Source organism: Oryza glaberrima, chromosome 11 (assembly GCF_000147395.1).
Source record: "Oryza glaberrima chromosome 11, OglaRS2, whole genome shotgun sequence".
In the NCBI taxonomy this organism is placed as follows: Eukaryota; Viridiplantae; Streptophyta; class Magnoliopsida; order Poales; family Poaceae; genus Oryza; species Oryza glaberrima.
This window is the reverse complement of record NC_068336.1, coordinates 16,246,313-16,317,066: the sequence shown is the minus strand read 5'-3', so window position 1 is coordinate 16,317,066 and position 70,754 is coordinate 16,246,313. Positions and strand designations below refer to the sequence as shown.

General features: G+C 41.4%; 7 protein-coding genes and 1 pseudogene across 10 annotated transcripts; 4 read left to right on the top strand and 4 right to left on the bottom strand.

The window, feature by feature from the left end:
* The first annotated feature begins 2,918 nt into the window (after positions 1-2,918).
* Positions 2,919-7,246, top strand: LOC127755248 (putative disease resistance RPP13-like protein 1). The gene is made up of 2 exons (XM_052280906.1): positions 2,919-3,289; positions 4,333-7,246. The coding sequence occupies exons 1-2, from the start codon at positions 2,933-2,935 to the stop codon at positions 7,027-7,029; spliced, it is 3,054 nt and encodes a 1,017-aa protein (XP_052136866.1). The 5' UTR covers positions 2,919-2,932; the 3' UTR covers positions 7,030-7,246.
* A 4,989-nt stretch (positions 7,247-12,235) lies between these two features.
* On the top strand, positions 12,236-15,632 carry LOC127755717 (putative disease resistance RPP13-like protein 1). The gene is made up of 2 exons (XM_052281390.1): positions 12,236-12,607; positions 12,975-15,632. Exons 1-2 carry the CDS (start codon positions 12,236-12,238, stop codon positions 15,630-15,632), a joined length of 3,030 nt encoding a protein of 1,009 aa, XP_052137350.1.
* Positions 15,633-19,978: 4,346 nt separating this feature from the next.
* Positions 19,979-26,213, top strand: LOC127753657 (putative disease resistance RPP13-like protein 1). Its single transcript, XM_052279072.1, has 3 exons — positions 19,979-20,444; positions 22,330-25,414; positions 25,519-26,213. Exons 1-3 carry the CDS (start codon positions 20,085-20,087, stop codon positions 25,563-25,565), a joined length of 3,492 nt encoding a protein of 1,163 aa, XP_052135032.1. The 5' UTR covers positions 19,979-20,084; the 3' UTR covers positions 25,566-26,213.
* A 6,403-nt stretch (positions 26,214-32,616) lies between these two features.
* Positions 32,617-40,075, top strand: LOC127754855 (putative disease resistance protein RGA1; annotated as a pseudogene).
* Positions 40,076-43,158: 3,083 nt separating this feature from the next.
* On the bottom strand, positions 43,159-44,234 carry LOC127754854 (blue copper protein-like). The gene is made up of 2 exons (XM_052280450.1): positions 43,637-44,234; positions 43,159-43,560 (listed from the first exon to the last, which is right to left on the bottom strand). Exons 1-2 carry the CDS (start codon positions 43,902-43,904, stop codon positions 43,190-43,192), a joined length of 639 nt encoding a protein of 212 aa, XP_052136410.1. The 5' UTR covers positions 43,905-44,234; the 3' UTR covers positions 43,159-43,189.
* A 617-nt stretch (positions 44,235-44,851) lies between these two features.
* LOC127753698 (uncharacterized) lies at positions 44,852-47,932 on the bottom strand. Its single transcript, XM_052279110.1, has 4 exons — positions 47,624-47,932; positions 46,927-47,113; positions 46,181-46,550; positions 44,852-46,070 (listed from the first exon to the last, which is right to left on the bottom strand). The coding sequence occupies exons 2-4, from the start codon at positions 47,108-47,110 to the stop codon at positions 45,341-45,343; spliced, it is 1,284 nt and encodes a 427-aa protein (XP_052135070.1). The 5' UTR covers positions 47,111-47,113; positions 47,624-47,932; the 3' UTR covers positions 44,852-45,340.
* A 7,081-nt stretch (positions 47,933-55,013) lies between these two features.
* LOC127753885 (uncharacterized) lies at positions 55,014-57,802 on the bottom strand. Of its 4 annotated transcripts, XR_008012719.1 has the most exons (5): positions 57,428-57,802; positions 56,849-56,888; positions 55,884-55,931; positions 55,490-55,591; positions 55,014-55,388 (listed from the first exon to the last, which is right to left on the bottom strand). XR_008012719.1 is itself a non-coding variant. In XM_052279333.1 (4 exons), the coding sequence occupies exons 2-4, from the start codon at positions 55,927-55,929 to the stop codon at positions 55,108-55,110; spliced, it is 429 nt and encodes a 142-aa protein (XP_052135293.1). In that variant the 5' UTR covers positions 55,930-55,931; positions 57,428-57,802; the 3' UTR covers positions 55,014-55,107. The 4 variants fall into 4 exon arrangements, 1 of the variants encoding a protein (XP_052135293.1); XR_008012720.1 differs by lacking the exon at positions 55,884-55,931; XM_052279333.1 differs by lacking the exon at positions 56,849-56,888.
* A 5,532-nt stretch (positions 57,803-63,334) lies between these two features.
* On the bottom strand, positions 63,335-67,145 carry LOC127754041 (probable WRKY transcription factor 56). Its single transcript, XM_052279493.1, has 2 exons — positions 66,440-67,145; positions 63,335-64,064 (listed from the first exon to the last, which is right to left on the bottom strand). The coding sequence occupies exons 1-2, from the start codon at positions 66,910-66,912 to the stop codon at positions 63,806-63,808; spliced, it is 732 nt and encodes a 243-aa protein (XP_052135453.1). The 5' UTR covers positions 66,913-67,145; the 3' UTR covers positions 63,335-63,805.
* Positions 67,146-70,754: the final 3,609 nt, after the last annotated feature.

Here is a 70,754-nt window from a genome sequence, read left to right as displayed (position 1 = left end):
ACACAACCCAAAAGACTAGCTTGATACCACTTGTTAGAGTATGCAGCCCAGCCAACCTACCATGGGCCACCCAAATCACATTGGGCCTGCTCCACCACAGGCCTAATCGGAGCCACAACTTTAGGTCCCGGGCCTACACAACCCAAAAGACTAGTCTAATGAGTGAGGACCGCCTCCACCTTTTAAGTCGTGTCCCCCCATCATCAATTACCGATGTGGGACTAAACCTAACAATCTCCCCCGTCACACATCGGGCCCAACAATCTCCCCATCACATAAACTCTATCAACCCATGTGACCCCGAAGACTTGTTACCTGGCCTCCCCATGGAAATTATTTCGGATTCCAAACCTAGGCTCTGATACCACTTGTTAGAGTGTGTAGCCCGGCCCACCAACCGTGGGCCACCCCGGTCACATTGGGCCTACTCCACCACAGGCACAACCGGAGCCACAACTTTAGGTCCTGGGCCTACACAACCCAAATGACTAGTCTAATGGGTGAGGACTGCCCCCACCTTTTAAGTCGTGCTCCCCCATAATCAATTACGGATGTGGGACTAAACCCAACAATCTTGTTATAAAATCAGCCCCGAAATCGACATCGGTAGCTAAGCGCGGAAGAAAACGCTATAGGAGATTCTAACATGATGACGACACCGAGACACGATATTTGGTAACGGAGTTCAGTCGAGGCCTACATCTCCGGGGCATTGATTACGGGTGCTCTTCCCCGATCCAGCATATACAGCGTATCAGAGTTACAACGACTCACGGCTGGACGCCGCCGGCGGCCGCTCCCTCTCGCTATGGTAAGTCGCTATACGATTACAACAGGCACACCCCTCTATTTATGAGACATCCTAGGATAGAGTCCGACTCATACTCTAGTCCTAATACCTATTATAACCCCAAATCCTAAACTGTAACCGATTACCTTTTACACATATTTGACACAAACTCTAACAGATTAATCCCTCGAGCTGGTCTTTACCCGGCTTGATGCTCGATCTTGCGTGGTCCTTAATCATCTTTTGGACGTGAGTAACCATGGCTGAACGATATAGGGGCTTGTTTATCACGCAGGAGGCATGCTGTTCAACGCACCTACTGATCTCGAACTATACCTAAGCCACATCAACGTGCACATCCCTTTGCGCACGGCGCCACCTCCGTGTACCCCACGTCGCCGAACGCCAGGTAAAATCTCTTGCCGGCCTGCCGTGACACACAGGCTAAGCGCCAAGTAAAATCACCTCTCGCTGGCCGTGACACACTACAGGTCCGCCACTGCTTTCGCCGTCAAAAGCGACCAGTTGTATTGGCAGTTTCTTAGGTTCATATGTCAACTGACGTTTGTACTTTGAAAACATGTCAGCAGTCTCGACCATATATAATTCCACCCAGCGCCTACTTTACGGTAACGAAGCTTGACCGATCGATCTAGATTTTGTCTTTGCTGCAAATAATATCCATTCGCTAGAGGTACCGTTGAAGTTTTAGATGTATGTTGAACTTCCATTTTTAAGGGCTTCTTACTTTTATACCACTTGATATTATTATTTCGCTGCGTGTTTTCTTCCGTTATTTTAAAGAATTAACCGACGATCATTCAACCCCTCTGATAGATGACATTCTGGTCCTTAAAAAACCGATTTATTTATGTCTTGTTATTTGGCACTACCTTAATCTGTCAGGTGGTCGTTGTTGCTGGGTTCACAACAAGAATACTGAAATTATTTTTCATCGTCTGCAATATTTTGAGTTTTTAATTATCTGCAGTCCATGTCAAGGCTACTTATCAAAGTTTAAGGCCAAGTGAAATTATTTCGATGACCTTGAAATTTTACTTTATTGGAAAGGATTAAGTCCAGCGATGTAAGTTTTAGTGCGCAGTAAATCGTGTAGCACATGCTCGGGAGAGATCACGTTGTGGCACGTACACGCTGATTTTTCCTAGACTAGGCACAGCAGAGGTATGACGTTGTCTGGTATCGTAGAGACGAGAGACGACCAAGAACATAGAAATACAAGAGTAAATGGGGAAAAGAATAAAACAAAAGATAGAAGTAAAACGATTCTTGGTTCAATGATTTTGGTTGTTTCAATTAAATTGGCCAAAGTCCTTATAAACAGATAGACTCGTGTAAATTAAGGCCATCGATAAGGTGTCCGAAGTAGGTGACCAAATAGGGTCCCTTGAGGGAGCCCAAATTTTTCATATTTTAAGAGTTAGCTTTTATTGATTTGTTTAGAACGGAGTTGTTGTTATTTGTTCTATGTATTCGACGGATTAAATGTCGATATGGTTGGTCACTCTAACCGTCTTAAAAAATGTCAACCCTATATATATTATTTTTGGTAGGTGTTATACGATCAATTATCCATCTAATTGTGTGAAGATTGGACACTACTTTTCACTTATATCTCCTGTTGCTGATGAAGTGACGATAATCTCTCATCGGCCTAACTAGCAGGAAATATTCTTATTTACAGTGATAAGATGAGAATGTGAAACACATCCCTTAATAGCAAGAAGACAATGAGCAGCAGCAGGGAATGATCTAAAACTGCCAACTATAACTATTTGGGAACACATAATTCAATATTTCTTATATATGGTTTGGCAGCAATTTCCTGGAAAACACTCCAAATAGGACTAGGAAGTGGGGTATGTCATGATTCTTTGATACCTATATCTAAAATTGCATATTGATGGCTGTGGAGCTTCCTTGTGCCCTTAGGTTGGAAATAGTGATAAGTACCAAAGTGCCCTTGATCTTGACAGGGTGCACTTTGTAGCCATACCACTTGTTTTCTTTGTCTCTAGTGTACTCCACGAAAAAGCATCTCTCAAGAAAGATAGCATGCCTCCTGGCCACTTGTGATTTTTGACAAGATCGTTGTAGAGGCCATCCAGCAAATTTGATCAAATGGCCACGCCATTTGCGTCCATGGCTGTGAAATGGGCGCTAGACAAACTCTCGTCCTTGATGGTGCCGGAGAGGATAATACCGGTGGCTTTCTCCTCTTCCTCCTCTATCAGCCAGGGCATGAAGGACCTACGGGTTCTGGAGAGGACCATGCAAAGAATCCACGCCACGCTTGTGGATGCTGAGGAGCACTGGAACATCCACGAGGAATCTGCTAAGCTGCGGCTTAGGGAGCTCAAGGAGCTGGCCTACGGTGCACAGGATGTGGTAGAGGAGTATGAGTACGAAGTGAACCGCTGCAGACCGGAGGACCCTGATAGATACGCCTGCAACGGTAGTAAGCGCAAGCGCCATCAGGTAATTAATTAATTAAAGTCACAACAAACTGCATGTTATCCCCAGTTTTCAAAGAACATAATCCCACTCATGCAGTACTTTTGGTATCCGATTGGGGTGGTGACAATTGATAGGATAGTATATATACGTTCTGATCTAAAATCCTGTTGGAGTATGGATATGGTATGTGTCAATTTTGAAATCCGGCTGATACAAATGGTACGGTGTGGATTTGGATTTGGTATTGCAAAATTCCAGCAGATACGTCGATCGGATTTGGTATTGCAAAATTCCAGCTAATAATCCAACATCTTCAATGCACCTTGTCATTAGCCCAGCTGAACGGTCTAATCCATCTATTAATCTAGCTCTGACCTCTAAGGATTGAAATTTTGGTTCGAAATTTCCAAAAATTTATGATTTACGAACTTTATTTTGCCTGAAGTTATTTGAAATCACCTCACCATACCAACTTAATTATCGGTCTCTTATATATGCGCCTCGATCTTGTGCCAGCCACCGTCACCAACACCGGATGGCAGAGAAGATTATGTGCTACTGCTGTATCCCTTTGTGCCAAGCAACAACCAACACGCCGGCTGCCTAACACCTACAACTGGACCACCAGCCCCACACGAATGACTCAGCCCCCCTCCCCCCAACGTGCACACCCACACAAACACACACATATATACGATGACCGACGAGGCCCCACATTACAACATATACACATAACATATGAATTCAACGGTTAGAGAATATGTGGTAGGATTTGATATGACCTCTGAGTCCACTCTATTTTCACTTCTATTGCCTTATCTGCGAAAGTTACGAATACAATCATTAATTCCATTACCTAGATTGGAAAGTGTGGTAATTGACATATTTTTTTATCAGATTAGTGATGCACATTTGAATAGTAAAAATTGATTAATATTATCTGTTATATGACCAGAAATTTTTGTTTTCTATTTTTGGTGAAGACGTTGAAGCATATTTCTAGAAATGAAATATCTGATGTAGATTGAAAAATTAAGCTGTAATTCCTTTTTCTTCCCTGCAAGGTCAATGGTGAGCACCTCTCTGAAGTTGGATTGGTCCCAGTTTCAAATGAGCTGGCTACCAAAGCAAGGGAACTTATTCAGAGATTTGATGAGATGAAAGTCTACTATAAATACTTTAGCATATCTGATAATGATGGGGAGCGCCGGACTGCCCCTGGTATCGAATGCGTGCGTCCCACCAGCTATTTTGTAGTTAAAGAGAGCATTGTTGGAAGGGAGTCAGACAGGGAGAAAGTTATAGAAAAGTTGATGTTTGGAGAAGGTAGCAATGTTGCGAGTCACTTGTCTGTCTTGGCCATTGTTGGTATGGGGGGTTTGGGTAAAACAACTCTAGCACAGCTTGTATACAATGACCAAACTATGTGCCAATCATTTGATGTCCGTGCATGGGTTTATGTGTCCGACCATTTTGAGCCAAAAAGCTTAATGGAAAAAATTTCTGTTTCTATAGAAGAGCTGAGCAATGAATTATCCTCTCCAAAAGAAAATAGCAAGGAATTATCAGAATTGGTCGACCCTCGGAATAAGTTGGTCAAGAAGATAAAAGGGAAGAGAATTTTTCTTGTGTTGGATGATGTATGGAATGAAAGAATGGATTGTTGGGAAGCATTCCAAGACCCAATGTTGGCTGCCCAACAGTGTAAGATTTTAGTAACCACTCGCAATTTGCCAGTAGCAAGATTGGTGCAGACAATGCCACACTATTCCATGAACCACTTAAGCCCCCAGGAGAGCTGGACGTTGTTTAAAAGAACGGTTACAACACCTGAGAATGCCATTCAAGGAAATCTTGTAGACATTGCCAAGAAGATTGTTGAAAAGTGTGACAGGTTACCACTCGCAATCAAAACTCTAGGGAGCATGTTAAGATATGAAACTCATGAAAGTAGATGGATAGATATCCTTGAAAGTGATCTATGGGATTTAGATAAAGCACAGAGCGAGGTTTTACCAGCCTTGAAGCTGAGCTACAAGAACATGCCCGTGCACTTAAAACAATGTTTCCTTGCCCTTTGTCTGTTCCCAAAAGGTCGTTTACGTGGCAAATCTGAGGTTATTTGGCTATGGAAATTGCTTGATATGCTTAAGGATGATGAAAGGAACGATGGGGACAAAAATGGAAACCGATATTTTGATGAACTAGTACAAAGGTCATTTCTTCAATTATTTTCGGGTTCTTGCATCATGCATGATCTAATCCATGATCTCGCATGCCATCTTTCTGGTAATGAGTTCTTTAGACTTGAAGGTGACAAACCGGTTCAAATTCCAGAAAATACTCGATTTATGTCCATACACAATTGTGATACGTCTGTGCAATTTTCAGTTACATCGCACCCTCTGTGGGCCATCATTGTGTTTGGGGTGAAAAACTATTCCAGAGTTAATAATCCAGAACATTTCTTTTTGTACTGCAAAAATTTGCGGGTCCTTAGCTTATCTTATAGCAACATTGGTAAGGCATTACCAAGATACATCAGTGGCCTGAAATTACTTCGCCGTTTGGAACTTCCACTTGATGGAGACTATCTTAAATTAATTTGCAACTTGGGGCCTACAGACAGGGTTGACTATCTTAAAGAGCTAGAGTGTGCACCAAATGGGATTGGTAACCTAATTAACCTACACACTTTGCGTGACATACGTATCAGGAGATGTGGTTGCCGTTTTAATTTGAGTGAGCTGAAGAACCTGAACAAATTAAGGGAGCTGCGTATAAGAGGACTAGGTAATTTATCTCATACAGAAGATGCAAATGAAGTTCAACTTGTGAGTAAGAAGCACCTCCATTTACTAGAATTGAACTTTTCTGATGAGAAGGAGTGCCAAAAGGAGCAATGTCAACAATTGCTGCAACAATATGAAAAAGTATCCCACGAGCAATTGGAATTGGATTTTACATTTGAAGAAGGGTTCAAAAAATTTCGGTACCAGAGCGTGCAGCAACTTGAATATGTTACAGTATCTCATAATGAAATACTTGAGAGCCTGAGACCACATGAAGGCTTAATAAATCTGATAATAGAAGATTACGATTGTCAGAGCTACCCTAATTGGCTCGGTAATGCTTCATTTTCAAGGTTAACCGTATTAGTAATATCGGCGCGTAGAAAGTGGGTAAGGCAACAACGTGTTCCAACACTTGGCGAGCTACCTGCCCTCAAGTCTCTCAAGATTAGTAGCATGTATTATCTGGAACACATTGGCCGGGAGTTTTGCAGCCATGCTCCTGGAATCAAAGGCTTCCCATCATTAACAAGCTTGGAATTTTCATATATACCATGGTGGAATGAGTGGACCGGTGTAGATTATGGAGATTTCCCCTTCATGGAAACACTGTCACTCAGAACGGTCTATAAACTGCGAGCTCTTCCATTGGATCGATTTCCTTCTTTGGGCACACTGACATTGGATGAATGTGATGGTATCGATACCATTCCTGCAGGTGGAACCATTAAGAAGCTATGCATTGGAGGGTGCTATGGCCTATATACTCTCCCTACCCAATCCTCACTCCTAAAGCTGCAGCTAAAGGATTGCCCGAGACTGAGTGTAGTCAGTTCCATGCCTGAACTGGACACATTAGAGATATTTAAATGTCCAAAGCTGACTGCAGTGGGTTTCATGCCTAAACTTCAAACTTCTAAGATACAACATTGTCGAAACCTGATTACAATAGATTCCATGCATGACTGAACTCTTCAGATTGAATGTAGAAGAATGTCCAAACCTGCAGCTGCAGCGGGATTCATTGCCTAAACTCGACACCTTTGAAATACAGAGTTGTCTAAACCTGACTGTAGTGTACATTCCTATTCATCAGCAACGCCTGTCATCGCTCTCTAGCTAGGATTTTGTTACGGCACTGTGAAAAATCAGGAGTCTTTATATTTGGGGATGCACCCTTTGTAACCAGGCCTGTATACAGTCTGTGCAAAATGATGATTAACCAAATGCATTTTGAGTTTTATTTTTGTGTTCAAATTTGATAATTTTATTCAAGGATTTGGAAAGAACACGTACAAGGAAGTGTTTAAAGCCTTTTTTTAGGGGGAGCTTATAACCACTTTATTCAACAAAATCCGGCAGGTTGCAATGCACCGCTAAATAAGGAACATCGGTGGTACTGATAACCAGATCGTAAAGCACTCACTAGAACAGCAATCCTTTTCTAGAGTGTTTAAAGCTGAGTTTTGTTTTTTTGGACAGTATTTGTGCTCAAATTCTAAGTTTAGACTCTTTTGTTCTGCGTTTTCATTCAGCTATTCCATCGAGCATTTCTTTTAGGTCATTAAACAATTCTCTACTATCTATAGCAATGGACTGTGTTTGCACTGTACATATCATTGTAACCAAGCTCTGAATATGTGTGCCATTTTCTTTTACAATAGTGAAACTAGATACGGTTTCTCTGACTAAGCAGGAAAAAATTCAATTTCTTTCGCACGTTTGCTAAAAATATGGCTTCTCTTTTTTCGCTTAATTTCATTCATTTTCTCCTATGTGATTGCTTTCTCTCCTATGTGTAAGTATGCTTCAATCTCTCCTAACTACTCTTCCAAGTAGGAAATAAATTACTATTAGTCCTAATTCTCTTATACACTGTATTAGGAAACTTACAATACAAATAATAAATGTAGTAAGTTTTAAAATTCACAGTGCTACTAATTTTTAGCAACATGGATTGCATCCAGAATCCCCAACGACAGACGGGCAGAATTCCAATTATGGCCGTTGCCGTTGAGTTCACCAGGAGCAGCAGATTTAGAGTTCGCAGGTGAAAGCTTGTATTATTAGGGAAGGGATTCTGGCTGTTTATGTAAAATCAAAGTGTGTTTGATTATTATTCTATGATGAACAATTGGCGTATGAGATTATTGGTTTTGATATTTAGAGATTATCAGCGCAGTGGTTTTGGAGGTTTGTGATTTTCAGATGATGAACCAGAGGATGCTGTTAGTTTTGGACCAGTCAGAACAGGAAGGTGCTGCCAGTCAGACCGGTGTGTGTTGCGTGGTCAGACCGGTCAGCCCGACGGTCTGACTGACCGACTTTGTATCGGTGTCGGGTTGTTTCTTTAGATATCTGTGATTAATTCATGTTTATGGCTTCCAGATAGATACTATACGTATGTAATATTGTTGCGTGCTAATGTTGAGTTAAGTTGGAGAGAACTTGTACTCGGATATGGTTTATTTGTTGGTTCATGTGTAGGTGAGTCTTTGATGCCTTAGGAGAGTGTTGACGGTGATCGATTGGGAGTAAACTTGGGAGAAGATGACGTCTAGATGATCAGGATATCATGCAGGATGTTTAGACAAAGATTAATGCACGTGGTTGGCGAAGATTCCATATGGCATATAATAGAGATATTGTGTGCGTATGGGATGTGGAGCCGATTTTGGAAGGACTCCAAATTTGATATGAGTGAAGTTTGTAAAGTTTGTTTCTTCGAGAGAGTTGAGTTTAGAGAAAAGTTAGAGTTTCGAGTTTTGTCGAGATTTTATAAGGAGTGTTGTTGTTGTACTTTGTAAACACAAATAGAAGTAAATAAAGTTTCAATCTATTTTGGGAGATCTTCGGTTTGTGTTTGCTCTGGTTTCAGCGGTTACACCGGTGAGTGCACGGCGGTCAGACTGGTGGCACTACCTTGGTTGGACCGGCAATAGGAGACGACATGATTTGGTTGGACCAACCGATCTACACTGGTCAGACTGACCGCACAGGCGCGGTCAGACGGGCTCAGGACCTATGGTCAAACAAATCTCTATTGGTCCGCTAAAAGTTTTGGTTTTTGGTTTTTGGGTACTCTAACCATTCATTCTCTCTGGTTGGCTTAGTTCTTACCGTGTAATCCTACACGATCAACTCCGATCAACAAAGAACATGTATTGGACACCGGACGAAAAGTTTTGGCGCTGCCACAGCATTTTCTCATCTATATGTTGCTGAAACTTAAACAGAATTACAACTACCCAATCATGACATTTTAGTGGGGTGTGCCAGCCCAAACTACCCAATCATGGCGCATGACTCCACTTGATGCGCTTGCGGCTCGCTTTGACCCGGCCTGCTCCAACATGATGCAGATCCTCAGAGGGACGTCCCTGTTGCATCGAACTGTTCTTTCACTTCGACAGATGTCTTCAGCCCATTCGCAGCCTGCTCGGTTCAGCCCATTTGCAGCCATCCACGACATCAAGGAGCCCTGACCACCAGAGCCGTCGCTTGACCTGCTTGAGCTCCTCTCTGGATCTCTCGTTAGTGAAACGTAAGGTGTTTCTTGCCATGTAGCATACCGTCTCTCTTGCTCCCAGCAAGAGGAGAAGCTGGGTGCTGACGGAAGCTATTTGCCTGGACAGGGAAGGAGATGAGTGAGACAACATGGGGGATGTCGCGATGACGCCCCGAAGCTGGGTCCCAACGAAGACGACCCAGACCAAGATGACCTCAACCGCCTCCGAGCTCGCTCAGTTGGCTTCGAGTCGCCAGCGCATCCCCGCGCATCGATCTGAGCCGTCTCCGTCGCTGTTGAATTTGAGGCCGGCGGGGCGGAACAATAACGTTGCAGGGGGTTGGAGCTCTGGGAAAGAGAAGAGGCGTGGTGGCCAGGTTCAGCTTTTGTATCAGGGGTGCCGATATACTGAAATTTTTGAAATTTTGGTCTAAAATTATTAAAAAGATTTCAAAAATCACGGCTGAAATAATATCATATCAAGGAGGGGGTTATACAATAGAGCCAAAATTTGGACCCTGGTGGTGGCTGGCTGTCTAGCCAGAGTTGCCCTCGCTGGCGGCAGCACCACGTACCCCAACACGCAGGTAACATTGATGGCGCACGCGCTTCACAAGCGAGGGAGAAGCTCGAGAAGATCCAGCGGTGCCTCCATTGGCCAGAGCTCCTCGATGCCGTGGATGGCTGCGAACGGGCCAAACCTGTTGGAATTAATTGATGGGTCTTAGCCCACTCGAAGATTAATTCTTTGGAAAATCACAAAAGCCCATCTCATAGGATAGCATGTATGGAGAGTTTAGTACCACCTTACTTATTTTAGGAGAGGGGGACCTCCTTAAAAGGGAGGATGCCCTCCTAGCCACTTGAAGCATGTGAGGTGGAGAGAAGAGGGGGAACACGCGTGCACGCTCACCTCACCTAGCGGTGCACATGGATGACGTACGCGTCGAATTGTCCGCCAAAATTGGGGTGCGTGTAGCCTCCTTTTGCAGTTTTGTTTTACTGCGGGAAATTCAAATTGGGGCGCGTGCATGACGTACGTGTCCAAATTGTCCGCCAAAATTGGTTCCTCAGCCTCCTTTTGCAGTTTTGTTTTGCTGCGGGAAATTCGGATTTGTTTGTTTTGGAAACATTCCGAAAAATACAGAAAAATATAGTGCGTGAAAACAGCGTGGAGTCCGGATAGGTTACGCGCGGTTTATTCGGTTCGGTTACGCGGAGTGGAGATTGTGCAGGCGCCCTGATCAAGCGACCTTTCTCTATATAAATCGAGTCGCCGCCTCCACGCAACACACATGAAATCAATTTAGGGTTTGCCTCCTCCTATGTACTACGCCGTCGCTCGTAGTCTACTCCATCCCGCTCATCGGTGTGCGCCGGCGATCGAGAGAGCAGGTCTCCGGAACCTCTGCCTTCGATGTCCTGCACCAGGAGAAGGTGGGCAATAAGGTTTTTGGGAAGCGTTTCGTGCGACTGCTCCCCGTTCTTCCATGACGGCTCGTCTTCCTGTTCACTCGCGTGCTGCGCCCCTTCGTCAACGCCTGCAACCACGTGTAATTCCTGCTGAATAATCGGTCTTCCGGAACCCTCGGTACGTGTTCAACATATTGCGCATATTTGATTTGTTCATTTTTTACTGCTTAGTTTACATGTGTAGATCTAGTGATGCGTTCGTGCTAGTTTACATCTGCAATGTCATGTTTTATTTATGGAATAAATGAAATCATTATGTGCTTATAAATTCAACAAAACCAAGAAGTCTGCAAATGGGCCGAAGACATCTGACGGAGTGAATCAAATGCAATCGTTCGATGTGGAAGGGACGACGATCTGAATCAGGATATCCCTCTGACCTAGAATCCTCTAGGTCGGAGGATCTCATTCCCAAGACGTTAATAATTAACATCCAATGACCCAAATGAAACCATCCGCGCGGTATCTTCGTCCGAGCTCCGATTACAACAAATATATAGTCTATCTTGCTCAATCGATGAGATCTACTCTTATCCGTGGTCCCTGATCGTCCATCCAAGCAATGGTTCAAAACTCGTAATCTCTCTCTGTCTCTCTCTCACACACACACAGAAAATGTTGAAAAATGAGGATCTAGTGAGGGGTGATGTATCTTTCTTTTGGGATTGCTGTTCTTAGTGGATCCCAGCATGCGCATGGCAATGTATTCCAATACCTTATACATTTTGTATTTTACTCCCTCCCATAATATAAGAGATTTTAATTTTTTAATTGCAATATTTAACTACTCGTCTTATTCGAAAGAATTGTGCAAATATAAAAAACGAAAAGTTGTGCTTAAAGTAAGTCACAAATAAAATAAATAATAATTTCAAACTTTTTTGAATAAGACGAGTGGTCAAACAGTGCAAGCAAAAAGTCAAAATTCATTATATTATAGGACGGAGGGAATACTTAACTATAGTTGCAGTGCACAGATCTTGATGACACATTGTGTGTACTGCACGCCATCAACAATATCAGGTCCCCACGTCTTGAGAGAGATGACCTGATAGATTGAATTAGGGCAGCAATATATCTCTCCATTGCCCCTCTCTCCTTCTCATATAGCCTCAGTTCCTTCCTTGCTTGGTTTCTCTCCTACCCATCCATCGCTGTCGAGCATCGACATATCCTGTGCTTGACTAGATCACCATGGCTGCACTGTTTGCATCTCTGGCTGTCAGGAAAGCACTAGACACACTGTCCTCCTTGCTGCCAGCGAGCTTGGCAGCGTCCTCCTCATCCTCGGCTGCTAATAGGGCAAGACAGGAGCAGGATCTTGAGGATATGAGGATGCTTGAGCGGACAATGCGCAGGATCCACGCGACGCTGCATGACGCGGAGCAGCACTGGGACATCCACGAGGAGTCCACCAAGCTGCGGCTCAAGGAGCTCAAGGAATTAGCGTACGATGCAGAAGACGTTGTGGAGGAGTATGAGTACGAGGTGAACCGCTGCAAGGTGGAGGCTCTCGAGCTGTCTGCAAGTACAGCAGATCACAAGCGCAAGCGACAACAAAATCTGGTTGGCACCCCTAATTTTCTAACGATTTTTGTTTATACTTCCTTGGTGGAAAAAAAAACTACTCCCTCCGTTTCATATTTTATAAATCGTTTGATTTTTAAGTTTATAGAAAAATATAGTAGCATCCTTTACACAAAATAAACATATATATATATATATATATATATTATAAAAACATATTCAATGTTAGATTTAATGAAACTAACTTGACATTTTAGATATTGTCAAATTTTACTATAAATTAGGCTAAACTTAATCATGTTTGACTAGAAAAAAAGCCAAACGACTTATAATATGAAACATAGGAGGTTGGAAATTTAATGGATATTTGTGTAGTGACATATTCTTTTTTGTTTTCTTCAAAAAGGAAAACGAGGACTTGTTCAACTCTGGTATGGTAGCAGTTCCAGATGAATTGGCTGTCAAAACAAGAAAGCTTATTGAGAGATTTCATGAGATCAAATATTATTCTGACAACTTTACTTTGTCGGATAATGATGGAGAGAGAAGGATTATTCCTCATATTAGTATGTTACGGAAGACTAGCTCTCTTGTATTTGCGAAGAGTATTCTAGGAAGAGAGGGAGATAAGAACACCATAATGGAAAAACTGCTTCCCAGAGATGGTGACAGTGTAGCTAATCCAATTTCTGTTCTAGCTATTGTCGGCATGGGTGGTGTAGGAAAGACAGCTCTAGCACAACTTGTATATAATGACTCAAGGATGCGCGGATCTTTTGATAAGCATGCATGGGTTTGTGTCTCAGAACAATTTGATGTTATTAACATAACAAAGGGCATCATTCAGTCACTAAAGAAGGAGGAGTGTGGTTTACCTGAACACAGTCTTGATATTCTTCAACAGATTCTGGTAGCTGAAATTAAGGGTAAGAAGGTTTTACTTGTGTTGGATGATGTATGGAGTGAGCGAAGGGATTGTTGGGAACTGTTGTGCTTGCCGATGAACACCACAGAAATTTGCAACATTGTAGTAACCACCCGCAGTGAGAGAGTTGCAAGGTTAGTGCAGACTATGCCTGATTTCTACAACCTAAATTGCCTGAGTCCTGATGACAGCTGGACATTGTTCAAGCAAGAAGCTTATGCTAACCAAGGGAGTGGCATCCCTTCTAACCTGGTAGAGATCGGCAGGAGGATTGCCGAGAAGTGCAAAGGGTTACCATTGGCAATCAAGACTCTAGGGAGCATATTGCGCTTCGAAACCAATGAAAAGAAATGGAGAGATGTCTTAGACAGTGAGCTATGGAACTTGGAGCAGTCACATAAGGAGGTTTTGCCAGCTCTAGAGTTGAGCTACAAGCACATGCCAATATACTTGAAACATTGCTTTGTTTCCCTTTCTCTATATCCAAAAGACTCTCCCTTTAATGTATTTATGGTATCATTGCTTCAAAACTATATGCATGGACACACATTTGTCATGCATGATCTTGTCCATGATCTTGCATGTTTTCTTGCTGGGGATGAGTTTTTTAGGCTCGAGGGAGATAAATCAACCGAAATTCCATTGGGTACTCGGTATATGTCCATAGTGCCTCATACCAAGAGTATCAAAATATCAAATTCCTCAGAGTCTCTCAGAGCCGTTGTGACACTAGGGAATATTGACATTGAAAATCCAGAAGCATTGTTTTTGAACTGTAAGAAGTTTCGGGTCATTCAAGTCACCGAGGACGGTTTTGCAAAGGTGTTGCTTGACTGCATAGGTGAAATGAAACTGCTACGCCACTTGGAATTTCTAGGACATAGCAATGCTGTAGAATTAGTAATTTCCAACTCTGTGTCCAAGCTATTCAATTTGCAAACGCTGGATTTTATAGCTTGTAGTCTACATGGAATTGGGCGCCTAGTTAACTTGCAGGCTTTGCCTGTAATACATCTTTGCAATTGTGGTTGCTTCTTTAACATAAGGGAGCTAAGGAATATGAACAAGATAAGAAAGTTGCGCATAGATGGACTTTGTAATGTATCTAGTATCATAGATGCAAACGAAGCCCTGTTACATTGCAAAAAGGATCTCCAGGAACTAGAATTGAACTTTACGGCGAGCATAAATGATGCACACACACAGAATGCTGGTTCTAATCAAGCTATTATTGCAGTATCTGTTGACTTGCTACTTGAGAGTCTACGGCCTCATCATCGAAGCCTTAGAGAATTGACACTACAAAACTTTAACTGCAAGATATATCCCAGTTGGTTGGGCAGTACATCATTTTCCAAGCTAATACGATTAGTGCTACGCCTATGTCAATCAAAGCACCTCCCAACGCTCGGTGAGCTACCTTCCCTCAAATACCTTGATATCCGCCAAATGGAGAATGTGGAACGCATCGGCCGGGAGTTTTGCACCCTTGATCCAAGAGTGAAAGCATTTCACTCATTGTCAAGTTTGTTTTTCGAAGACATGTACCGATTCTCAGAGTGGTCTGGAGTGCAGGAGGGTGACTTTTCTTGCTTGGAAACCATGTTTATTGGGAGTGCCTTTGAATTGATGTCTCTTCCACCAGTGCCCTTCGTCTCTTTACGCAACTTTACCTTATATAATTGTAGAAATGTTGTTACACTTCCTGCCTCAACTACTCTGCAAGAACTATTGATTTCGAAATGTGCGAATCTTAGTGAGTTGCCTGCTTTGTCATCACTCCAGTCACTGAAGCTTCTGAATTGTCCAAGTCTGGCTACAGTTAGTCAGTTCCCCTCACTCACTGTCTTGCATGTCTGTGATCCATTCAAAGAAGAGATACTCCAGAGGTTGGTGAATTCACACATGATGCTGGAAGAATTACATATTGAGTCTGATACAATAAATTCCATCTGTCTTGACCCTCTCAAACTACCTTCACTCAAAAATCTCGATGTAAGATGCCCTAATTTGAAGAGTTGCAATGCTTTTGCCGGCCTCACTTCCCTGAAGATACTATGGATACGCTGTTCTCCACGACTTCACATACCTGATTCACTCCGAAGCCAGCTGGAGGAATTGCGTATTCTGGATTTCTGATACCGTAGAATCAAGGTATATATCATTGTTATGTACCATTCTCATTTTTTATGTACATTTTCATTTTTATGTACAGTTTCAGTTTGTGCATAACGTTCGGCATTTACAGGGCAACGTATCTAGTTTCTTGTAACACTACCAGAATCTATGAATGAAACCAACCCTCAGTGTCTTACTTACGCATTCTTAAGACTCCAGGATCTGTTCGAAGACTGCAATTTTTGTCAGAAGAGATTTTGGAGATTGCAAAACGCTTCAGGTGTGCTGTTCCACGACGACACCCGGATGCTGGGGGGATCAAGTACATGTTATGAGATTTGCTTTTGCCTGTCTTCAAGGTGCAAAAGCAACGAAATTAACTGCAAGGCAACATGTCAATAGATGTTCATTTTTGTGACATGGGAGATATATGCATGGTGTGAGACAGCGAGAGGAGCTGGAGGATCTTCAGACAGGCGGACAAAAATGCGGCCGCTCTGGGATTGCTACCTTTTTTTAAAATAACTAGGAAGATAGCCCGCGCATTCGCGCGGGCATGTGTCGTAGACTATGTTTTAACATCTACAATATATGATTTCTCCATAAATTGTTTTCATTAGCAATGGTTTTATAATTTTCTAACCTAGCTATTAGTTGTCTTTATAACATATCATATTTAATTAATCCCTACAAGCAATTATTTATAATATTCTTCATCATCTAAAAAGTAGGTAGACATATTTTGTGTTAGAAAACATGTATAGCAAATAAGTGTAAATTCAAAAGTAAGATGTTTTTTTAATTGGATGTAGGTTGTCATTGTTTATTGACGGATAAATTGGGTGGGATATGAGGCTCCACTAAATGTATGGGTTTATATAGCCTAATATTATCGTTTAGTTTGACAGAGAATCCATATGTGAACGTTCCATGTAGAATGTGCGTGAGACTCCATGCAACCTAGAGTGAATAATATTGGATGAAGAAATATAGTTGTGCAATATATTATTTTGGAAGATGATGTATTATGAATACACGCTTGTCTTTTAATATGATATAGATATAGTGGCTGGAAATAATGGGTTCATCGGTTTAAAAAGGCCTAGGAGGATTTATGGGGTAACATGTGGAGACTTTATATCAAAAAGAAACCATTATCTAAAATTGATTAGATGAAATATAAAATAAAATTATAAGTGTAGCTTAAAATTATGGTCTTTTTAATATTTGTTTCTCTCTTTAGTTTAGTAGCTGAAAATAGGGAGGAGACTGAAGAGAAACGAATAGCATAGAACTCGAATAAGATATGAGAAAGGGTTCGCAGTGCAATAGTGTTATGTGCATGTGGACGGTACATTATTTTTTTTCAATCTATGTAAACAATCTAAGTGAGAACCTATGATTTGTTGTTTTCTCATTCTAAGAATCTTTAAAACATGACATGTGGTGGCTTAAGTTTTTTTATAAAGAGAAAGGTGATCTAATAGTTAAAAATAATAGGGCATCTAATTAAGTGGAAACCGATGGATAGATATATACTTTAATTTTTCTTTGAATTTCAGTTTTTTCAAAGTTTTAAAATATCATACGTGGTGGCTTAAGAGTGCTATAGAGCACATTTAATCGATCTTTACTATATAAAACGATTCAAGAATATATAATATGTGTTGTCATGTTTTTCAATATTTCGTTGTTATTTGGTAAGGAGATGTTGTTTTTATTGAGGTAGATTTAATGCGTTCATCTGTTTGAATTATTTATGTCTTTAAATCCAATTGTTAAAATTATAGCTCCACTGATTTAAATGAAAATTGATGAAATTATAAGTCCACCAATTTAATTAAAAACTGATGGTTAGATTTGTTTTCTTCATAATATTTTTTATAATTAGAATTTTTATTTATAAAATAAGAAGGTATGAGAAAGAATTATTGAAGATGGAGAAAGTGTATGTATGGATACTTACGTGCGTGGGGTGGTGGGAAGGGTGGGCTAGTGGGGAGAGAAGAGTTGTGCCGGTGGGAGACAAGCGATGGATGTGGATTGTGGTTTCTTTTAAGAAAAAAAAAGATAAATCTAATAGTTGAAAATAGATGGTTTACCGATTTATTATAATTCCACGTGGTGGTTTAGTAGTGTTTATAGGCGTACCACGTGGCAGTATAGGAGTGTTTGTATACTTTTAGCATATAATTTTTTTTATTTTTAAATGGTAATTAGGATGACATGGCATGCCCTAGAAATTATTCTTTTCCGTAGAAGTTTACCACGGTTGAATCATTAAGTTTTTTAAAGACACCATGGATCTAAATTTAGATGTGTTCGCAAATTTGATGATTATTTAGGGTGCTTGTTTTTTAGCCAGTAAAAGATAAATCTCATAGAGCTTTGCAGGATGAAAACACGTGCACACCCTCATTTGTAGCAGACCTAATGCTAATTGCATTGATAATCCCTAGCAAGAATAGGTTAGCCTATTTGGATAACCAAATTAAAGCAAGAAGCACGCACGTTGAAAACCTATTCAATGTTTTGATTTCTCTGCATCGTTGTGGTTATATTATATAACTTAGTAACTTAAGTTTTTATATGGGGTTGCTAGCTATAAAATACGAAATTCACGTACGTACCACAGAGGGAGGAGTACATATATGTAGAGAGAGGAGATTTCTTTTATTGGAAATAGATCCTTGAGATATATCTAATGGTTAGAAATAATAGATTCACCGGCTTATAAGTTATAACGGATGGTCAGATTTTTTTTAATTTTTTTCTCATAATTTTTAAGACTTTTTGTAATTTATTAGAGTGCCACATAATGGCTTAGGAGAGTATGTAGGATGTTACATGACGACTTGAGTACGTTCGTATGAAGTTTATGGACTTGTGCGTAGAATACAACTCGAATTAGCATATATTTTTTACAACTAATGGCTGAAATTATTAATTTAGTTTTTATCTCATGAGAGTGAAAAAAAAAATAAAAAAGAAAAGAAGGGAAGGGGGGACACGTACGTACGAAGTATGTACGTACATGCACGTACACGTACGGGATGGATCGACATATAACGTGGCGCTTTCTAAATATAAATTTATTTGGTATTTTTTTTAAGATCTAACGGTTAAAAAAATGGTTAAAAAAATGGTTCCACCAGATTAAATAAAAATTAATGGTTAGATATTATATTTTTTTTAGAATTTTTCTAATTTATTAGAGCGCCACTTGACGGCCTAAGAGCATTTGTGGGGATGACATGTGACGGCTTAGGAGTGTTTGTAGGTAGTTTAATGGACTTAATAATTGTAGAAAATCTTATTTTGTCGTTGATTTTTTTTTCATTGGTGTTAGAGGTACATATCACATATGTATTTCCGCTGCCACCATTGACGGACGAGGGGAGGGGAAGGAGGAGGGGAAGGTGGGGAGGAGTGGCTGAGAATAGAGATAAGGTAGAGAGGGAGGGGAGTGGTTGAGGGAAAAAGGATGTGAAAAAGGGAAAAAGAAAGAGAGAGGATGTGAAAAATTTAAAGTGGGTAGGAGGGAAAGGAGGGTGGTATTTTCCTGTGTGATCTACTTAAAAAGCCCGCACGTGAAAATAAATTTTTCCGTGCGGTCCACTTAAGTCGACCGCACGGGATAATGAGGATTTTCCCATACGGTCCTCTTAAGACGTCCGCACGGGAAAATATATTTTCCCGTGCGGATGACAGCCCGACGCTGGTCCCCTATTTTTTCGTGCGGTCCCCCTATTTTTCCATGCGGTTCCACTTACAGAACTAGTGGAATTCCACCTGGAAACACATAAATTTTGATGTTTTCCCGAGAAATTTCTCCGAAGAACACTCTGGATGGGGATTATGATGTTGAGTCTTTGACTCCTGCTGCTTCCAGTCTGAACTTGCCTACGAGGATTCCTTGTCACTTAATTTTGACTTGGTCAGTCCACACAACAGACAACTTATACTTCTTCCGTCCCAACATATAAGCTTTTTTATAATAATGACAAATCAAACATTATAAATAGAAAACAAAAGATCAATCATGTAAAATGATGTAAAATTGATGTTATTAGATTTATCGTTAAACAAACTATCATAATATACTACTCTTTTTATTTAAAACATCTTATTTTTATAGAAATTGTTGGCCAAAGCAGCATTTTAGAGACTATGTCGGAGTCTGAAAATACTTATATTTTAGGACAGAGAACGAGCAATCACATTTTTAGCGCACACAGTAGACACAGGAATAAAGACAGGAGCTTATCCAGCAGATCGAGTGATCACGGCAGAGGTTATTGCCCCGAAAAATCTGCCTTCTTTGATTTGACATGCCTCCTTTCTATTCCCATATACTACACTGCAATAATTGCTTTGAGTTACTGCAGCGTTAAGAGGAGAGAGAGACTGAGTTGAGAGAGAGAGTGTGTGTGTGTGTTGCAGAGCAGTAAAACCCATCCAGATTCTACCGAAATGGCCGGGTTGTTTGCATCCATGGCTGTGAAATGGGCAATTGACAAGCTCTCGTCCTTGCTGACACCGGTGAGGCAAACACCGGTGGCTTCGTCGTCATCCTCTCCCAGTTCCAGCCAGGGACTGGACGACTTGAGGATGCTGGAGAGGACTATGCGCAGGATCCACGCCACGCTTATGGATGCCGAGGAGCACTGGAATTTCAGGGAGGAATCTGCTAAGCTGCGGCTTAGGGAGCTCAAGGAGCTGGCCTACGGCGCAGAGGATGTGGTGGAGGAGTACGAGTACGAGGTGAACCGCTGCAGATTGGAGGCTGCCGATAGATGTGCAAGCAACTGTTCTAAGCGCAAGCGCCATGAGGTAGAGTTTAATTCTATCTATTTACTATGCCTGACTTTTGTCATATTATATTATGACTCGAGGGACTGCAAAAAAATCCATTAGTTACCAGATACAAAGAGACAAAAAAAGGGAAATCAAGCACAACTAGATCCACGCGTGCCCATACAACGCAGGACGGGTCTTTGATATGTTAGCAACTTAATTAGGTTGACCTGCTATGTCTTAGACCGAGAGATTTGATAATTTAACGACCTAACGGTACCAGAATTGGATGGGATAGGCACGCATTCGAATTGTCATGGTTCCTTTCGAGGCACGATAATGAAAATACAGAAAATAGAAAAAACACAGAAAAGTTCAGAAACTACTGTTGTTTGGATGACACACAGGAAAAGCACATGCGTGAACTTTATGCCATATAATAAAAAACATGATATAGAATCCCATGCTAGTTTTCATATAAAATTCCTATATATGTAATGGCCTATTTCATAAGAATTTCAATTGAATTTGGTAGAGCCATTCATTTATTTATTCCAAAGGACCATATACAACTTCTTTTTTTCATAGGAATCCAGTTCTCCGATTTTTCTCTAGTTTTTATTCGTTCCAAAAGAGCTCTAACTAGCGTTGCCACCAAACACTACTCAGGCAACTGTCAGGGTTTGCTACCAGGTCAGGCATATGTGTGCAGGTGTTGCAACCAAACAGGGGCCCTACTATGGCGCCTGCGTTTGGTTATCAGAACAAGACGGTATCTATATAATCTATACAATCGATTCCCACTTAGTGTAGTTTCTAGTATTTTACTCTCATGTGGTGCTTTCACATCACCTTAATTATTTATGTCCATTAGATTCACACTTAACATCTGAGATCACCTCAAAGTCTCTCTTTACTATTGACCATTGTATTTATTTTGGTTGGCTCAGATTTCTCTCAGCGATACATGTTTTATCCCATGCATTTACTTCTCCCCATCATGCACAACCATGCAACCCTCAATTAACGAAGCAAACAATGGGCTATCAATGCTATGCATGAATCTAAACGGTCCATTACCAAATCATGTATCTTCTTTTTAATTTTGTGTGTAACATAATGAAAATATCACATATATTGGATAGCCTATACATTTATGCATGGTTGTCTCTAAATTATATTTAAGAATATGACATGTTCTGTTTTGATCACAAGGCAGTTCAATAATCGATCATTCACGGTATCAACCTACTATCATAATATCATTTTTTTCTATATGTTAAGTTTTTTATAAATTATAATGGTTTGTATTTCTATTTTGACTTAAGTATAGCAAGAATTTTTATATATACCCAATGCCTTCGAAATTTCTTATCATCAAATTTGCAAACATAAGTTATATACCAATTCTTGCAGCAGCGTGCGGGAAATCATCTAGTTATATATAATTGTCTTTGTTTCCATTAGTTTTTCTCTTTGGTTAATGTTTTCATGAAAGTTGGCAATAGTTTTTTTTTACTTGGGAAAATAAAATATTAAATAATCAATAGTTTTGAGTTAAGATTTGGTGTTTAATAATTATATTAATCGCAGGGAAACACAAAAACTAAATAATACTCACTCTGTTTCAGGTTATAAGACATTTTGACTTTGGTCAAAATAAAACTGTTTCAAGTTTGACTAAGTTAGACAAATATATTAATATTTACAATACTAAATTAGTTTCTTTAAATCAATAATTGAATATATTTTTATAATAAATTTGTCTTGGGTTGAAAATATTACTATTTTTTTCTACAAACTTGGTCAAACTTAAAGCAGTTTAACTTTGACCAAAATTAAAACGTCTTATGACCTGAAACGAGGGGAGTACTAGGTTCAGAGAAAAAAAAAGCCTCATTTTTTTTCTCCTGATATATAGGTCAACGACGAGCAGTTTGCTCAATTTGGATTGGTCCCGGTTCCACATGAGCTGGTTGTTCGAGCAAGGGAACTTATACAGAGATTTGATGAGATGAAAGTATACTATAAACATTTTAGCATGTCTGATAATGATGGGGAACAGCGGATTGTCCCTGATATCCATAGCGTGCGTCCCACTAGCTATTTGGTAGATAAAGAGAGCATCATAGGAAGGGAACTGGATAAGAAAACAATTATAGAAAAGCTAATGTCTGGACATGGTAATAATGCTGTGAGTGATTACTTGTCTGTCTTGGCCATTGTGGGTATGGGGGGTTTGGGCAAAACAACTCTAGCACAGCTTGTATACAATGACCAAACAGTGCACAGATCATATGATGTTTGTGTATGGGTTTACGTGTCTGATCATTTTGACTCAACGAACTTGACAAAAAAAATAATAGTTTCTATTACCAAGGAGAGCAATAACTTGTCAGAACTGGTTGATCTTCAGGACAAGTTAGGCCAAGAGATACGAGGGAAGAGATTTTTACTTGTATTAGATGATGTCTGGAACGAAAGAAAGGATTGCTGGGAAACATTTTGCAAGCCTTTGTCAGCTGCCCGACAATGTAATATTTTAGTAACCACTCGCAATGTAGCAGTAGCAAGATTGGTGCAGACAATGCCACACTTCACCATTGACCACTTAAGCCCCCACGAGAGCTGGACATTGTTTGAAAGAACAGTTGCAGTGCACGACAATATCATTCAAGGAAATCTTGTAGACATTGCCAAGAAGATTGTTCAAAAGTGTGACAGGCTACCACTAGCAATCAAGACTCTTGGGAGCATGTTGAGATATGAATCTGATGAAAGCAGATGGATAGATGTCCTTGAAAGTGAATTATGGGATTTGGATAAAGCACATAACGAGATTTTACCGGCCTTGGAGTTGAGCTACAAGAATATGCCCATGCACTTAAAACTATGTTTTGTTTCCCTTTGTCTATTCCCAAAAGATTATTCACTCAAGAAATCTGAGGTTATTAGCCTGTGGGGATTACTTGATATTCTACAATGTGATGAGTGGAACAATGAGGACGAATCTGGGAGTCAATATTTTCTCTTTGGTAGAACTGGGAGTCGATATTATGATGAACTAGTACAGAGGTCATTTCTTCAAATATCTTTCAATTCTGGCATCATGCATGATCTAATTCATGATCTCGCATGCCATCTTTCCGGGAACGAGTTCTTTAGGCTTGAAGGTGACAAACCAGTTGAAATTCCACAAAACGCTCGGTTTATGTCCATAATTGATTATCATACATCTGTTCAGTTCTCAGCTTCCTCACACCCTTTGTGGGCCATCATTGGGTTGGAGAGGAATGAAGTTACTAACCTAGAGCTACTTTTTTCGATATGCAAAAATCTGCGGGTCCTTGCATTATCTGATAGAAACCTTCATGAGGCATTACCAAGGTACATCAGTAGCATGAAACTACTACGCCATCTTGAAGGGCCATGGAATGCACCCAGCGGAATTTATCCCCTAATCAACCTACACACCTTTCCTCACGTATATATCTGTAGATGTGGTGGCAGTTTTAACTTACGAGAGCTGAAGAACCTGAACAAAAAAAAGGGTAAACTGCGTATAAGCGGATTGGGTAATTTATCTCATGTCCAAGATGCAATCCAAGCTCAATTAATGAATAAAAAGCACCTCCAGTTTCTACAATTAGACTTTAGTGAAGTGGAGTGCCTACACATGCCGCTGCAATTGGGCCTGAACTTCACTCCTAAAGAGGTGCGGTATGAAAATTTGCAGTACCAATACATGCAGCAACCTAAATATCCTATAGTACCACACAATCAAATACTGGAGAGCTTGAGACCACATGAAGGACTAAGAAGACTGGCAATATATGGTTACAATTGTCAGAGCTATCCCAGCTGGCTGGGTGATGCTTCATTTTCAAAGCTGACTAACATAGTACTTTACGGTACAGATAAGGTAACCCAACAATGTGTTCCAACACTTGGTGAGCTACCTTTCCTCAAGTATGTCAGCATTGGGAGGATGTATTACATGGAACACATTGGAAGGGAGTTTTGCACCCGTATTCCTGGCAATAAAGGCTTCCCATCATTGAAAACATTGGAATTTAGCAATATGTTGCACTGGTCCAAGTGGTCTGGGGTGGATGATGGAGATTTCCCATGCTTGTCTAGTCTGATAATCAGTGATTGCAATCGGCTAAGTTCTCTTCCATCGGATCGATTTTCTTCTTTGCACTACCTGAAATTGAGTAACTGTAATGTTATTGGTGTCATTCCTGCAGGGGGGACTTTAAGGGATCTAGAAATTCGGGTATGCAATGGTTTACATACGATCTGTACTCAACCCGCCCTCTTGATAATGTGGCTATATGATTGCCCAAAACTAGGAGCAGTCGGTACTATGCCCAAACTCAATAAATTGGATATACAAAAATGTCCAAACCTCACATCTGTAGGTTCCCTGCCCGAACTAACCACCTTGAATACAGAAGGTAACCTGGCAGATGTGATGTTCGGTCAGCTCGATCACCTCCCACTTCTGCATTACTTGTCTATTTGGTATAATACACTGATGGACAACCCTACCATTCCTGTTTTACATAACCTAAAGGAGTTAGACATTCATAGCTGCCCTGGCATAACAAAACTTCCGTTCCTCCCATCACTTTTGAAATTACGGATATGCAGATGTCCAGACTTAGATGTAATTGGCTCACTCCCCTCACTTAACACCTTGCATCTCTGGGATCCACTTCTTAAAGATAAGGTATTGTGCAGGCTGTTGAATGGCATTGACCACCCCTGGCTCAACTGCATATCAATTCTCTGTGAAACAATGACGAACTTATGTCTTGAGCCAAAAAGACTGTCTTCCCTGAGGAAGATCCGATTAAGTTGTGCTAATCTCCAATACTGTGATGGCCTTTCTGGCCTCACTTTCCTTGAAGAGATAAAGATCTGGGGATGCCCAAAGCTCCCTATACATAGTTTGCTCCCACGGCAGCTGCAGTCTGCTCTGGATCTTCGTGACGCTCCAGGTATGTGTGATTACCATGTATCTTTCCTAGGTCATCATACGAAGCACAAAGACTAGATCATCATGTATTCTTTCTCATGTCATCTGTTTCTTTTTTCTATGCAGCTTCGTTTATCGATGATTTTGATGGAGATATGTGGGACTTTGAGTAGCAGTATGCGTTGGTTCCACAGCTTGGTAATGCCTGCCTTAAATTTCATTGCTGAGACTAGAAACATCAATGGTCTGTCCTTCGAGGCACACCAACTCTGTCCCTGTCGGTCTGCTGGCAAGCAGAAGGTGGAGTGGCACAAAAGGCGGGCTACTCCCCATCATCAAATCCTTGTCATTGCAGTTGGTGCTGGCCTTTGCAAGGCAAACATGGAAACTATAATGTCATTATCTGAGAGATACAACAATGAATAAATCTCGCCCCAATATTGCAATTTCAACACTTCGGCAGTGACCCAGCATCGTTCCAGTATTTATATGTATTCTATCGACTTTATCAGTCATAATGTAGGTTTGTCAGAACAAACTTTTTCCAATCCAGGAAAAACCATTGCATTGTTGCAAGCAATATGCATGCCACTTGGTAGATGTTAAGTTGTACTGCATTTCTATTCTGCAGTTTTCGGTCAGCGATTCAATGTCATTCATTTGTTCCAGGCTATTTAAACAAATCTCCTCTGTTGTGTGGATTTCATTTCCACGGTGGGATTCCATTACCATGATTTTATAGTAATCGTATTCTGAATATGTATGCAGTTTGATTAGTTTGTTCATAACATGTGCTTTTGTACATCTGCTTTTTTGTTGTTGCAATCTCAATAGTCCCAGTGGATTGTGGAATGAGGAAAATCATATCTGCTTCAGATATTAGATCGATATCAAAGTGATTTTTTGTCCACATAGTGCTAAGTAATTACATTGGAATCATTAGTACCAGATCTAGACAAAACCAAGGAATATATTCTTCTTCTATGTAATTGGTTGCAAAAACAATAAGCCAGACAGCTACTTCAATTTGTCTGTATTTTATTTTTTGGGTTGGTCTGATAGCCTTACGCAAATGAACATCCTGTGAGAAATTTGTCAATATATCTGACATATCAATTTGTTTTTCTTGTGGTTGTAATAGTTGCTAATGTATGGACAACATTGTATACTGTATCCCTAATGACAGAGTTCCAATGACGGCTATTGAGTTCACCAGGAGCAGCGGATTCAGAGATAGCAGGTGAATGCTTGTATTATTAGGGAAAGAGTTTTCGGCTGTTTCAGCTTATTCCATCCTAGTTTAGGAACTGATGGAAATCAGGGACCAAGCTAATGAATGATTACACCTATAAAAAATATATTTGTATGTTTGGGCCTGCTTCGGAGATAGGATATATTTTTCACATGCAATGATAAAAACACCTGTATTTTTCTGTTGCCACAATTTCCCAGTGAAATCAAATCCACCGTATGCTAGTCACTTTGGGAGGAGATATTGAACTTGCGTCCTCTCAACGCAAATAAACACGATGGCAAACATTTCTTCTCGTATCAGTAGTCATTGTCTCCATAGAAATTTTCAGATTCAGATATCAAAACTGAAAATTTTCAGATGCACTATGCCAAAACGAGAATGAAGTGATCAGCACATCTCTTCTCAGATCACTAGAAATGCTGTGTGCCAGTGTCGATTAAAAAAATTGAGATCAAATATCAAACCTGTTAATTTTCAGATGCTCAATCCCAATACAGAAAAGAAGCGATCACCTGAAGAAATCAATTTATTTGGGGAAATGAACTCCAATCCCAAATCCACAAAATCATACTATCCTGTACTCAGGCTAGCTCGTTAATGCCCGCTATATATATATATATGGCAGCAGTCACCAACGCCACTAAATTTAAGGTTACAGTCCATTCAAGCAGACTTTTGAGCCAAAGTCGGAAAAATCTTACATGCCCATTATTTATACTGGTTTTGGGCCAAAAATTGGTTTTCCAAGCAGGCCCAAATTTTGAAAAAAAAAAAGGGAGAAAATCTGGCTTGTTTAACTCCTAGGCATTAGGGCTGAAAATCTGGAATTGTAATCTGCAGATTCCAGGTGGGCTGGCTGCCTGGCTTGTTTGGCAGTTGGTTGATTTGGATGATTCGGAAACAATAAAATCAAACTAGATTTCAACTTGGATTTGGAAAGCTTCTTCGTGCAACTGTTTCAGGATCAAAGATTTGACTGCTTTAGCCAGGACGAAAAAAAAACCACATGCTACAAAGTATTCAGGAATATACTCATGAAAAGTGTGTAACAGGTGAACAGAAAATATTTGCTTAACAGGATGATCTGGGAAAAAAGCAACACTAGGTACCTTAATCTGTGTTCGATTGTATGTGTATGAGACATGTACAAGCCCATCCATGGTCTGGATTATTGTGAGCATAACTCCATGTCACTCCTCCATCGGTGGAATCAGCGACGCATACCCATCCAATTGTTTGGGAAGACCTCAGTAATACTCGTATAGTGCCACGAGTGCTCTGGTAGGGGACCGGCTGAATCACTCCAAGTGTTACATTTTTGACGAGTATAGGACCGTACTTCTTCCATGTCCGACCAGCATCTTCTGTGACCTATTTCTCGGAGGAAGTGTTAGAACAGAAATGATTGGTGTCATCCTTTTTATGGCCTCAAATAAACTACTACATCCATCCTAAAATATACAAACTTTCATCTGTGTATCTAGGCATACCATAGTCCAAATACATAGATAGAAGTAGTTATATTTTGGGACGGAGGAGCTAGAAAATATGCGGCATGACTACCTCAAGCCATGCACCCCATGATTTCCAGCTTTCAACAGATGATCCACATAGCAAGCGCCCATTTCCAAGCAAAAATGGCTGCATCCATTGACATTAGGACATTTTTCTTACTATACTCCGTACAAACGTAGAATCTTAACTATGTAAGCACTTTCAAACTATTTGTGACTGCTAAATATCGGTGGAACTTTTAGCCTTTATCAGCTCAACAGCTTAGCTAGAGAAATGAAGCACTTACTCGTATTTATTCTTCTGCCTAGTCCCAGCATTTGTGCTTGCTGTTTTTTTTTTTTTAAGAATTGCTATACTACACGAGCAAGGGGTAATGAAATCAGGACATGCCTTATTCTTAATAGGACCAAAGATACCAGATGGTAGCAGTTTTCTCTCTGACCAGGTTCTTCCACCATCTAGCGATCTTTTCATGGCACCGCTCCACCTGGCAAGTGATATTTAGCATTAGAATACCATATTATCACATATAACCAATTAACCGCATACACACACATATAATATTTGTTTTTTCATCTATCTTGTTGCAGTTGTCTTGTTGGTAAATATATATTACATTACTAAAACAAGGCCATAAAAAAAATGTCACCATGCTTGTGCTGAAGGAATAGAAATCACCACAATAATCGGAGAAAGCCAATGTTGCAAGTGCCTGAACAACTAGCCTATAAATTTGTCTACCTCTCCTAAAGGGTTAATTAGATCTATGCTACTGTAACTTTGTCAAATAAAAAAATGCCACTACTATTCGTCATATCAGCTACATGCCACTAAAAATTTCACCGTCACTTTTTCCGTCCTCCTTTCTCACGCTGTCCTTATCCCGTCCTTATCCTTCTTCCTCCCTCGTTCCATCATCCATCCATCCATGATCCGCAGCCACCCGTTCCACCTGGCTGAACCTCAACGCCGCCGACAACGCGGGGAGGCTCGTGCTCCTCCACGAGCTCCCGCCAACGACACCTGACGACGGCGACCTCAGGGTCTGCGACACATGCCGCGACGACGTGCGCCGGTTCCCGCGACCTCGACTCCCACCCCTGCTGCACGCACCTGCCGGGCTGCGTCGCTCTCGGCGGGGCCGCGTTCGAGCTCTCCTCCACCGCCGGCGGCCGCTCGGCTCCCCGTCAGTACCTCCTCTACACGGAAACTCTTCCTCTAGCGGCAACATTGGTGGATGGTTGCATTGGGGCTCGTCGGCGACGACGTCCGCAAGCATGGCTGGCTTCCCGACGGCGTAGCGGCGAGATCGGAGCAGGTTGGCGAGGAACAGCAGCAGTAGCCCTCGAGCATCGAGCTGCAGCAGTGGCAGCCCCAACGGCAAGCAGCAGCATCCAGATTGGATGAGCAGCAACAACAAGATCGGGGCGGCGAGCAGTTGCAGGGCCCTGGCGTGGTCGCTCGTTTCGGCAGCGGCGTCGAGCCTCAGCGTCGATCCCTTCACCACCTCACTGTCGCGGAGCTAGAGGGAATCGGGTCGTGTTCCTCGCGCAATACTGTCGCCGCTAGCTTCCCGATGGAGCGGCGGCGAAATCGGGGCAGCGAGGAGCCGAGGAGCAGTAGGAGGCAGCAGCCTCGGTGGCGGCAATCACTCCTCATCTGGTTGTTGCCGACGAGCCCCAACGCGACCCCTCCACACTACCGCACTGTCGGTGCTGACGCCGCCGCCCTCGCTTGCTTCACCGAAGGTCTCTCAACTTGTCATCGAGTTACAAAATCGTACCCCAACCGCAAAATCAGATACCGAGCGTCTCTCAACTTACAAAACCGTTCGCTTTAGGTACTTCAGTTGTTTTGATCCTGGTTTTACCGACGTGGCGGCTGAGTCAGCGTGAGACCCACGTGGGCCCCACATGTCAGCATGGCCACGCCTCCTCTCTCTCCCCCTCTTCTCTCCCTTCCTCATCTCTATCACTCTTCTTCTCCTCTCTGATTGGGCAGGCCGGCCGACGGTCACTCCACGCACAACGGCGTCGAGCCCAGGTGCAGTCCATGGCGAGGCGACAAGCTCGACCTCAGCGACGGCCACGCGGTCGACCCTGGCCAGGAAGGACTCCGGCATCACCAGCGCCGCGGTGTCGAGCTCCACTCTGCGCGTGACGACGCGGGAGCATTGCCGGCCCAACTCCACCCTCAGCTCCCGTGGTTCCGCCGCCAGCCACGGCTACAGCGCCGCCTCCGCGAGCACCATCCGCGGCGGGGCTAGAGGCTCGTGCTCCTCTCTCTAGTGTCGAATTAACTCGAACCAGGGCGAGATCGAAGATGATGTGCTACCGTTCCGCCGCGTCAGAGTTGTTCCACGACAAAAGCGACGTGTCCAGCGACAGCATCCCCGGCGCTAGCTTCAGCGTCTCCTGCCATTCCGGCCATCCTGCACATGCTTTGCTTGTGACGTACCAGGAATCAAAGTTGGCAATTTCAATTCACGTCTACATATCAGTCCTAATTGTTGATTGTTGCTCTGATTATCCATTGCCAGATTGAGTGGCGGTGGGCGAGCTCCTACTTGCCGAGGCAACGCTCACCCTCATCCCAGGTCATCAGTGTGCGCCTCACCGGCCGGCCACCGTGCCCCACCGCGATGCGCCGGTACAGGCTGCTCCACCGGCGTAGCGCGGCTCTCCGCTCGTAGTCTAGCGTCAGTATAACAACGCGGATGACGCCGAGTCGGGGTTCATCGACCCGTGCTGCCGTCGCCGTGACCACGGACGACGTCGCCCTCAGCACGCGTGGGCGGCGGTGCCATCACGGCCGTGGACGCCGGACGCCAGCCGGTGAGCTACCTGATGTAGTTCATCCCACCGCCGAGGATGCCGAGGTCGACGTCGACGTCGTCTGCGGCCACGGTGGCGGCGGCGCGGGTCGACGAACCCTGACTCGGCATCGTCCGCCGCCGCCCGCACGCCACTCCTCCGCAGTCGGCAGTCGCTCCTCCGCCGCCCACGCACTTCGCCTCCCCCGCCGCCCGCAGCTCCTCCCCCCATCGGCGCCTCGTGGGGCTCGTCCCCTCCCTCCTCGTAGCGCACCCGTCCATCTCGCGCGACGCTAGCGTCACCGTCGTGCTGGTGTGACCCATCAGCCGGCCTGCCCAAGTCGCAGAGAGGGAGAAGTGTGATAGAGATGAGGAAGGGAGAGAAGACGGGGAGAGAGAGAGGAGGCTGACGTGGCCACACTGACATGTGGGTTCCACGTTGACTCAGCCACCACGTTGGACAAAACCGGGATCAAAACCACCGAAGGACCAAAAGCGGACGGTTTTGTTAGTTGAGGGATGTTCGGTATTTGGTTTTGTGGTTGAGGGATGATTTTGTAACTCGATGACAAGTTGAGGGACCTTCGGTGTACTTTTTCCTAAAGCAAATACTTTAAAATATTTATTTTGCTAATTCTGCGCATTGTGTAGAATGGCTAGTATGTTATATATTATTAAAAGAGAGTAAAAAGGAGGGGAGTAGCTATATTTATGGTGCTATATTTTTTACCAAAAAATAGTCGGCGTGTATTTACATTGTAAGTTACTCCCTCCGTCCCAAAAAAAGACAAACCCTGGTTTCCGTGTCCAACGTTTGACCGTCCGTCTTATTTAAAAAAATTATGAAAAAAATTAAAAAAATAAGTCACGCATAAAGTATTAATCATGTTTTATCATCTAACAACAATAAAAGTACTAATTATAAAAATTTTCATATAAGACGGACAGTCAAACGTTGGCATGCAAACCCACGGTTTGCCTTTTTTTGGATGGAGGGAGTACTAAATTACATATGTAATTAGTATGTGTTGACACAACTTTTTTTTTAAAAAAAAAACTCCAAGCAACATATGATTTTGTCAAATGTGTACTGCAAAGTGCAAACCACTTTAGTTGAGTTGTTGCCTTCAGCTCCAGGTCTGGACGTATATTCAGGCCTGGTTTAGTTGCCCAAAATTTTTCCCAAAAACATCGCATCAAATTTTTAGATATATGTTTGAAGCATTAAATATAAATTAAAAAAATTAATTGCACAGTTATGGAGAAATCACGAGACGAATCTTTTGAGCCTAATTAGTACATGATTAGCCATAGTGCTACAGTAATCCATATGTGCTAATGATAGATTAATTAGGCTCAAAAGATTCGTCTCGCGGTTTCCAGGCGAGTTATGCAATTAGTTTTTCATTCGTATATGAAAACCCCTTTTAACATCCAGTCAAACATCCGATGTGACAATCAAAAATTTTCTTTTCGTGAACTAAAACAGGCCCTCAATGGTTTAGTTGGTGCACCGATAGTCCGATCTTGATGACACATGTGCACGGCACGCATTGAGAATTTCAGATCCACATCTCAAGAGAGAGAGAGAGAGAGAGTTGACGAGCTAGATACCACTCCTTTTATTCAGCCTTGTCTTTTTCAGTGCCTCAATTCCTTCCATCTTTCTTCACCTTTCCCCACCTCTCTACTATTGACTATTCACTAGATCACAATCAATGGCCGGACTGTTTGCCACTCTTGCCATCAGGAAGGCACTGGACAAGCTCTCCTCCATCCTGCCAGCAATAAGCCTATTGGCATCCTCCTCGTCGGCAGCTGCTATGGTGAGGCAAGGGCATGAGCAAGATCTAGAGGACCTCCGGATGCTGGAGCGGACGATGCACAGGATCCACGCGACTCTGAAGGACGCGGAGCAGCACTGGGACATCCGTGATGAAAGCGCCAAGCTGCGGCTCAAAGGAGCTCAAGGAGCTAGCGTATGACGCGGAGGACGTGGTGGACGAGTACGAGTACGAGCTCGAGGTGAACCGTTGCAAGGCTGAGGCTCTCCAGCCATCTGCAAGCGTGGCCAGCCACAAGCGTAAGTGGCAACAGGAACAGGTAACACTGTTTTTTCCAACAACTTCGATCTGTTTCTGCCTTTACTATACTTCCTCGGTGAGGAAAAAACAGCGAAAACTGATGAATATATATATACCGGAAATCTTAGTATGCATGCGTTTTGAGAACAAACGCACACAGCAGTTTCAGTTAGACCAGTGTCCATTTTATTCAACTAGGAGGTGGCCTGCGCGCATGCGCGGACACTTATATTATTGAAAGGTTTGATTTTTACCGTTTGTTCAAAAATTTTGTCTCATAGATTAAGGAAAAACTAAAATTCGGATACTGTTATTTTGTAATAATTTAAGGATTCTATTTTTCTTAAAGTATCTTAAAAATTCATTCACAAACTTTTGATTAGGAGATGGATTAAGTACTTACAACTTTTGAATCATGTTTTTTTCTCGAGTAAATAATAAACTATTGCTTGTAGTATGGCTACAAATGAAAAATGCGATAGCAAGATACTCAAAATTATGATTAAATCATTTCGTGAAGACGCATGATATAATAAGAAAGGGAGGGAAGCGTATACATGGAGAAAAAGAAGAAAGGGAAAATAAAAATGTGGAGGGGAAGCATAGGTACCCACGTACGTAGGTGCGTACCGAAGGTGGAGAGGTGGAACCTCATAGTATTTAGTTTGTGCTAAGAACAATTTAATTTAATAGTTTATAATATTGGACCCATCGATTTAAGTGAAAATCAAGTAATAGATACTTTGCTATCTTTTTTTTAGAATTTCTAATATTTTCTCTAATTTATTAGAGCACCACGTGGCAGGTTGGGAGCATTTTAAGAAATTTTAATGGACTTACCACATGTGACTAGAATATTAACCATGTAATACAATATATATGTATGGGATATATGTTAATATTCGTTCCAGCTTCATCCATATTTATATACATGTATAGAGAAATTAAATATGTTGCTAGCAAGCCATTAGAAGTCTAATTAATAGCAATTAATTTTGACACCTATTTACAATTGTTCATAGTAGCTTTTACAGATTCATCTTACGATCTTGATTATGCGTTGATCATTAATTTACTGATCACCATAACTCGTATGAAAAAAAATATGTACTACTTAGGACAACTAAAATTGATAAATTATCTAATTTATGTGATAGCTATTTGAGATTAATTATAAACGAATGAATTAACTTCTAAAAAGTTGTTTTATAAAGGCACTATTTAGGAACTTGGAAAGTGTTAGAGCATGCAAACAAAAATCCAAAAGATGGAATCAGGAAAATAAATTAGGGCCTTAAACTCTCGTATAACACTTTTGTCCTAGTAAGAGTTGTATTTATATTCATTAATATTGTGCTCATATTCAGAGCATTAGCAATGCGTCAGCCCTCAACAAGGAGCCAAAGCCTCCACTTATGCAAAAAGCAAAACGAGGCTTTCATCTCCACAATGCGCGTGTAGCTTTGTAGCTTTGGATGAGCCCATATCAATTTTTCTTTCCCAGGCCGGGCCCACCACGAATAACTTTCCCCACTCATCTCTTTCTTCCCGCACGGCTGCACCAACCCGCATCGGCATCGCTCCATCTCCAATCTACGCGCCACCGCTAGCTCCTTCCCCAGCTTTCCGCTTCTTCCGGGCTCCGGCCGGCGCCCCTCATCTCCTCCTCCGACCAGCGCCCCTCCCGTGGCCGGCGAGCGGACAAGCTCTGTGGTGTGGACCGCGGAGACTACGCAAGAAAGGCGGCGGAAGCCTGGCGGAGAGGCGACGGCGCCCGGGCGGAGAGGCGACCGAAACGGCGACAGCGCCGGCCGGAGCGGAGGCCCAGCCCGGGGCTCGCCAGATCTAGCCTCGGGCCCTCTCCGGCGCGGATGTGGCTTCTCCGGCGACCTCAGGGGTGGATATGGCTCGAACTGGGAGCCCCTCCTGTCCCGTCTTCGGCACAGATGCGGCTCCCTATCCCCCCCTCTCTCTCTCCGGTTTTCTCCAACGGGCGGATGCGATTTTTCTGGCAAAAAGTTAATTTCTCTTACGAGGTCCTCGGAGCCAATGTTGGTCACACGAACCTGGGGAAGGAGCGGTCCCCCACTCCCCTCTCTCCTCCACGCATACACTTTATCTAGGTGGATAAACATTGCCACACGCCACGTGTGTTCACTGTGAATGGCCTTATAACATAATGATTTCTTTCAATTGTAATTATTATGTATTCAACTCTTGGTTTCAGCTTAAATAGAGCTAAGTGTTGGAAAAACTCAATCCACGGTGCTTAATTCTTCTCTCGCTGTATCACACCTTTAATTTTCTTTTCAAGTTATTAACAAAATTAATCATCTTCATATATGATTTGATATGTGGCAAAGTGGTAGCGCTGCAGTAGTCGTGAACACCTTAGCTGCCTCAGACACGATGCTTTGTCACACGTGCTAAAGGCGAAGGTGCAAACGTGCATTATGCAGTGGACCCAAAAAAGTGAACTTTGGACACTTTATTTATTAACAATAGATCCGGTGATTTAAATAATGGGTCCACTGGTTCTAGAGTAAATGTAAATTAGTTAATATAGATTTTAAATTGTTAATTTATTGGGTACACAATATAATGGTGTAGACTTTATTTTAAAACAATGCATTATTTGAGAATAATAGTGCAAAGTAATAAAACATAGATCGGATGATTTAAATAATGGGTCCATCTGTTTAAGTGCATGTATAAATTAGTTAATATGGATTTTAAATTGTTTATTTGATAGATACACAATATAATTGTGTAAACTTTATTTTAAAATAGTGTATTATTTGAAAATAATAGTACAAAGTAACTACAACACCGATTGAAGTGGAAATTATCTTACATTATTGATTTAATGGATAAACGTATAATGGTGTAAATTTTATTTTCAAAGATAGTAGCGTTAATTTAGTTACCTATGTTTATAAAGAGTTATATGATGGTATATTTTTTGTTTTTAAAATTTTAGAAAATATATATCAATTATATAAATGGAAAAAAGAAGAAAAAAGGAAAAAAATGGAGGGAGCCGTACGTACTACATGTACGTACGTGATCACCTATGCACCGGAGAAAGAGGAGAGGTTGGACCCATAGCATTTTGTTTGTTTTATGATCAATTTTATCTAACAGTGTATAATATTGGACCCACCAATTTAAGTGAAAATTAAGGGGTAGATGTTTTACTTTTTTTCTTAGAATTTCTAGGATTTTTTCTAATTTATTAGAGCGCCACGTGGCAACTTGAGAGCGCTTATAGAAAGTTTAATGGACTTTTAGTATATAATAGATATAGAAAGCTTGAATATAAAAGGTTTGAGCATATAGAGAGTTATTTTTTCTCCACAGGAATTTTGTAGATTGAAGTTTCAATGGATAATGTGAAATTTTCGATTTGTGTGTCTGTGTTCTAATCCTTATGGATTTTTTTTTCCATTTTAACAGTCTTTTGAATGGTAGTTTGTGGGTCCAAAAAGTCTACATTTTCAGTCTAAAAATTGTATGGTTTGAGTTTTACTAGTACAATAATATGAAAAGAGTTGTCCCTTGTTTATGGGTCGAAAAAAAAACATTTTTCAGTCTAATTTTAATTCGGTAGTATTGAAGCAAAGGATATTGTATCTTGTTACAATTGCAATTTATATAACTGAATTTAAATGGCAATAAATTACCCTTAACACACATGAAGTTGGAGTATTATTAGCCCTTGGATCTATATATGTACAATAAACAAGTCATAGTAATTTGGTGCACCTTAAAAACACTCCTATATACTATATGCAAGTATAGGGACGCAATCCTTTTCATTTTATATCTTGAAAAAGGAAAATGAGGTCTTGTACCATAATACTGGTATGGCACATGTTCCAGAAGAGCTGGCTCTTAAAGCAAGGAAACTTATTAAGAGATTCCATGAAATCCAATATTATTCTGATAATTTTACTTTATCGGAGAATGATGGAGAGAGACGGTTTGCTCCTAATATTGGTACTCTACCCAAGACTAGCTCTGTTATATATGCACCGAAAATTATTGGAAGAGAGCAAGACAAGGACAACATTGTAGAAAAGTTGTTGTCCATGACGAGTGACAGTGTAGCTACTCCAGTTTCTATCTTGGCTATTGTCGGTATGGGTGGATTAGGCAAGACAACATTGGCACAGCTTGTATATAACGACTCAAGGATACAAGGGTTTTTTGACATGCATGCATGGGTTTATGTGTCAGAGCAATTTGATCCTACTTACATAACAAAGAGCATCATAAGTTCATTAGAGAAGGATAATTGTGGTCTATCGGAAGTTTGTAGTCCTCATGAGACATTAGCAAAACAAATAAAGCAAAAGATGGTATTACTTGTGTTGGATGATGTATGGAATGAACGAAGAGATTGCTGGGATCTGTTGTGCGAACCGATGAACACAGCAAAGTTATGTATGATTATAGTAACAACCCGTAGTGAGAGAGTGGCAAAGCTTGTGCAGACAATGCCTAATTTCTACAGCCTAAACTGCCTAAGTTGTGAAGAGAGCTGGTCATTGTTTAAGCAAGTTGCTTTTACTGTTGACAATGGAAACACTCCAAACCTTCAAGAGATCGGAATGTCTATTGTTAAAAAGTGTAAGGGCTTACCTTTAGCAATTAAGACACTAGCCAGCATGTTGCGCTATGAAACATGTGAACAGAGGTGGAAAGATGTCATAGAAAGCGAGTTGTGGGACTTGGAGCAACCAAGGAATGAGGTTTTGCCATCCTTGGAGTTGAGCTACAAGAACATGCCTATATACCTAAAACGATGTTTTGTTGCCATCTCTCTATATCCAAAAGACTATATATTCGATAGAAACCAGGTGCTTCAATTGTGGAAAGTACTAGACCTCCTTCAAAGTGACAGACATAATAATGAGACTGAAATTGGAAATAGATATCTCGATGAATTGGTTGAGCGGTCATTTCTTCTATTTCTTCTAACAAAGGTTGATGGACATTACTACAAGAAATACTTAATGCATGATCTTATTCACGATCTTGCATGCTTTCTTTCTGCAGATCAGTTCTTTAGACTTGATGATAGCAGTACATCCATTGAAATTCCACAAAATGCTCGGTACATATCTATCCAAAATTTGGCATCCAGTGAGATTTCAATCACACCACTTGCTTTGAGGGCCATCATAGTGTTGCCTAGAGCAGAAGTGAACATTAATAATTCAGAAGCATTATTTTCTAACTGTGAAAAGTTACGAGCCCTCGTGTTAGGTGAAGGCTGTCTGGATCAAAACTTACCTGCCTTAATGGGAAGGTTGAAATTACTACGCCATTTGAAACTTGTCACAAGCTTCTTTAGTCACTCTGATCCATGCTGGGACCACGTTGATGGGCTACGTGGAATTGGGCACCTAAATAACCTGCTTACTTTGCCTCCAATTCATCTGAGAAATGATCGAATAATAGAGCTAAGGAGCTTGAACAAGATAAGGGAGTTGAGAATAGGTGGGTTGGGACTGCACTTGACTATCGATGGAGCAAAGGATGCTAGGCTACAGAGCAAAAGGCACCTACAATTACTAAGCTTGGATTTTGGAGATTGCTGTCCAGATCACAACCAACAAGTGCAGCTACTTGAGAGCCTGCGACCACATCGCAACCTCAGAGAATTGATAATAATGAACTACGAGGGTCTGAAGTATCCCTATTGGTTGGGCGATGCTTCCTTTTCCAACTTGACTCAAATAGAACTCGGTTATTCTCACATTCAGTACCTTCCAACGCTCGGTGATCTTCCGTCCCTCGTGTCCCTCCATATCCATGACATGATGATTGTCGAGCGAATTGGCTGGGAGTTTTGCAGCCATTTTCATGGTGTTAAGGGATTCCCATCATTGACACAGTTGAGATTCAATTGGATGCCTAAGTGGTCAGAATGGTCTGGAATTGTTGACGGTGGATTTCCACGCCTGCGCACTCTTTCGATCTGCCATGCCCACAGTCTAAGGCTTGATAACATTGAATCATTTCCGTTCAGATCCTTGATAACTCTCGAACTGGACAAATGCTGCTGCATCACAACCATTCCTGCATCGACTTCACTACGCACGCTGCGCATTGATCGGCGGAGCTTTGACTTGCGCAGAAGCTCAACTGATGGTCCGCGGCTGAATCGCCTCCCGTCCTTGGAGTGTTTAACAGTCATCTGCCATGACACCACAAGCATCCTTCTTCAGCCGCAGCACCTGCCTTCACTCAAGAAGCTCAACTTGAGCTGCGAAAAACTGCAGTACTGCGATGGACTTTCAGTCCTCACTTCCCTCTCGGTGCTCAAGCCTTGGGGATGCCCAAAGCTCCCAATTCATAGTTTGATCCCACAGCTGCAGCTACAGACTCTGGATGTTCGTTGCTCACCAGGTATATATATCTTTACTACTACAAAAGACAATAGTGGTGGTGAGTTGGCAGCATACATTTGCATATTTTACAAATAAGTGCCTAATATTTTCTGATATTATGTAATAGTTCAATATTTTTTAATCAAGTTAATGACATATATTTAAATATGTATGGAATTTTACCCATAGCAAAGCTTGGGTATTTTACTAGTATGTGTGCAAATGCCATGTGCTCTTTCTGTTTCTCCCTCAATGGCTAGCTGACCCCACATTTGTTCTCACGTTTGTCTGCATTTGCATGTCTCCACAGCTTACAATTTCAGGCACTTTGATTGTTAAGAATATTTGATGGCCAGGATATGTTATCGGACAGCTAGCTCATACGGTGAGCATTTCACAGGATTTGTTACATATCAATGTAATTGTCTCCTGATTATCTCTGCACTCTGATTGAATTACTCATAATCTCAATGTCACAGGAATGGAAGCACTACGAGACTTCAGTGAAACCTCAACTTTGCAGTGTTCATTTTCTGACCTCAGGGAAGGCATTGGGTTTTGGGCTCTTCCCTATCCTGATCTCTGATCGGTGTGCTTGAAGCCTAACACTGCAATTCAGGCTTGGTTTCAGAGTTTTCGACCAACACGCCATGTTTTGAGGTTGTTTTATTTTCCTTGTATTAATTCCAAATGGTGCAATGCATTAGTAGTTGGGTCGATCTCATTTTATCGAGTATTCAGCCGTATGTCTGATACAGATCGTACAGCATGAGTTGCATTTTCGTAAAATTTTCAGCAGCGAGTTGTCACCGACTCCTTACCTTAAATATTCAGAAGATTCGAGATTGTAATGTAATTTTCATTGTGGGAGAAGCGTTTTGTTAGGAATCTGAGTGGGCTGCCAATGGGCCTGTACAACCATTCATTCAAGCTGGCCCAAGCAAACCCAAGGTAAAGAACAAAAGCAACAGCATCGGTTCTTTCAGGGGAGGAAAAACACAGAAAGGGGCAGGACGGCGACCAGCCTGAGCGGCTTGGCGATCGGCGGCAGCGGCGGCGGCTTGGATCCGGGCTAGATCCTCGTCGAGTATCTATTCCCTCCTCCACCTCCCATTTCCCTAGCTTCTAGAACCTTCCAGAACCCCTGTATTTCCTCGTCTTCCACCTCCAAAAACAGCACTGTTGACTGGATAGTTGTTCGTGGTGAAATTCTTGTTGTTTGGTGATTTGGTTGCTAACAATATGGTATCAGAGCCGCTGATCCATGGATTTCAAGCATGGAGGCAATGGGGAAGTACCGCTGCGGCGTCCCGTGCAGTTGGTCATTGGATTTGGGCAAGGCTACTGCTCATGGCACCAACGCCCACAACCTGTTCGGTGAAATGTCAAGCCAAGGAGAGGTGTCCCAAGAAGATCTCAAGATATCTGAGGCCGTCCCATCAATTCCCCCATGAACAAAGAGGAGAAAATGATGGATGAAGTTCTGGATCAGATATTGGAGAAGCTTGAACAAATGAAGACCAAGCGTAGGTGCAATGAGAAGATTGATCAGATTTTGGAGAAGTTGGACGAGATAGAAGCTAATAGGCGCAAATCATTCGAGGAGACAACTAACATCATCAAGGCGACAACCTCCATCTTCAATTCTGCATCATCTTCAACACCCCCGACCTCGCCTACTCCAGTGCTCGCCAAGTGTTCGTGGGCGTGTTCCAACAGTGCCAGTGCGTACACGGCAACAAGTGCAAGCCACAACATCGATGTTCCTACTCCGACAGTCGCCATGGGCTTGCAGGTGAGTTTGAACCATGGCATTGGTACTACAACAGTGACGCCCACCAAGTGCTTGGTAAATTGCTTCGACAATGACACCGGTGTGAATCATGCCATTCTTGAGGAGTCGTTTGCTAGTACCACTGCTGCAGCCACCATGGAGACAGTGGTTAGCGAGGACAAGGCCTGCTCTATTTTCATCAATACTACTGACCTCACCAAGGTTATGCATTCAAGGTGTACGACAATCAGCCTCAAAGACAACATCGGCACTATTCAGGCCGAGGTTGCATTCCCCTTTCCGTTTCACACACTGAACATGATTGCAGCACCAAAGGAGCCCATGCTAGTCATGGCAGAAAAGCTGGATTCCATTTTCTTCATAAAATTGGTGATGCCCAACGGGTGTTTGATGAAATGCCTCAAAAGTGACAAGAGGCTGCTGGCGGGCTTCCCAAGAGAAAACCTTGGCCACTTCCTTGGTCAGGTGGTGTGGTTAGAGGAGGGAATGTGTGGCATGTTCCATGGTCTGCATTTGATTCCGTTTGGACAAGTGTATGTCTAATACCACCATGGCCACCGCCAATTAGACTTAAGCAATGCAGGTCCTGGAAAATTGGAGTGGCAATTAGTCTGTTTGCTTGGAAGGCACAGTGGGATTTCGTTAGTTACAGGAGCTGCACCGTTGTTGAAATTTCTAGAATGCATGAGCTTGCCTTGTTGGTGCTATTAACTCAAGACCCAAGTGATGATAAAAGAGATGACTTGCTACCGGCATCCAAAAATCCATTCACCTCCTATATGATGGCACAATATTTTGAGGTTATTGAAAGCAGGCTTATTAGTGATACAAGCCACTTGGATGGCAACAATGTTCAGGATACTTGGGACTGCAAGGGAATTCTAGTTATACTAGAAGATGGTACCAGCAAATGGAGAATGCAAGGGATCAAGCCAAGTGCAAGCAAGAATATAATTTCAGCATGGAAGAATGTTTTTATTCCAACCATCAAATCAGTCTTGGAAGGTGACAAGCAATTCTGCATTTACAAGCCAAATATTAGCACTTATTTGCTATGTCATGTTGCTATGCCAACTATTCTTGGAAGGCTGAAAACAAGAGGCACAATTGTTAAGCTTGTGGTAAAATATGAGCACTGTGAAGAAGGCATACTAAGCTGGAGTGGAATATTGTCATTACTCATTACAAGGAAGGGCAATAGTGATGGGAATGACCTGATCATTTTGATTATCCAAGAGCTACAAGTGCCATGGGATCCGGGTGGTTTGCATTTTCAGAATTTTAATTGCCATCGACTTGCGGACAAGTCGAATTTTAAGAAGAGGGGATTGTTAGGAATCGAGTGGGCTGCCAATGGGCCTGTACAACCATTCATTCAAGCTGGCCCAAGCAAACCCAAGGTAAAGAACAAAAGCAACAGCATCGGTTCTTTCAGGGGAGGAAAAACACAGAAAGGGGCAGGACGGCGACCAACCTAAGCGGCTTGGCGATCGGCGGCGGCGGCGGCTTGGATCCAGGCTAGATCCTCGTCGAGTATCTATTCCCTCCTCCACCTCCCATTTCCCTAGCTTCTAGAACCTTCTAGAACCCCTGTATTTCGTCATCTTCCACCTCCAAAAACAGCACTGTTGACTGGATAGTTGTTCGTGGTGAAATTCTTGTTGTTTGTTGATTTGGCTGCTAACACGTTTCCCCAAATTCAGAAATGAAGCCATCAGAAGTTAAGCTCGCGTTTCTAAGTTTACCTCTGATGCTCCTTCCCTTCACTAGTCAGGAAATTATTCTGTACGATTCAAGGAACATAATTTTACAGAACTATCATTATCTTAGCGGTAACAATCTTGACGAATTCTGTGAATGCATTTCACATTTTTTATTCTTGTAAACTTTGGCTACAATCTACTTATGCACGAAAATCTGTACCTGTAAATTCAGACTTTAGAGTACAAGTATTGCAGCAATGGCAACACCGGCAGCAAGCGCCACCACCATGGACGACGAACAGCCGGCTGCCGGCGGCGCGGCGGAGAGCGGCTCGTAGTACGACGCCGGCACCGGCGGGAGGCCGCGGCCGCGCGCGACGGCGAGCTCGAACCGCATCCCCTTCCGGCAATGCTCGCCTCCCCCGGCATCGGAGAAGAAGTAGTTGGCGCCCTCCGCCGTCAGCATCACCGTCAAGAACGCCTCCTCCGTCTTCCACCCGCCGCCGCTGCATCCGGCCGCCGCCGCCGCGCCGCCATCGCCGCAGAGCTTGTAGACGGTGGCGTTGGTGGTGTGCACCACCGTGTTGTCCGTGTTGGTGCTGAAACCTGCAACGAGAACACACAGATTTCGCGTGAATTTCAAGCGAATCAGCCAAAACTTTCTGAAAATTTTTGAACTTACTGAGGTAGTCGCCGAGGTAGAAGGTGCGGTTGGCAGCCCAAGCGGAGTAGTTGGCGACCGAAGCATTCGCATTGCCGTCAAAGAACCACCCGGCGCCCTCGCCGACGGTGTGGTTGGCACCGAACGGCGGCGGCGGCGCCGTCGTGTTCCGGCCATGGCTGGTCGTCGCCGTCGCATTGCTCGGAGCCGGAGTCGCCGAAGCCATGCTGAAAACGGCAGCAAATTGTACTACTACTACTATGGACATTGTGATCACAATGTAGCTCATGGTTAACTAGCATTCTGGATGATAAGCTGCTTGATCTTGATACATTTGATGATACTTATGTTGATAGAAACTGAGCATTCTGTGCTAATTAATCATGTAGTAATGTGCATTTGTATATTGGCAGTGTCAACGGTGAATGAGGCATCCAGGTGAGAGTCGGTGCTGGCTCTTGGGTGGATGCAGGCATGCAATACATTTAGTACTGGGAATGTGTACTAAATGTATGGTCGGTGACCAGATCTACATATGGCGAATTAGTTTAGTACAGACCATATGTTTTTTTACTGAAATGAATTGCCTAGATTGCTGGTACAAATCATTGATAATCATGTTCAGGTTTCTCAGATCACCTTCAGATTAACTGCTGCGTGAGTAATGAGATTGATCATACATAAAACTTGGACACTGAATATTTCTATTGCAGAGACTGCAGACTTCAGAGAACATGACAGAAACATCTGCATTTGCCATTGCAGTCTCAGCACTCCTGGTGGGTTGTGAAATGGAGGAAAATTATGTTTCCTATATTGGAGCAATATAAAAGCGACTTTTGTCCACATGCTGTTATACAATTGCATTGTAATCATTAGTACCAGATCTATACACACCTAAGAATATATTCTATACACACCAGATCTATGACGTATAGTGAACTACAGATCATGTTGCTTGACTAAACTGACTAGATAGCAGGTAAAAAGCATTGATAATCATGTTCAGGCTTTCAGATTAACTTGTGGTGAAGACTTCGGAGAAAATTCAGATCACCTTCAGATTAACCTGTGGTGCAGACTTCAGATAAATGACAGAAACATGTCTCAGTAGATTGTGAAATGGAGGAAAATTCTTATCTGCTTCTGACACTGAAGCATACCAAAGCGATTTCTATTCATACATTGTATTATTGTTACATAATTATTACATTTGAATCATTAGTACCGGATATATACACAAAATAATATAATATATTCTGCTACAAGCAGCAGATACTGTATTACTGCTACATAATCATTACCACTGGAACCATTAGTATACCAGATTTATATACATTAAAGAATATATTGTTCTAATATAAGCCTATGGCACTATCATGTGACTAATACATCTATACTATGTCACCTAGATTATCATTTGGATCTGTTGAAATGTCTGGAATGTCGATATGGGCCACACTGTCAGTCTCCGTGCCTGTGATGTGAATATAGCGAAGTTTCGGTATACTTCAGATGAAAAATTCATATCCGAGTTGAAACCTTAAAGAAGTGCTCATGATTTATGAAGAGGATTTGTGATCTGCAGCTGTGCTTGTGAGCTAGAGATAAGGCTCATCTTCCCTCTGGAAACTTGACCCAGGCACTTCGATAATTAACATTCAGATTGTGATACTGTATAGCAGCTATAAAAATGTTAGTATGTTCAAGGAAGCCTGACTACGTTCAGTCTCCAGATCGGTCTTCAGTCTTCAAATTACTCTGCAAGGGTTTGAATGCCGCGAGAAGAATGGCAACCTTGTTTGCCAGGAACCCTGCAGTGCCAACAAAGAGCTCGACTGGCGTCAGTTCGAGTTTGTCACCACCCGCGCCATATTTCAATGCAACAGCTCCAGCGACCATTAACAGTGACAATATTAACCATGGCCTCCTTATGCCACTGAAACCTTTAACAGAGGGCTGGGCACTGCCAGCTTCTGATGGTGAATTAAGCGCCGGCAACCCATCTACAGATTTTTGGAGCAGCAACAAATAGAGAAATCCTCCAATGCCTCCAACAAGGAACGAGAGGGCAGCACTGTCATTTGAAGCCAAGGTGAAGGCAGAGAAACCTGTTATCACAATAGCAAGATCGTAGAGCAGCAGCGACTGCTTGAGGTCAGCATACTCTTTCAAGCCATCCTCTTTCATTTCAAGGTTGCTTGAAGCTGTGCTTGCTGAGGATAATTGCCCCTCTTGGAGATCAGAAACGCTAATTCCTGTGAGATCAGTGACAGCCACAGGTCTTGCTTCCACAACTGAAGCTCCATCCTCTCCAAGCAGCATGCTGAGTTTGTCAAATGTGTACTGCAGACCATTGAACTTGAGTTCAGGTGTTTCCTCCAGATCTGGAGGTGTATTCAACAGTCCATGGATAACTTTCAAGCTTAAATTATCTATTCTCCATGAGCCTGACCTTCAAGAATAAAATAATAATGGTGAAAAGTTCTCGTCAGGTGAGCGTATTTCAGTTAATTTATACACATGAAACATCAATACAGGAACTGGGTGCAAAGTTTACCTGACTCAAGACCAACCCAGATTTCTTTAATTCTTTGCAGCTTAGAACCTTTAAAGGTGACAACATCAACTGAACCGCTTTGGAAGGGAAGCAATTTCTCGGCCTCTCTGCCTTGTGCAGAATGATTCCAATAGGTCGCTGGTACTCTTTGTAACAGGGAATCACCATCGGCATCAATTATACAGATTAAGATGGCAGCATTCTTATCTAGCAAAGACGAGCTAAATTCTCTGCTTGTGCTAAGTTCTAGCATATAGAATGCATCAGATTCTTCCAATCTGACTGTTGAAATTATCTCTTCAGGTACACTGTTGTGAAATATACGTAGTTCATCTGTTTGCAGAAGGCGTGAAGGCTTCACAGAGGAAACAGGATCTGCACAATTGAATTAATAGTAGTCACATCACATGGTCTGAAAAAGTAAATTCAGATTGTATCACAGCTGCCATAATAATGGTTACCAAAGATTCCATATTGTTAACTCATGAGAAAAAGGGAATGTTGCTTGCACAACCCATCCCAATAGGACACAGGGGGGCATCTTTAAATAATAGGGCCTAATGAATTTAATAGGAACAAATTTTGCTGGGGAGGTAAATGGAGTCTGCAAATTCTCATTGAGGGCATAGCAAAACAAGAAGGAAGGACCACAATGTCAAATAAGTGTATGAACAAATAAAATGCGACTTCCAATTTCAGATTTTTTATTTTGTAAATACAAAAAGAAATTTACTAATGTCCACATGCCTACCTTGTAATGCAGAACTTTTAGACAACGCGATCACCCGCTGACGTCTGTTTTGCTTTCTGAGTTTCCTTCTATTTACAGGGATATGATAACACATTCTGAGACAGCTATTCTGCGACAACCATGCTGACGAGAATTGGGAATGGGCAGTACTGATGCCAACGTGGCTAGCACAGAGGATTGCCATTTTCTGTAATACGGATGGCAATGGACAAAGTGTTAAACATACCGTAAAAACATCCATGAATTTGGGCACCAAATTGAAACATTAAAAAGAAGTTCATTCGAAGAAGCAAATAGCAGAGTACGGTACAATGTTGCAACCATACTGAAAATCTTTTCTACGGTACTGAATTTGAGGACAGAACAATATGAAATAGCAATTGGATGAACTATTAGGAAATAAATCAGGCAGTTGAATTTTCTAATACTACAAATCTACAAGCATACAAAAAAGAAAAAGGTAGAGAGGACGATCTACATATAAAGAAAATCATAAAAAGAAAAGAATCATTTTTTCTCTCCTACAGTTTGTTCCAAAAAGTAACTGTACTTGAGAAATTTGGGATTATCCCATCAATGATTCACGAAGTACTTTCAAGGTGGAAAAGGGAAGAGCATTCTTTGATGCCCCTGTACTGTACACGGAGAATTATGTTGAGATAATCTAGAGATGTGTGAGGAAGAGGAACACGAATACCTTTGAGCTCGTTCCCGACGGAGATGGAGGCGAGCCGCGCGTCAAACCCTCCCAAACTCAGGTCGCCGGCCGGCCGGCAGCCCTGCAGATCGGGAGACGGGGAGGGGGGAGAGGAGAGAAAAGGTTGCGCGCGCCCACCGGCGACGCAGAGCCCCCCCTGCCGCGCGGATTTAATGGCGGATTCGCAGGTCGGAGACGGCGCGCGGCGCTGCTTCCGTGCGGGGGAAGGGGATTGTTGCGTGGAGGAACTCGGCGACGGCGACGTCGGCGGCGGCGGCGAGGTGCCCCGTGGTGGCGAGAAGAGACGTGTGCCATTTATTTTTCTTGTTTCCAGTATATACACCCTCCATCCCATTATAATTACAACTATCAGATTCCGCGTCTAACTTTAATCGTCCGTCATATTTAAATCTTTTTTATAATTATTATTTTTGTTGTTACAAGATGATAAGATATGAATAAACTTATGTTTTTAAAATTTTTTAAAAAAAATTTAAAATAAGACGAACGAAAAGTTAAACGTGGAAAACTATGGCTGCACTTAAAATGGGACGGAGGAAGTACCTTCTAAATTTCTAATTTTAAAAATAAATCATTTCAAAACTCTTTTCTAAATAACCTTTTGACCATGACTTGAAACAATACTACCACACCCCAGACTGACGTGGCAAAAATGTTGGGATTCAGAAATCAGTATGGAGATGGTCTGTTTGTAAAATTAAAAATTTTAAAAGTTCAGAAAATAATAAAAATTCGGGTGTAGCATGGAGTATTTCAGTGTTCTTTTTTGCCTTTTTTTCCCTTCCAGATTGTTATCACGGATATTTGTTCCACACTTATAAAAATGTATGATTTCTCAATAATCTTTTCTACTAATGAAGTTTATTTCTCAAAAAATTTATTTATCATGTTATTCAAGTAAATAATCCGCCTCAATAATCCATGCAAATATTTGTTTCGTATGACTAGCTCAGTCACAAATATTGAACATATAGGAGAAAATTCAATTAAAATTTTAAAGTTCTATTTATTTGTTTTGTATTAAAGTAAGTTTATGAAATCTAATAATCATGATATTATGTCAGTGTCATTCGTATATACTCTCTCTATCTACTTTTGATCTACTTTTGATAGTCATATTTCATCTTGGCACACAGACAAGGATAAGTAATTCTACTTATCATCTATTTAAACATGCTACTAGTCATTCCTCGTAAACAAGCGATTCACTAAGGGTCTGTTTGGTTGGGGACTAATATTACCACACATTTTTTACTAAGGTAGCTAAGCTTAGTCTTGCCACACTTTTATGGCAAACAAAACGACAAACTAAGTTTAGGTAATGTTTGGCAAGAAAATAGAGTGTATGACATGTGGGCCAAGTGGCTAAGAGTTAGGCAAAATAGACTTGTTGCAAGAACCAAACACTGTCTATTAAAACTGTGGCTTGCCTAAGGTTAGGTGCGGCAAATTTAGTTACCAACCAAACAGGCCCTAATATTTACATTTCTTGATAACCATGTAGCCAATCTTGTGTGAAAGAATAGAGAGTCGCGCATTCAATCCAATAAAGTCATTAAGATGATAGGTTGTTGGATTGAAATATGCCTATCAAAAATAGATTTTTCAGATTTGAAATATAGCTATCTACTTGGAGGGAGTATTACTCAACAACCCTTTCTCAAGAGTCGTGCTGTTGGGTCCCTTCAGCACCACGTGCGATGCTGCGCCACTCTTGAGCTCTGGCTAAGTCAGCTAGCAGTGCCACCTCAGATCTGCATAGCATAGCAATGGCTGCCACATTCGATGCAATGGAAACGCATAGAGGAGAGGAAGACATAGGCGGCGATGCTGGCGATGGTATGAGTGGAAATCCAAGGGGGATGCACCGACAGTGGTTTGAGAGAAAGTTCGAAGGGGATGTGTTTGCGTAGAGTGGCTACGTCACTAATAGTACTCGCGAAGCTCAAGCTCCTCGGCGCCCATGCCTCCTCTGCTCATGGCTTGCTCGTCTGCCACCACCTATGCACTGTCAGAGTCCTCGTGCTCACCTCCAAGGAAGAGAAGGGAAGACAGGATCCGCACGCATCCCATGAGCTCATCTCTCCGTCAGCTTCTATCGATCTTCTTGCTATTGGTGTGGAGAGACAGGGTAGGAGTGGTTCCGATGCTAGTTACCACCACTGTTGACGCAGCCACCGGCTATGGAGGGTGCTCACCAACACATTGCCTCCTCGCTCCATGGTCATATTGGGGATGCCAGATGGAGACTCAGAGTTAGGGGAGGATAGTGAGGAAAAGAGAAGAGGGTGACATGCGGGACCACCATTATTTTATTAAATATTGTTGACTAGCTATATTGTTGATTGTACCTTTTACATGTTTTTTACCACGTCACTACTAGAAAAAAACATTTTCGCAGACGTGAGTTTTTTTCCTAAGCAGACATGACTCTCGGAGCCAAATGGCCACCTACGAAAATGTAGACCGGGGTGGAGCTCGCCATCTGCTTGCGAAAATCAATTTTTCTAGGCAGACCACGTGCAAAAATACCTTTATTTTCGTTGGCGGAACCTTACGTGGTCCGCCTACAAAAATCATGCCACCAAAAAACATCTAAGTCTCATCCTTATCCTCTCCTCCACCATCCTTATCTTCTCCACCACTAATTTCCCTCCCCCTCCTCTATCTCTCTCTCTCCCTCAACTACTCACCATCCTTATCCTCTCTGCCGCCGGCTCCCCTCCTCCCCGCCTCCACCACCAGCTCCCTCCTCGCTGTCAGCTCCCCTCCTCGACGCGCGACGATGATAGCGCCGATGGCCGCGACAACGACGATGACCGCGACGCCCCGGACGCGTGGATCCACCGCCGGCTCCCTCCTCGATGACGACGACGACGACCGCGAAGTTGTGAATCCGATGGCGGCTCCCGTCCTCGACGCGCGACGATGAGGGCGCTGAGCCGACGACGACGGCGATCGCGACGCCCCGGGTGCGCAGATCTGCCGCTGGCTCCCCCCGGGCGTGCTCCACCGCCTGCCAGTCTCGGGGAGGGGAGGAGAGGCGGCGGCAACGAGAAGAAGAGGCGGTGGCTCGACTCCTCCCTCTCCCAGCGGCGCGCGAAGAACAACGGCACCGACTGCCACGACGATGACGACTGTCGCGACCATGACAAGCCGGCGACGACAACTACTGCGACGACAACCGACGGCGCCGACACATGTGGGAGCGGCGGTGGACGGAGGAGGGAAGCCGTCGGCTAGAGGGGGAGGCCGGCGGCGGCTGTGCGTCTTTTTTTTTTATTTGCTGAAATTTTTTTTTTGCCATCGAGTGAATCTACCGCCTGCGAAGATGGAGATGTCGCCTGCGAAGATGATTTTCGCAGGACTTTGCGTACAGGCCGTTGTTGACGGTCGTTAGTGATCAGTTTCGACTGTCAATACTACCAAAATAAAGGAGAACTAGCTATGCTTGCAATGCATATTTGTGTTAGACTAATAATATTCCACTAGTATTAGGTTTACTAAATTTTTACAGAGAATAACCATAAATTGGAGGAGAATCGAATTAATCGGACGATGTCAAGAATCATACTTATGCATGAATGGGCCAAGAACTCAGAAATGACACAACGAATCGGGCCAAAATTCACAAGTCTACGGAAAAGAGCAATAGTGGGAGCCACCTGCCAGAGCTTGGGCCGGTTGGGCCAGCCCAGGGTTCGGCCGAACCACCGTGGATGCTGTTGGATCCAGGTTTTGGATGGACGGCGTGGAGGGCAATTTCGACCATTCCAACTACCACAACCATCATTGGCAGCTTATTTAAGGAACTCCTCTTCTCACTTCCTCCACACACTTCAAGCAAAGTTCTCTCATATTCTCTCAAGCTTAGTTTAGTATTTCAAGCTAGTGGAGTAGGAATAGAATAGAAATCAGAGTCTAGAAGTCTTCGGAAGAGTTCGGGTATGGCTCTAGTAGCTCTCCTTTCTTCTTTTGTAAGACTTGTACTTTATTTAGAATATTCTTCTTTATACAATTCTGGTATTGAAATATTTTCCGAGTATATGAATGCTAACTTTACTTTATATTTAAGTTATATTGATTATACTGCTAGCTTATCTGGGAGATGCATAGGTACGGGTATAGTGTTTGCTTATGCAATTACTCTATGTCATGACGATGATATTAGAGTAGTATCTGGTAGTTTAGGTGTGGTGTCTAGATTATTGGGTATCATTATTTGGGGTTATATGCTGTGGAAGAGAGGTGGGCCGCTGATGGTGACAGTTCAGTACGGGTATTCCTCGCACGTGTTATAGTCCTAAGTTAATTTCCTGGGGAGGGTACTCCTCTGTATTTAGCCCCGATAGTATGGTCATGACAGGCTGTCGTAAGTAATTTGGCAGTCAGGGATGGCTTCTCGAAGTACCAGGAGGGCATCGGAAAGAGGGTATTAGCTAGTTAATCTTATAACTAGAATGTATGTATAATTTGTATACTAGAAGTATAGGAATAGATTCTTTTCTATTTTCTTTCCACTTAGCTTAGATAGTTTAATATGAGAATGAGTAGACTTATGCTTGTGTGTCATCCTACCCTGTGGATTATATTAACCCCTGCTTAGACTATGATTATTACAAGTAACATATAAATTATTAGTACAGTTTTCTCTACTATAATCTTCCTACGGGATTAAACAAATACGATACTCTTGGAATACTCTCGGGTGAAATGCTACAATGGTATATCCGTGCGATTGCGGATGAATTCTGTAACCATAATATACCAGGAGTATTTCTACGCCAAATATCGTTAAGAAATACCAACAACGGTCCTTTCCCCGCCTACGAAAACTGTTTTTGCCGCCTAGAGAAACAATATTTCTAGTAGTGCGTTGCAATGTTACGTCAGCCAGCCCAGCCAAAACCGTCTGAAATTGTGATCGGGAGGTTATTTGTCCGGTGTAAAAGGTTGAGAGTGTTGAATGTCTTGTTTTTTTTTTAATTGAGTGGAGTAATTAATTCAGTTGACCGTAATAGTTCAAGAGTAATTAGAATTTTTTTCCTAAGTAATAATACATATAGTTTCTTTAAGAAGGACTAAATAATACTTTTTCTTCCCTCTCTCCTCATCTCATTTGTTAATTTGCCATTAGTTTGGTTCCACATACTCCCTCCCGTCCCAAAATAGGATGGAATATATCCTAGGACAACAAATCTGGATAGGAATCTACTGTACTGCCAACCTAGATTGAGTTATTTTAGGATGGAGAGAGTAGATACTACTCACTTTGCGAACAAATTATAAGCATTCCACAGTCACGCTACACAGCGCAACACACAGGCTTAGCGCGCTAGGAAACACCGTAGCTCTACTCACAGTGAGCGATCTCCGATCTACTCCTATTTTTCCGTTTCTCTTTCCTCTTCCTTTCTGTTTCTGGATTTTCTGCCGCTCCTCCATGCTCTTTCGCATGCACACGTGCTTAGAGCAAGGTTAATAGAGAAAGCTTATCGTCGGCACCAAAGAAGTCCAGCTCTGCTTTATAGCTAACCATATACATGTAGTGCGTATAGTAGTAATATCCTCATATTATCTCTAAAAGCTATTTTATCTTTTACCGGACCCACAATTCTAATTTGATAGGCTCATACACAGAAATTATCTTTTGGCAGGCACGTGTTAACTAGCCATTTGCTTTCTTCACCTAGGAGCTTGTGCTCAGCCGGCGCTTGTGCAATCGCTCGCTTGTCTCTCTCTCATCTCATCTCCCTCATCCACGTAGGACTTATTTGACGTGGCTTGGCTATTAGCCAGCAGAGCTGGACTTATTATACCTGCTCTTATGAGATCAGGTACTCCGTTCCGTTCGTGTGTATCCAGTAAAATAATTACTTTCTGGTTAGAGAATGTAAAAAAACACGGTCATAAAAAAAATATTATCCATGAGTTAAAATATTACTCTTATTCCCAATCAGACCTGAGTAAAAATTACCACCTACCGTAACTTCCCATCTCTCATTTCCTGTAGTTTCCACTTTATTTGTGTCTTCAGTAGATTTGTTAAGTGAAGAAATTACTCCATGTTTTATGTCCACTCTATCAGAGTCTCCATCCAACATCCAACATGTTTGTCAAGTATTGTACCGATTATTTCGACATGGTTAGGGTCTCCCCTAAACTTATCGAGTAAAAAAAAATACTGAGACATTTTCACTTTATCGTTCCCATTGGGCATAGTAAGATTTTTATTGACATAAAAAAAAGACATGGCATAATAATTTTTTAACTCCGCTGGGATGAATCAGGTGAATGTAGTGATCCTGATACAGTAATACATGGATTCAGATTGGGTGACATAGGTTAGGTATGTCACAAGGGTGACAGGGTAAATCTCGGCCCTCCAAAACAAATCCAACGGCTGAGATTCGTCCATGTCATCACGAGTAAAAATTTTACTCCCAGTAAAACGTTTACTCCTGAAATTTTACTCCCTGTAAAACGTTTACTCCTAAAATTTTACTCCTAGTAAATTTTTTACTCCTGAGTAAATCTGCGAGTAAAATTTTTACTAGTGATGATGTGGACGAAACTCAGCTGTTGGATTTATTTTGGAGGGCCTAGATTCACCCTATGTCACCTTGTGACATGTCTACCCGATGTCACCCAATCCCAGTCCCTCGATGATCTATATATGCCAACATGATCTATATATACCAATTGAAAGTATGACCTTGCAATCTGGTAGTGAAGGTAGTAATTTATTTACTGACAAAAATATCTGTCAGTAAATAAATTACTACCTCCATTTTACTGAGACAATGTTCAGGGTTAAATTTTTACTCTGAATAATAAACAAACAGTAACCTTTCTACAAAATATATTATATCGAATCATATGACATTGCCAAAAATATAAGAAACTAGTAGGGTGCCCGTGCGTTCCTATGGGGAATTTTGTTGATCACGGGGGATAAAATCTGGCATCGAAAAGACAAATATGGCATCGTAATGAAACAATCTCATGGCGTTTACTAAATTATAAAAAGCAACATAGATAGAAGACATCTATAAAAATTTGATGATGTCATATAAATAAAGCACAAACAAGAAATATAGAACATCCAGCAGATACGATATTTCTAATGGATGATCACCTCAAATTAAATCACTCCATATTATAGTTAAATAAATACCCTAATGTTGTTCCATATAGTTAAATAACTACCCTAATGTTGTGCATTTTTTATAAACTTTAGAAAATCTTGTACGCCGTTAGGGATGTTGCTTTCACACTCATTTTGTTGGTACATCAGTAGATTTAGCAAAAAAAGTTTCCTTAGCTCGTCACCATCCTGCACATGTATTTAATAAGTGGCACTTCATTATATCAATAGCACTTATATTTGAAATATCACCAAGTGGGGCTATTCACATGGCGAGAAAATATAAGATTGTTTCGCATAATTTTTAGGACATATTTTAATTTTTACAGATACATATTACAGATGTACATAAAGCTTGAGTTTCCTCCTTCTTTAGTTTCCTTCTTTCACGTGCCTTCTTGTTCCTATCATCCTTTTGCTGTAGGGTCAATGCTGCGTAGCGGTCTCTAGCACGCTTTCTTTTTAGTTCAGCCACAGTAAGGTCACTAACATCTTCATGCGAACCTGTGCACATATGCACATTGTTGGGTGTATTGAAGGATGCACCGCGGTTTTCCGCATATGGATGACTATTAGGCGTCACCATAGGATGCACAACTTCATGGCCAGCATCACAAGTATATAATCATCACATTGGTGTTGGTGGATACAGATTGAGATTTAATTAAAATAGGAAACAAGCAATATGGTAAACATACCATTTGAAGAAGTTGGACTGGCACTTAACGACTTGTTTCCACCCCTGCCCCGTCTATTTGTCAAACCGGAACCGCTTATATTTGTTATATCAGCAAGAGGGCCTAAGAAAGGAACACACGAGTGAAATTAGCATGCAAAGAATTAATATGCACAGCACATTTTCCCGGTTTGAACATGAATGTATTTGTGTTAGGTTGCTGCTAAGAAAAACACTACATACAAACCAATTAATTTATAAAAGAATGGATCAAATGAGGATATTTTTATGTAACATAAGGGACGAGAGGTTCTCTTCCTTTTTTATTTATTTCTTTTTTTGTGAAGCTGAGAGAGGCCCCCGGCCCCAGCTCCCTCGAGTTCATCATTCGAGTCAATAACATGCACAAAACTAACCTGTTTTTGTACATGATTGTGTGGAGCCCCCAAGAATGTTATCCATTTCTAAAAAAAAATAGAGATGATAGATCAAAAATTATGAAGGAACCGGCATATCAAACAGGTAGATATTGGGAATTTTGATTAGGCTATTTGTCTATAGCTCCAAATAATTTAATTGATCAAGTGAAGGTAAGCGGCTGACACAAAAATTATTTTGTAGTAAATACAAAGTTATCCCACAGAAATCATGTGTCTTTTATTTAAGCAAACATTATATGTATCGGCAGCAAACTACCTGCGATACATAGATTCTTTTTTTTGTCCATTAGTTGTGTTGTCGAGGAACTTGGCTGCAACTACTGATGTTCAGAGCATCATAGAAGATCAAACAGTGTTAGAGTGCGACTGTCTGTTGGCTGTTTCCCCTGTTTTTAGTTTGTTATTGTTAGTACTGATTTTAGCCATGTTTATAGAATTCAAGGAGTGAACTTTTTAGACAATGTCAACACGAATTTTGTATACAATCATAATCTTGGTCCCCTCAACTAATTGAACTATTGTTTACCCAAGTTTTCTTGCATCTCCACTATTGTTTGCTGTACTAAATTAATCTGCAGAGTTTCATCCAATTATTACATGTCCATCATGCAAATGATTGCCTCTTGAAGCATATTTAAGTAATTCAACACCTAATATTATTTTGATGCAAAGAAAAAACATGGAGGATTCATATTTCAGAATGATGTTTAACCCAGTGTACCCAATTGATCAAGATTTTAAATATAACAGTAGCTGATTTTGTGAAGATGTGACTATAATATTAAACCAGATTTACCAAAACTACCTTACTCCAATTTATGCATATATTATCAGGACTGTCAAAATACTAAGAAATTCTAGCAACTTTTAACTAAATAACCATATCCAGCAAAATGAAGTTTTTATCCCTAAAGGGTGCCATAAAGCATAAATGTCAGTACCTCAATAACAACAATGATATCACCAACCTCCGGCTTATACCTGAAAAGGTCAGAGAGAAAATGGAGTAAGAATTGATACGCTCATTCAGATGAAGCTCCCATCGCTTCCTCTCCACCAACAGAAATCACACGAGCAATTCTTACATTCAGATGGTCCAGACAATAAAAACCAGAAACCAAATAGTTTTAAATAAAAGTAGCTAGGACATTGTATTTTGGTAGCATAACTCATTACGAACTTGTAAATAATTCAAAGTATGTCTCTTGCATGGTAGCAAACTTTTAATGAATTCATAAAGAAGTTGTAATGGTCTGTACCAATCATTTCGACAGCCAAAATAGATGAAATCTATGGTTTGATTTGGTGCAAATTACAGGCTCAGAACAAATCCAGCTGCAGCATAGTATATCACAAGTTGTTAGCACTTAGCACTGCCTGAGTGCTTGGAATTTGAGTCCATAATCCCCATTCTACATATACTCCCTCAGTCCATCAACATCCACCCCACAAAATCTACCACTGGACTCGTTACAATAACATAAACCCCGCTCTCTTCTTGAGATAAACCTAACTTTTACCTTTGTGGAGCGCGATGCGTGGGGGCACGGCGAAGAGGAGGACGGCGAAGAGGAGGGGGCGCGGCTAAGAGGACGGCGCGGTGATGGGGGCGCCGGCGGTGGAGGCGCGGCGGGGCGCGGTGAAGATGGGGGCGCCGGCGGTAGAGGCGAGTCGGTGTGCGGCGAAGAGGCGATGGGGGCGACGGCGGTGGAGGCGCGTCGGCGGTGCGCGGCGAAGAGGCGATGGGTGCGACGGCGATGGAGGTGCGGCGGCGAAGAGGACGGCGCGGCGGGTCGCGGCGAAGATGGGGGCGACGGCGGTGGAGGTGGGAGGCGCGGCGGAGGAAGATGCGCGAGGCGTCGGCGGAGCGTGAGCGTTTTTGGGAAGGAAATCGTTTCGCGGTGGAGGAAAGCCAGAAAAAGCGGATCGCACGCGTGCGAAGTGATATATCATAACCGTCCGATGTTCCGATCCAACGGGTTATAGGGCGCGTGTCTGCCAGGTTTAGCTTCACCACCACCACTACAGAATTTTAAAGTAGTAAAGATAGTACATATGGAACAAGCTGTAGGGCCGCTTGTCTTTGTTGACGGCATGGACTAGAACGGCAATCCAAATCGACACCATTCTCACACTCAGGAGGACAAAGCAAGGTAACGTATACACAACAAAGAACACATGTCGCTGCCAGCAACACAACAAGAACACACAAACCACCATAAAAATAACATGAGAAAAATTACGCATGGCACTGCAGGATTGATGTAGATATCTATCACTATCTGAAATGCACTATTAGTTACTATCAGAAGCTACACATTCAGATCACCTGCTGACAATGTTTGTCAGATGACCTGTATGGTATGGCTAGTCGTCAAAACAGAATTACAGGATCCGGCGGTCAGAGGCGCAGAGCAAGAGAGCTGCAGAGGCCATGGTGGTCCTGGATCCTGGAGGAGACGTCGTCCTCTTTTCTTCTCCGGATCAACTATTTGCAGCTAGCGACGAGCTCGATGCATCCTCATCCCTGCCCGCCCAGATCAAATCCAATTTTTCTGCTCCCCAACGTGAGGCCCAAAGATCTGCTTCCCCACCATCTTGACAAGCACAAAGGATGCAGAGACGGAGCAGCCTCAACCGACGGCATCCATGGAGAAAGAAACAACAACCAACGAAGAGGACCACAACAAGTCAATCCGGGGCCGGCAACGGGAGCACCGCCGACGGCGTGGAGGATGTGTCAGGCAGCACGAGGTGTGCGGGAAGGATAAGGGGGGCGTCGTTGCCCTTCATCCTCCTGAACGACATGGTCCCTCCCAAGCTTCTAGGGTGCATCATCCAATGGCGGTCGGAGGCAGGGCAGATCGATTGTCGATGGCCCCGCCGGACGGTCACTACCCAAAAAACAAAGCCGCACGCGGAGCCGCCTACTCACAATCGACGCCAGCACCCGCTGCGGCGCTTCCCGACGCCGGAATACATGGCCCCAACATCCTTGAACCTAGTTCGCACCGACGGGCGCGTGGATCCAGGATGTAGATCGAGGCAAAACCGTCCTCTTGACGCCGCCGCTCGTCGCCGGGAACGGCCTCCTGGGGCCGCCTCCACCCCTGTGTCCACCGTCGAGGTGATGCGCTTGGGGGAATATTTCCACCGGTGCCAGGGAAGGAAGAACCCGTAGCCCTCTCCCAGTCTCGTTGCCCAGCCCGATTGACCAGTGCCGCTGGGGAGGAGGGCATCCGTGACCCGTCACCGCTTCCACGCCAGCCGGCTGGGAGATCAATGGCGACATCATCTTCCTCCCGGCATGTCGCCGTTGAGGGAGTGAACAACCGCCGAGCCGCACGAAACGAGCCAGATCCGGCTGTGCACTGCCGCCAGGGTGCTGCCTCCACCCACGAGTCGCCGCCACCACCACCCTCATCGTGCCCTACACTCTACACCCGTCATCCCCAGATCAGAAATGTAGGAAGAATTGAAGGAGCGGGTGTTATATCAACTATGTCCCCACAGTAAAAAAATTATTATGAGTGAAAAATTAACTGAACGTGTCAATTTGTAACGGGGTGAGGTGGGATCGAGATTGGTCATCGGTGAGTTAAATTTTAACTGCGTAGACCTAGTGAGGAGTGAGCGTGGGTGTATCAGGTGCTATTTAGTACGTAGCACCTTAGGGTGCTATATAGTAGTTCTATATATATATATATATATATATATATATATATATATATATATATATATATATATATTAGTTAATTTACCTATATATGTTTGCTACTATCTCGTTTCCACGCGCACGCTTCCCAAACTGCTAAACAGTACATTTTTATGAAAAAAATTATATAGGTAAAATATTTTAAGAAATTCATACTAATCAATTTTTCAAATTGTATAGCTAATATTTAATGAATCATGCGCTACTAAACTGCTCTGTTTTCCGTTCTGTAGGGGGAAGGTTCCCAATCTTCACATGATCACATCCTAAGACAGCAAGGGAGTACTTTAATTTCTTCATTAACTAGATGAAACCCCGCGCGATGCTGCAGAACATTTGCGTGTTAAATAGTTATTATCCTTTTAAGGATGTGCATTCTAATAACATGTTAGAAAAGAAGGTTAACACCATTTGGAATTTAAGTTGTAATGTATATATTAATTGAGAAATCTCAATACATGTATATCAAATAATACGGCTATACATTTAGGTTCAATATATGAGTGTGTTGCAAAGGAAGAGATTAGTCACTCAAATTTTCTAGAAAAAAGAATCTTCAATGCAGAGGGAAAATGGTGAAGCAGTGAACCATGCTTCCTATCTTCTGCCGTTCTGTTGGACTATACTCAGGTAGTACTTCCATATTAGCGATTGTTCATCAATAAATGTTAAGATAAAAGATTTAGTAGTTAGCACTTGTACAAATAGTATTTTAATAACTAAGCTGATAAGCAAGCTTAAAAAACAGAGGATGATATAATGTTAATATTTTCATGCACCATTAGATACCTAAACAAAGCTATGGAGATGAAAAACAAAATACCTGTCTCATGATGGAAATATTAGATAACACCCATGATTAGAGCAGCTCCAGGAGATTAGGAGAAGAAGTGACTGATTGTGATACAGAACCAAACCGATTGAGGATGAAACCGGAGAACTGCCATGAGCCTTGACAATCGATGTGAGATAAATTGCTTGGGTTTGGGTATTTGAAGTCTTGAATGATACAAATGCAGTGAACGATTGTGATACAGAACCAATTTCTAAAGAGGTTTATAAAGAGGAGGTACAATTAATCCTGGTCAACTAGTATACCTCTTTATACATGATGGCTTATTTCAATTCGACACTATTCCTAAAAGTGGAAAAGAATGAAACTTTTGTACAAACCTAGTCAAGTGGCATGTAATTTGCAGGCCAAAAGAAGGGAGATGGCTAACCTTGATTTAGATAAGACCAACAAAGTACTCATACAAAAGTGGCTTTGGATGTTGGAAATTAAGATTCCTCTAGCTACAGGAGCTAGATGCTAATATTTTTCTTTTAGAAAAGAAAATAGTAGTCGAAACAAATTATAAACAGGAGATTCTCAGTTTCATTCCTGACAGATGAATATCAAGATTTGACCACTTGTTCTAAAAATTTTGTTACAAGAAATAAAGGTCATGCTGGAAATTAAACACCCCCTTTTGGAAAGATATTTCGATGTATCAGTGAAGCCAGTAGAACAACAATATACATCCTAGCTATATGACATTTGCCTTCATCAGAGATATCATTCAAGCTAGGAAAAACCACAAAGATTGGATATTACCTCCTACGGTCATAGAAATTAATTTGACATTTAGAACAATACTTAATCAGTGATAACTTCTAAAATGCGGTTTATAAAAAGAATGGTATATATGCAACTATATATGCATAATATATAGATTTAGATGAACCAAGTATGCATGGATGTAGAAATCATGCAAGCAGGGACACTATATATATGGACAGAATGAAGAGGGATCGATGCTATAGATACACATAATCTCTTTTCATTTGAAGCCTGTTTAGTTATTTAATGAACTAGGAAGATAGCCCGCGCATTTGCGCGGTCATGCGTCGCTAAGTTTGAGACACTTATAAAAGTAAGCACTAACCGAAGAATATCTGCCACGATTCATCCTAAATTGTTTTCGTCTACATTAATTGCTTTTATAATTTTCTAACCTGTTAGCGTCATATTATATCATATTTAAGTAATATCTATAAGCAATTATTTATAATATTTTTCATCATTTGAAAAGAAGGTAGACTTATTTTCTTTAGAAAACATGCCAACAAAAGTAAAAGTAAGGTGTTTTTTTAATTGCATATATATTATCATAGCTTATTAAAGGATAAATTGGGTGGGGACGTTAAGAGTCTATACTTAACTTATATAAGGTGTGCCTCATTTATTCGACGATAATAATAATAATAATAATAATAATAATAATAATAATAATAATAATAATAATAATAATAATAATAATAATAATAAGGCATTGTTTAGTTGGCAATTTTTTTTCCCTGCGTGTCACATCAGATATACGGACACACTATTAAACATAGTCTAATAACAAAACAAATTACAGATTCCGCCAAGAAACTGAGAGACGAATTTATTAAGCCTAATTAATCCATCATTAGCAAATGTTTAATGTAGCACCACATTATCAAATCTTGGACGCAATTAGGCTTAAAAGATTCGTCTCGCAATTTACATGTAATCTGTGCAACTGGTTTTTTCTACATTTTGTACTCCATGCATGTGTCCAAACATGACAGTTGAAAATTTTTATTTTGGAACTAAACAGGGCCTAATATAAATACTAATTAGTGGAAACAATTTGGAGGTACAAAACCACATTACGGTAATAACAAACATTAATAATTGAACAACAGAAACCTGCAACTGCACATATATATATATATCTGAAATTCCAACGCGACGTGACTGATCGATCGCCCTGTCACATATATCTGAAGTACTACTAATGATTACTGTATCTAATTAATTTATTATAATTGATCAGTCACTGAGGTCGATTTAAGGAGGTGCGTTGGAGCTTACATCTCTTGGACTCTATAGGGTAGAAGAAAATAATATATTTGATTATATAAAACATTAGTTCAAACAGATTAATTAGAAATTGAATACATAAGTTTGGAGTTATAAGCATTAATGGGAGAGATTAGCTAGAAAATAGGAGATGGAATCGGACAGTAGGCGCATGTACGTACTGGAGGAGGGGGCCGTATGTTGCCTAATTTAGGGGGTGGTTAGATTAGTTATTTAATCATAATAGATTCAATGGATTTAAATAGTGGGACCACCGATTTATTAAAGTGCCATGTGATTTCATAGGAGCATTTTTAGGAGTCATACGTGGCAACTTGAGAGCGTGATATGTTGATAAGATATATCTGGGTGTTGCATAATCCCAGGAAACTTAGGTTGCTTACATGTTTTCTTCTTGTGTTGGAAGATCGCAGTGCAAGTTAATTTAACACGAGGTTTTTTTTTTTTAGTGAAACCAGTGTCTCTAGACCTCACATGTGGCAGCTACGAAATCTGCTATTCTGATCACAGAAACAGCATGAGATGGTTTTCATCGATCTCTAGCTCCAAAAAAAAAAAAAAGAGCATACAAAGTTTCATAACCTTCCAGCAGAAATATAGACATGATTTTGCATTAATTTCTTTGAAATATTAATATATCGATCTCGGCCCATAATTGAGAAAAATAATAAAGGAAGTAAAACAAAAGAAACCAATGTCTCCAGATCTCACATATGTACAACTATGAAATTTGCTATTTTGATAATAGAAATAGGAGAGGGTGTCTTTCAAAAAAAAAAAAAAACCAGAGAGAGATCATATACGTAGTCTAGCTCTAGCTCCCAGACGGCCTGCAGACCCCAGTTCGAGCAGCGCAATATATATATGGCCGCAATTTTACAGAATCTTATAGCAAAGACCTCACAAATTGAGACTTGAGAGTAATGTGTAGAACCAAAATGTGCAAGATTTTCTGAATAAATTTCTTTGTAAAAGTTGTGCAATCACTAATACATCTGGCCTACAGTTGACAAAAAAAAGTAAAACAATTAAAAAGAACTGCATGCGTGACCGAATCTTGCTTGCCACTGAATCTCGATCGATCATGCATATGCTTATTAATTCACTAGCTAGTTTTCTCTTACACTGCACCTCATCTAAGTTTAATGTACAAATTAACATAGCCTCTTAATTTTTCCTGCTAACATCCATCGATCCATGCATGCACTGCATATGTACAGTGGCATTGGCATTGATCATATATATATGTACGTGTAACTAATTTGTTGTGTATGATCAAATTTGCTAAAGCTACTGGAACATGTGGGAAGCAGCAGCAGCAGCTGAAGGGAAGAGAGATGAGGAGGATGAGGCATGCGCAGCCGATGAAGGCGTGAGGCCAGAGTAGATGTGCATCTGGGTGAGGATGTGCTCGAAATTGTCGTTGGATTTCTCAATGGGGTGCGTGTGTGTGCCCTCGTACGTCGTCACCACCACCGTCTCGTCCCGCGACAGCCGCTGCACCTGCTTCTTCACGTTGCACCCTTGGTGCGTGCACCGGTAGTAGCTCCTGCACCCATGCATTCATTCATTAATTTTAGATTCGTGCACCGATGAAATACAAATTCATCGAGAAAGCAATTAGACAGCAAATATTTTTTTTTCATTACTGCACGGAAGACGCATACCACACATTCCTAGCTAGTGTGCCCTCTAGCACGCGCTCAAGGACATAGAGATCGGTGCCAAATCCCTGGTCCCACTAAAGTTCTATTAAAATCGCATATGCGTGAGCGTGTGTAAAATTAGTATGCATCAGAATTGAACCCTGGTGTATGAATTCATACATGCCACGACTTCACACACAGTTGGTGTTATATTCATCTTACATACATATTTAATAAGATGTTGTAAGCTATTAATTTGTGGTCGTCTATGTACTAACTATTGTGCATTACGTCTACACATGGATTTAATTTCCAGCTGTAGTTTGAAGGATTTGTTTCTCAAAAAAAAAAAGATGAGCTAAGTTTACAAACCATATATATAGTTCTCCAATCTTCATCGATTGAATCTTGTTTAACTGACTTCTTGATTTGTTTGTATATATAGTGCACTTCTTTCCTAAAGAGAGATGGAGGCCAGCTAGATGGAACCTTTTTAGATAACTACAAATATATATGTCGGATAATCATGACTATGATGGTTTAGTGTAAGTGAGTCAATTCAATTGCCTTTTTTTCACATTTTGCACCTGCAATTTTCCTAATTACAAGACTACAGTGATTGTTTATTAACCAAATCTATTATGGTGATGACAAAATGGTTGATTATGAAATAAACGGGATATTATTTTAGGTATCCGGACAGATAATTGGTCTTGCAACTGTGCATGGACCTAACCTTTCATAACTCTCTAATTTAAATAAATTATAATTGCTTTTATGATTTAGTATTCAATAATCTTTTGAGCTTGAACATGATCCAGATAAATATCGAATTATAATTTAATTTACGTTAGGCCCACAAGATTGATAGCTAAATTTTATAACTAGTGTATAGTTGATAGGTGTTCAAACAGGTTTATTACCTGTTTGCCTGTTAAATTTTTCAAAATATTTAAGTATTTTAAATAAGAGGCAAAACATTTTAAAATAAACCTTTTTTTTTCTCGTTGGACAATCATTTTGTAGGAAGCACAATTATTTTTTAGATTTAACAAATGATACACCGCCAGTCAAAAGTTAAAAAAAATAGTTGTTGGGAAGTGTCTAGTACAAATTGGTAGCAAATATAGCTGCTGAAAAGAATGATGTCAAAGTGCAGAGCACTGCTCTTTATATGTGGAAGAGTATATTTGTGCACGTCTTTGCAGTTTTTGGTGCAACTTGACAGAGTTTCCAAGATTTTTCAGAAAAGAGAAGAAAAGGTAGAAGGGTGTCACAGAATTAAAACCTTTCGTGTTACAACAAAAAGGATAAGGCAAATTTCTTGGAATGATAAAGATTTCTCTAATATATTTAATTAGGCAACCAATTTTAATCACAAGAATGACCAATGACCAATGCCTTACCCGTGTTAATTAAAGAGCAGAAACATTAAGCAATTTTCTTGGAAATAAACCTTGCAGATTCTATTTCATTAATTGTGTATTCTATAAATCATATAGGAAATAATTAATATTCTTTCAGGTGTTAGTAAGGCACTTGTAGTTACATTTTATGCTAGGACTATTAACTAACTAATTATGGTCATAAACCAGAGCAAACTACGTACGACCAACCCATCGTTTCGAGCTTGGAAGCTCACAGTGAGCTTTACACGTTTAACTTTGTTCTCTAGGGAGCATATAAAGATGGTGACTGAATTAGGATAATACACATACGGATTAATAGATAATAGAAACAACGGTGGATGGTCATCCAAGTTATTGCTGGTCAAAGTCGATCGCCATCGGTTCTCTATTTATTGAATGGATCGATGCCCACCAAAATCATGTGAAACTATTAGTCTTTTTCATCTAGATGATGAGGATGAGATATGTCATTATCACATGTAAGCAAACCACTAGCAGAGCTTGGAAGATTCATTGGGACTCCATCTCACCTACTTTCTCTTAACCCCTAGTGAAAAAAGCATCGGATCGGATTACATACACTCCAAACCAATAAAAAAAAACAATCCTCGAAAAAGATCATAATACCCAGCAAACATCCCAAAATCAAACATCAAAGATCGATCAAGAAAAAGAAATCTAGCTTATAATTAATTAGCTTGCCTAATAGTTAATTCAAGATCAATCAATTGTGATCTCTGATCTCTATCCAATCGATTTATGCAATCAGAGAAGAGAAAGATAAGAAAGAAGAAGAGGTATAATAATTAACTAAAATGATCATTGTATGGAGAATTAATCCATGGATGTATATGACATGAATAACAAACCTTGGGAATTTGTTGTTCTTGACGGCCTTCTGGCCGTACTTCCTCCACCGGTAGCCGTCATCGAGGATGTCGACCTGGCTGCGCGTCTGGAACGCGAACCGCGGCCGCCGCTCCTTCTTCTCCCCCTTCTTCCTCCCTCCAGCGGCGGCGGCGGCCTGCGCATCGCCGCCGTCGTCGCCCGCAGCTCCGTCTCCGTCGCCGCCGTGTGGGCTCCTCGTTGCACCACCTTCGACGACGGCGTCGTCGGCCTGCTTGGAGTTGGAGAGCTCCTCCATCCTAATTGACGACGACGACGACCCCATGAACAAGCCATGGCTCAAGCTTCCGCCGCCGCCGCCGCCGTTGCCGCCTGCCTGTAGTCCATGGTGGTGGTGGTGGTCATGGCTGCCGGAAGAGGAGCTCATGAAGTGGTAGGAGCTGGAGGTAGAAGACGACGTCGGCTGCGTCGCAAAGAGTATCGGGAAGTTCTCCATCTCGACCAAGTGATCGATCGAGCTCGATAAGCGAGAATAGCTCAGTTGGATAGATCGAGCTGATGAGAGAGATTGAGAATTCGAAGAGACTGAAAGAGTTTCACAAGTTACAACCAGGGTTATATAGGGATTAGTAAGCAAGCTAAATAAACCCTCTACTTAATACTTTTCTGTCCTCTTCTTTTCTTCTTTTTTTTTTCACTTTGACCATCGAAATTGATTGAAGGGCGGCTTCCTGTGCGTGCGTGCTATGTACTACCACACAAATCATACGTGTCGACACAGAAAGAAAGAGAGAGATGGTTTGAGAGAGCTAGCTAGCTAGGTATGTGTGTGTTTACTGTGTGTGGTTGTCGTAAACGGCACGGAAATTTGTGCTGGATTTTGACAAGGAACAGTAATAAGTGGCTGTCACATGTTTAAGTAGCATTTTGCTCCTCTCCAATAGCTTTGCTTGTCCGTGCATGCTTGCTACGATTTGGATACCCTAGTTAGAAACATGTCGACACACGAGTGTATGCATGCCCATTGACCGATTAATTTTCTGGGATTGGTTCAATTTGGAGATGATTTAATTAGTTACCTATTTTACATGCAAGAACATAATTATTGTTGATCCGTGCATATTTTTACCCTGCATTTAATTAAAGCGGTTATCAAAACAAGTTATTTCTTGGTCATCAGGGTCATGGTCATGTGTCCGTTGAATTTAATTATATGGATACACATATATATGTATGTGCAACACTAGCTAGCTAGATGGAGTAGTAATAAGAGTGTTTAGAATGGAATTTCCTTTTGTAAAAGATGCCGGCAGAGAATAAAGTTTATTAGAACCAATGCATGCATGTGGGGAATAAATGCGACACATTCAAAGGGCCCATCAATTAAATTAAGTTCGAGAAGGTTGGAGCAAATTTAATAGTATAGTCCACTACTAGCTCTAAATCATATATTAGTCAATGTAATAGCCAGTTTATACAATAGTTGCTTACTATACAAATAATACCTGGTCTCACCTGTCATATCGTCTTATAATCTGTGCTGCAGCTGGCTACAGATCTGTAGCCTGCTGCTCTTCTCACTCTTCATTTATCTCTTTAAATTATGTTTATAGCGGGCTTATAGCCTGCTATTGTACCTGCTATTATAGTACATATTTACATGTGCATGTCATCAATTTTCTATGGTTACCATGATGAAATTTGCTACGGATAAGAGAATATCTACTAGCTTTGTCAGTAAGCTAGAACATGCGACCATTTCGTGAACGAAAGTTATATTATGTCCTAACCTTTAGAAGCATCAAATTTTTAATAAGCGCCTTACTTATAAAATAAACAGCTACCACGAACATAATCTAACTGGCAACAAGTTAGGTACATATACTTGGGTAAGAAGCTCAGGTTAATGAAATTTCAAGTTTTCAACCAGGTCAAAGCAAAATATTTAAGGTTGACTGGCAAGGCACACATTTGAATTTCTTAGAAACTTCAATACAGATCTTCGTTTATTTGAAGCATCTCTGTGTTCTCACATGTCGTTGAACAGTACCCCCGACAAAATAAAATTTGATAGATTGTACTGTCACTGCTGTGTCTAGAGTTTATAAACATATATGCATGGATGATATAGGTTGAATTCTATCATATACATATATGATGTGGTAGCAAAGATAAATTATACTTGTCCATCTAACTACTCCTAAATATAAAAAGAAATCAAGTTTTGATTCAATTGGATGAACAAACTAATGTCACAAAAACAAAAAGTTCTGACGATCGAGTTACATTGAGTGCAAAGCTCGAAAAGAAAATGGGACTGCATCAACTGGAAGTACTACCAACAACCGGCCAAATTAATTCCATCTTAAAGTATAGCACTAAGCTGGTACTTTATGAGACACAATCTAGCTAGTATTACTACAGTATTACTACGAATATGGACAACATATTACTACTTAGTACAACTTCGTTCGTAGTACTGGATTGTCTCATCCAATACTAGCTATGTTGATATATTAATTTTAGGAAAGAATGAGTAAAAGTTTGCATGCATATATATAACTAATAACTTGGTCAATCACTGCTGATTACTACTACTAAAGTATAAGTACGTTCACTCTTTGCCTACCTAGAAATATATACTCCCTCCGTTTCTAAATATTTGACACCGTTGACTTTTTAGTACATATTTGACCATTCGTCTTATTAAAAAAATTGTGAAATATATAAAACTATATATATACATGAAAGTATATTTAACAATGAATCAAATGATAAGAAAAGAATTAATAATCACTTAATTTTTTTCAATAAGACGAATTATCAAACATGTTTAAAAAAGTCAATGGTGTCAAATATTTAGAAACGGAGGGTCGGGAGTATATAATAACAAAAAACCACAGCAAAGAACTCGTATGCATGTGTGCAGTCCAAGTCGTCCCGGCCGTACGCTAGCTTCGCTCAGCAAACGACACTCCGCGTCTCGTGCTTAATTAGCTAGCTCTTCGTCTACCTGTACTTGTAACTTGTGCAGCTACATTTCAACGACCAAACAGTGCACAGAATACTACTACTACCTCCATCCTATTTTAAGTGCAGTTATAGGTTTTCGTATCTAACGTTTAAACATCAGTCTAATTTAAAAAAATATGAAAACATTAAAACAAAATCAGTCACACATAACTATTCATGTTTTATCATCAAATAACAATAAAAATACTAATCATAAAAAAATTAAATAAAATAAAAGGTCAAACTTAATATTGGATATAAATAATGTAAAACTATGATCTTTCTGGGATGGACGGAGGTAATAGTACTTTGGATTTTCAGTCATGCCTACTAGTACACATAACACGTTATTACTTATGTCCATGTACCTAACAACGTGTGTGTAGGGACGATGTTACTGTTAATTTGATCACATCATCGTGTACGTCTGCTATGATGGATATATAGCTAGCTAAGCTTTCGGAGTCATGCCCAGAATATGTATTGCATGCGTTGATGAAATAGTTACCTGAATCAAATTGTGCTGATCGATCAGTCGAGATTTCTGAACCTTGACTTGGAAACATGTCCGGATGCATGCATGTGAAATAATGACAAAATATGGGCTGGGACGAGGAGATGGAACAGTGTACGTGCTGCCAATAATTAATGATCAAGTGTCGTCTTCAAACCATGCAAATGTGATGGTGCAGGCTAAGCTGTAGCCTTCCTTACCCATATATGCATGCATGCTGCCTAAAAGTGTGGCATGATGGCGGCTAACATTCTAATTAAGAATTAGGAGTTGGGTGCTAACCTTCATTCGTGGTATATCTATCTAATTTTGAAGAGTTGGATATAGAAATATATACGAAGATGTATGTCAGTCGTCACCTCCTCTAACTCCGGCCAGACGACGACGGCACTGATAAGTTACGATTTGAGGTTGGGTCCACATAGAAGAGGATAGGAGAGACAGAAGAGAGATTGTTTCTTCAAGCTTAATTAGAGGGGTAATTATCGGTGGCAGTCAAATCAGTTGAATACGGTGGTAATGGACGAGTGACAAAGCAGCGGAGGCCCCATCGGAGCTGCGGGGCTGGCCACGGTAGCAGTAGGAGAGAGGGAGACCATGGAGTTGGCAGCAGTGGTGTCTTTTGGTAGGGGAGCCGTTAGAGACGGACCGCAGAAGATGATGGGGTAGGGCGCCTAACTTGGGAAGAACGAGAAGGGGGATAAGGGATCGAGGAGAAGGGGAGGAGGCTGGCCAAGTGGTTATGGGCCTCGTTAGTGCCATTAATGGCATCGGAAAGGCAATGGGTATTGGAGGGTGGTGATAGTGAGCTT

Excerpts from the sequence above, each read along its gene's own strand:
- LOC127754041 (XM_052279493.1), bottom strand. The coding sequence starts at position 66,912 with ATGGAGAACTTCCCGATACTCTTTGCGACGCAGCCGACGTCGTCTTCT. Across the intron at positions 64,065-66,439 it reads AAGAACAACAAATTCCCAAG|GAGCTACTACCGGTGCACGC; the intron begins GTTTGTTATTCA and ends GCATGGGTGCAG.
- LOC127753698 (XM_052279110.1), bottom strand. The coding sequence starts at position 47,110 with ATGGCAATCCTCTGTGCTAGCCACGTTGGCATCAGTACTGCCCATTCC. Across the intron at positions 46,551-46,926 it reads TAAAAGTTCTGCATTACAAG|ATCCTGTTTCCTCTGTGAAG; the intron begins GTAGGCATGTGG and ends TCAATTGTGCAG. Across the intron at positions 46,071-46,180 it reads GAAATCTGGGTTGGTCTTGA|GTCAGGCTCATGGAGAATAG; the intron begins GTCAGGTAAACT and ends TTATTCTTGAAG.
- LOC127755717 (XM_052281390.1), top strand. The coding sequence starts at position 12,236 with ATGGCTGCACTGTTTGCATCTCTGGCTGTCAGGAAAGCACTAGACACA. Across the intron at positions 12,608-12,974 it reads GCAAGCGACAACAAAATCTG|GAAAACGAGGACTTGTTCAA; the intron begins GTTGGCACCCCT and ends TTCTTCAAAAAG.
- LOC127754854 (XM_052280450.1), bottom strand. The coding sequence starts at position 43,904 with ATGAGCTACATTGTGATCACAATGTCCATAGTAGTAGTAGTACAATTT. Across the intron at positions 43,561-43,636 it reads CTACCTCGGCGACTACCTCA|GTTTCAGCACCAACACGGAC; the intron begins GTAAGTTCAAAA and ends TTCTCGTTGCAG.
- LOC127755248 (XM_052280906.1), top strand. The coding sequence starts at position 2,933 with ATGGCCACGCCATTTGCGTCCATGGCTGTGAAATGGGCGCTAGACAAA. Across the intron at positions 3,290-4,332 it reads GTAAGCGCAAGCGCCATCAG|GTCAATGGTGAGCACCTCTC; the intron begins GTAATTAATTAA and ends CTTCCCTGCAAG.
- LOC127753657 (XM_052279072.1), top strand. The coding sequence starts at position 20,085 with ATGGCCGGGTTGTTTGCATCCATGGCTGTGAAATGGGCAATTGACAAG. Across the intron at positions 20,445-22,329 it reads CTAAGCGCAAGCGCCATGAG|GTCAACGACGAGCAGTTTGC; the intron begins GTAGAGTTTAAT and ends CCTGATATATAG. Across the intron at positions 25,415-25,518 it reads GGATCTTCGTGACGCTCCAG|CTTCGTTTATCGATGATTTT; the intron begins GTATGTGTGATT and ends TTTTCTATGCAG.
- LOC127753885 (XM_052279333.1), bottom strand. The coding sequence starts at position 55,929 with ATGGATAACATTCTTGGGGGCTCCACACAATCATGTACAAAAACAG. Across the intron at positions 55,592-55,883 it reads ACAATCATGTACAAAAACAG|GCCCTCTTGCTGATATAACA; the intron begins GTTAGTTTTGTG and ends TTCCTTTCTTAG. Across the intron at positions 55,389-55,489 it reads CAGTCCAACTTCTTCAAATG|TTGTGCATCCTATGGTGACG; the intron begins GTATGTTTACCA and ends CTGGCCATGAAG.